Raw genomic sequence first — 72,089 nt, 5'->3', positions numbered from 1 at the left:
AAGCATAATGGTGGTTAAATGTCCACATTGTAACCCTTCCTAAGGCCCATTGTTAGGCCCATTCTCATATTCCCTTAGTGGGCTAACCCAAACCGTTGGGCCTCCATAATTGTTAGGTTCATTCTTGATATGAATAGGATGTCTAGGCCTATCCTTGATATGAGGAGAGTACATCATCATCATCATATAACATGCTTAGTATAAGCCCATGATCTATACCCATGCGCATCATATATATGCTTGATATGAGGAGTGATTGATCATAGCATATGCCATTGGGTGGATTATTTATGAGACTCCCTAATAGGCAGAGTTGCCCCACATGAGCACTTGATACGTGTGAGATTTCTGCATGACTGGATATTGTGATTCATGCATCTCGCATTTGTGTGATATGACTTCTGTATGCCTTAGCGACATCAGGGTCATAACCTCCACAGTCATATCTTAGATGTTAAGATTGGACACTGGAAATAATGTTATTAACATCAGGGCACCATAGATATCCCTGGGTGAAAATTCCTAAACCTGATACTACCAGAGGATGACTCTAACATCGAGACCGAGTGGATAGATGAATGCACGAGGGCCGTATACCAGTAGGCCGCGTCTACCACTGTGTCGTGGTCGATTGGAAGGGGGTGTGGCCTTATCCGCTCTAGGGTAAAGGGCATAACTAAGTTAAGTTTGACCAGCTCATAAATGGGTCTTCTATCGATGTGCCAGGCCGATATTAATAGGTGGATAGTGAGGTCTCTTTTACTTGCATGGTTGCACGTCTGGTGGGTGGCGATCTGGTGTATAGTGTACTAGACCCCGATGATATATACATATATTACAAAGATGAACTGTATTGATATGAGGATTCAGATGAGATTTGGTATGCTTGAGTTGCACCTCGCACATGACATTGGCCTTGTAGGCCTTGCATCACATAACCTTGGTATGGCTGCTAGCATTCATAGACTTGTCAGTATGTTTCTACATTACTATGATATTGCATCTTGAGCACGCTTATATCACGCACACACTTACACCACCCTCTAAGCTTTCTATAAGCTTATGTACAATTGATGCGTGCAGGTGACGCTAGGCCGTAGCTGAGCTGGAGCAGGAGCATGCCACAAAGCTTCTAGAGTTTTGATATTATTATCATTGTATTTCCCTTTATGCACATTGTACTTAAAGTTTTTTTTTTATCATAGTGGATTTTATGACGACGTTCTGGTTATTGTTCGTGGGTTATGCTGGAACAAATTTATATTGAAAATCCTCCTTGTAGGATCCCAGGATCGGAACCTGGTATATGGGTGCCAGGAGCCGAGAATGGGGTACTGTGAAGGCTATTGGTGCCAGATTCGGCGATCAGGAATTTTGTGAGCCCATTTTCCAAGTTTGAGGCATGACAGAACCAACTTCTCTAGCCCCTGGACTGACGCTCAATGATCTGCACCTGTTACATGGTTGAGAGAATATTGTCAAAAGAAGCCGTGGGAGCAGTAGGTGATGATTGTGGGGTAGAAGCGCCTTCAAAGGGGTTAGGAGCATCTTTCCGAATTTCCTCATCTTCAGCTTGGTCCCCTGATCCATGCCTAGAAGAGAGTTTCATCTTTCTAAGACTGTTGGTTGTGAATTTTGGTGCGGTGAGTATTTTGTCCTTGTCCCCTTTTGTGCTTAACTGGTTGGCTAAATGACAGATCAACCAACCAAATAGTATCCTAGAGGTATTGGACTCGTAGGTGGAGATAATTTGATGAAAAAGCATGGTCAGAAGGCACATGGGCTTCCCCTTTCCAAGTTTATATAGAATCTCAACCACAAAGGGGGTGAGCTCACTGTAATTTCCTAAGCGAGGATACACATTAGAAACAAAGATGAGATGAAGGATTCGGTAGTCATTTGACATCTTCAAAGCCCGAAGAGCATTTCCTTTGCTCCATTCGACATTTCAACCATTGCAAAGGAATTGAGTCTGAACAATTCTTTTAGCAGCTATTGTCATCTCTAGATTAGCAGATTGTTCTAGACATATGGGTACCTTAATGAGGGAAGCAATCCTAGAAGGTGTGACAGTGAATACTTTCCCTCGATATTTTACTTCGAAGGCAAGAGTATCATGATCCTCGGGTTGAGTGCGGTGAGAAAGAAAAGATTTAACAAGATTGACATCTACTTCTCCTCCAAAGGACAAGATTGGATCCCATCCATGATGACGAAGAATATCATAAACATTGTAGTCGTCAAGACATGAGGAATCAATATTTCATTCACAAATGACTTTTCTAGTAGCAAACCTAGTAGTAATAGGGCTTAGTGGAGGAGAAGGTATTTCTCTGGAAACATTAGGGCTGCCTGTTGGTCGAGGGTTTTGGCGAATGGTACGTCCTCGCTTTGGGGGACATATTTTGTACTTTGTTCCTGAGGATTCTCCTCTATCATGTTTTTTCTCTGAGCGACCCTCTTTAGGAGGAGTGGATTCCGGATTCTCCATTAGAGAATATATGTGTAATATAGCAAGAACTGGACAAAAATAAGAACAATTCTAACAAGAAATATGAAAAGAAGAAGGAAAATACCAAAAAGAATACCTTAAACACAGTTGGTTTCGGTTGGAAGCCTTCCAGCCGATGTTTTGGGGAGAAAGAAAAAATAGGGCAAGTGAATCTACTTTGAGTGAGAGTCGGTTTAAATAATTTGTGCTGCTCGATTTTGGTCAGACCGAAATAATTTTTGGTCGGGCAGAAATTCCTTAAATCACAAAAAAAATTACTATGTATTTTGAAACAACGTACAAATATATGTATCTGTAAGTTAGTAGTTTATACATCCAAAAGACACCAAAAATAAAAATAAAATATACATATATCCAAAAAGAATATGAGGCAACATATCCTCAAATATAACAATTAAAGACTCATGGGCACACAATATGTCATATCACACATATTCTAATAGATTTTTGAAGATCTCCAAATCTAATGGCATCCAGGGGTTTTATTAGAATATCGGTAAGTTGTCACTCGGTAGGCACATGATCCAACACAATATGAAGTGGTGTTGGATGTCAATGTGTTTTGTTTTTTAATGTTGAACTGGATTTTTAGAAATATTAATGGCACTTGTGTTATCATAAAAAAGTCTCATTATGGACTGTTCAATGCCATATTCCAGCAACATTTGCTTCATCCAAAGAAGCTGTGCACAACATCTACCAGCAGTTATGTATTCAGCCTTCGCAGTTGTAATGCCCCAGGTTTTTGAATCCCGAGTATATGAATTAATTTCCAAAAATCCAAGTGTTAACTTTTAAAGACAATCAAATTCAACGTATATTTATTTTTTTTCTTATTTTCTTTTTCAGAGTGAACAATAAGGCTGCATAGAAACAAATCAAACATAAGGGAAATTGCATATACATTCAAATTGTATGAGTGGCTGCCCAAATGACTTATACAAACCAATGTCCCTATGTTAATAATTATAAGAATTACATAATTTAACACATGAGAAATAATAAAATGCATATAAACTTGAGCCGTAATATTACAACAAGCTAGTTTAAGAAAGCTCAAAGGTCACTACAGGGGGCTCATCACCCAGCGTAGGCCAACAGCTCGGGCATAGTGTCCCATTTCCATATCCCCAACTCATGAGACTCCAACATTGCGATGATTAATGGAACATCATTGACTAGTGGCCAATCATAGTTCGACAAGTGGAGCTTACCATTGCATGGTTGTACAAAAATAATACATCGAACTCACATAAGGCAAATACCAAAACTAAGCCACATAGGACAAATATCAAAACTAAGCACATAGGGCAAATATCAGATCAAAGCCACATAGGAAAAATACCAAATTGATGCGATAAAAAGGTCATCCTTAAAAGCCACATAAGCATAACAATCCATGGATGGTAAACCCACATCAATATTCACATCATTCAAGTAACCACTAGGTCGAAGGTCCATTATAATCACAACCAATCAAGTTACATCCCAAGTCTAGATGTACATATGTAAGTAGAGTTCTCCACTAATAAATGTACCAATTCAAGTTCCACAAGCATGAGAAAATATGTAGGTTAAATATTGAGCATGTAATCTAGCATTCAATTCCAACAACTAGCACATGTAATTATAAGATAAAGATATCAATTATCAACCAAAATTAAAGCAAAAACTATCACTTAAGCTAATGGAAAAATGGAAAGCTCAAGGGGAAGGAATCATCACCTCATGAGTCGAATTGCCATCTAATGTTGTTAGGAAGTGCGTGCACCCTTAAAATCAAATCCTACCTTGAATTAAGAAGTTTTACACGTGATCAATGTTCTACAAAGCATCTATGGTCAAGATTAATATAACCTAGGGTTTGAATTACTTATTTTTAGGGTTTTGATGTAGAACTAGGGTTTCATCCTAGAGTTTAGTCCTAGACTTAGATTCTAGGATTTGAATTGTAGTTGGTGTACAATAAATTATAATGTTAATTTAATAATTAGAAAATAATTTTAACCTTAGTGTTATACTTAATATTAGCTAACATAGTAATAATAATCATTATGATGATAATAAATATCATGATCTACTATTAAGGATAATATTTAAGAGAGTTAAATAAAATACTACTATTTGATAATTACAATTTTTTTTTTATAATAGCTAGTTTTAGCATAAATAATCTACTAATGTCTAATCATATATAATACTAGCAATCTGAGTAATAAGAGTGGTAAGAATGATTTTAACACATCAAAACAAGTCTAGCTTGGAAAGAAAATGTTGAATTACCTACATCGACTCTATTCGACCCACAAGCTCTATTTTCTCCCAACTCCAGCCAACTCAGCGAGTCACCCAGTTGTGGTTGGATCTCCATGAGCAGCTATCACCATACCCCAACAGGGAAATATGTGTTGCTGAACTAAGGTAGGACTTACGCCAGGCCATAATTGACCTCGGAAAAGGTATGACACGCTAAGTTGCCAAATCAGCGACCCAATGCGTGAACTCAACAACGAGTCGGTGTCCAACGAGACAATTCCGACTAGGCAGCAATAACCCTCTGAACCGTTAAACTTGTCCCAAGCTCTAGATGTTGTTCATGCCATAACTGAGTCGAACAACTAACTCGACCTCCATCCTCACTTGACTTCTCATCTTTCTTTAATATTCTACTCCTACTTTCTCTTCCTCATCACCCCTACTAATTTTCTACAAGGTTGGTGGACCCAGCTAGCTTTCAGAATAGGTCCAACTCAGCCCATTCATAAGCTGACTTGGTTGAGCATAACCTAACCAGACAACAACCCGTGCATGGGAACTAGCTCCTTCCTTGGTTTCTTCCTCCTTCTCTACTTTGCTGGAATTTAGCAGGGCCTCTAGCCTGAACCAGGCTAGCAACTCGACTGAGGAGTCAACTGAGTTGAACCAGCGAGTTGACCCAACTTGCACCGCATGTTTTGGTGAAGCTGAGGGACTCAATTGCGGTCTCCATTCCTCTCTCTCCCTGCCTGCCTCTCTCTACCTTCTCCTACTTCTGTTTAAATAGGTCCAGCAACTTTTGGACTCAGACAGAGTTCGGCCTGGTACACTGGGAAGCGGCTCGGCCCGACTCGAACAACATTTTCTCTCCCTTTCTCCTGCTCTTCCACCCTTCTCTCTCTCTCTCTTGAACCTTTCACATCTTCCCTTTCTTCTCTTTCTTTCTTCTCCAGAGATACCCGACAGTGAGTCCGAACTTAACTAGACTCGAACCGCATCAACTCAGTGCGGTAAAATGATGAGGAAGAAGGTATAGGTGTCGATGGCTAATCGAAGCTTGATGGGTTTTTCTCCATTTTCTTTCTTCCAAACAGCCCTGATGGACTATAGGGAGCTTAGAGGATGGATGGAATGGAGCTCGGATGCCTTTTGGTTGGTGGGTTTGGACAAAGAAAAAAACGACCGGGTTTTCTTCATGTTGCCGCAAGAAGATGATAGAAGTTGCTCTTGTTAGATCCTTCCTGTTCCTCTTTATATCAAAACCTAGCTTTTTCAAACCGTTTAATGGAAAGTGGATGGTTAAGATATGATTTAGGTGTCTAGTTTCTAAAAACCGTTAATGAAACACGGTTTTAACATCGATTTTCTAGTGGAAAACCCTATTTCTTGTGAACAACACTTAGATGGCTTGGATTCATTTGAAACAGAGGGCTCTAATTAGAGGAGGGATCCTCACATGGATCGCAACAACAAGCTCACGAAGGGGAAGGAATAGTTTCCATTTATAGAAATGGAATGCTTGTGAGACAGTGACTTTGGGTCGAATTTTCGTACATGCACGTGTGCATGCATTTATGAGGGTCCCACCATCCTGGATGGATTTTAGAGGCCTACAATCAGAATGGTTTGGATCGTCTCAAGGTGGTCCATATAGATCACAAATGGTTGGTTTTGAGAGGGCTTGAAACACAACTTTGCCTACACGCCAACTCAGTTCAGCCAGAAACTTTGCACATGATCATGGGTTTCAACATGCAAAAGTGTTGGGTTTTGGTTGAACTTGAGAGCCACACCTGATGGACGGTTCAGATCATCTGATCAATGGCCAATGGTGGGCCATTTTTAAATGGACGAACTTTGTTCATCACTGGTGAGAAAAGAAAGCAAAAGAGGAAGTTTCCTCTTTTGCTCGGGTCAGCAGGTTAAACCTGCCTTAACCGGGCCTTGTAGTCACGGGTACGCGTGCACTATCGTACACATGCACAGTGTAGGGGGCCCACCACGATGTATTCGACAAATCACTCAAACCTTTCTCCTTAGAGGCCCTAATTAGGTCCTCTGACCAAAAACCAGGTAGATCTAGAGCTTAGGTGGGCCCCATGACTTGATTTATGTGATAAGATTACACTCCTAACAATATAATGGCAAGATTTTTCTTTGATCTTAATTCATCCCTATCTGAAAGGTCCTAGGGTCCTAAGGCTATCCACATAGTGATGAATGGTGAGATTTAAAGCCCATATAGTAATGTCTTATAATCTTAGCTTGCGTGTCACTCACAGCTTGGTCTTAGAGTTAATGAACAATGGATTTGGCAATTTGGGCCCCACAAATGATGTTTTTCTAAGTTCCACACTGTTCAAGAAGTTCTATGGGTTCGAATAGCTAAACTGCTCAAAGATGAGGTCGATCTAATGATCAAGTGGGCCATGCGACTTGATTTTGTGAGTCAAACCAATGGTTTCCAACTATTTAACAGTCGGATCTTGACTGGAATGCACGTGAATGATCGTTTAAGCTAGGTTTGTACTTATACTAAGTTGGGTTACTCGGTAGCACCCGAGTACAGGAAAGTATGGGGCATTACCCACCTTAGAGATAATTTCATCCCTGAAATTCAATACTTCAACTATGATTGTGATCGGTAATCTATTTTATGATGTCTCAATGCATTCACCAGTTTTCCCATTAAGTTTATCAATATGCACAAGTGCTCATGAGTTACTACTAGAACATGGCTCGTTTCATCTACCCCCCTTAAAGAAGATTTTACCACCGATATGTGATAATGCTTGTTCCAACCATTAAAGTTATGAGTGGTTCGATTATCATAAAGGTGTACCCTATCTTGTACATGCCTAAGTGTGAAACCATATCACATATATTCTTAACAAGCTACATCAAAATTTGCCACATCCTTAAGTCTCTAGTCTAGTAGATTAGCTTATGCATCTAGATTCCACTAGATGTTAGAAATCATTCCAGTATTAACCCGAACAAGGGAATTATTTTAATGCTTGCCAACATCCGGATTTATTATAGCATATATTAAGATTACAAGTTCATTTAGGTGGCTACTAATAATATTTTATCTTTCTATTTATTTTCCTCTATTTTTTATGATAGTTCCCCGCTGTCCAAAGTACATTACATTTTCCATTTTCAACATTCGAGCTAATACGAATAGATGGCTGTAGTAGGTTTGAGCCTGATAACTGGGTCCTCTTCCTGTGCAAAACAGTGGATCCATTGGTATCAATTCATAATCCTTGTAAGTCTCGATCCTTCGCTTAATCAGGGCATTGAGATCATTGAGATTTGTTAGGATTTAGGATTTGAGTCAAACCGTATGAGCTTCGCTTAAACATGTTTCCATCAGTCTGTGATCCCAATTATTCTAGACTCTTGGGAAATATCACATAACCTTATATTCTCATAGATGATAAGTATGCGTGACTCATTATACTTTCACTATGCACTCTGATTACATAATGCACTGCCTAGAAATTTCAGGACCAGGATTTCTACATGAAATCTGTGTTTGAAATTTGCCAAATTCACTTAGGATCTCAATTCTAGTCCCCGGTATGCTAAGTCTATGGTTGAAATATTACCCAAATTTTTATACCTCACCTCTAATTATCCCTGAGAGCTGAAATTTATGAGAATCATTGTCTCTAATAATGAGAAGTGTTAGGGAGTTCAAATTGCAATTCCTAGTACGGTTCCCTAAGTTAGAGAGTGCTTACGTTCGATCTAATATGCAACGTGGTGGGTAAGGAGTTTCCTACAATGCCTAGGTTCATTTCATATGCTGAATATTGTAATGGTGTTATTCCTAACTAATGAAATTTAAAGAGAGTCAAATCCTAGATTTCTAGAAATTGTTCTGTTAGAAGTCAAGTACAAGGAATGTCCTTGTTTGGTCTTGTGTACATCATAGTGAGAATTTGTTCTCCCACAACATTTAGGTTTGGTTTCTAAGTTTAATGAACTACATTGATATTCTACAATGAGGATCTAAGTTTAGCTTCTAAGTTTCAAACAACTGTTCTAGTAGTTTATAGGGGAACCAAAGTTCTTATCATTAAGTTCAAATGACTCACCCTAAAAATTTCAAAAGGGGACTAAAGTTTTGGATATCTATGTTCTCAAATATTCCTTAATTCTAATGGAATTTCACATAAGTCTGGATTGCCATCCCAATCACTTCTAAGGGAACCTAAGTTTGGGTTTCTACTTTCTTAATCAATCTTTTAAGTCTAAGGGAGATTCACCTAAGTTCAAATATCTAATTTTAAATATCCTAACTTGAAACATAAAAGTTTTGTATAAGTTCATTTCCCAAAGGCCTGGCTATCTCACACTCTACTCTAATACCAATTGTAACGCCCCAAGTTTTTGAAACCCGAGTATATGAATCGATTTCCAAAAACTCAAGTGTTAACTTTTAAAGATAACCAAATTCCACGTATATTTATTTTTTTCTTATTTTCTTTTTTAGAGTGAGCATTTAGGTGGAATAGGAACAAATCAAATATAAAGGAAATTGCATATACATTCAAATTGTACGAGCGGCTGATTTCTTGCCTCCAAGTGCAGAGGTTCATAAGTAGTATCCCGTAAATACAAGGTCGATCCCACAGGGAGATGAATTGTGAGAAGGAAAAAATCAAATGCAAAACAAACTAAGTAATAAAAACTAAACTAATGATTTGATTTTGGGATTCTAGAATGGATGTAATTCAACTGAATAAAATAACATGCAAGCTTCAAAGTTCCACATATAGGTTAATGTTCGAAAATCATGATGACTTGGATAACATAACTAGGATCTGAGCACTATGGTCAGCCTAATCGGAAAATAAAATAATTTAAATATTTTAATAAGTGATATAAAATATTAGAAAATTATGGATTTGCACCATTGATATATATTCTCAAGCGTCAGTGATTTTAAGAATTCAATATCAATGAGATAATGAAAACAAAGAAATATAACAGGTTGAGAACCTCTCCTATCTAGGAAATCTGATTGATCTTGGGTAAGCCTATCCATTAATGTGGATCTCATATGATGGAAACATATGAATCTCACAAGAGGATAAAAAACAAAACCTAAACAATAGATAACATGCACATACCATTCTTCTTATCATTAAAACAATCAATCATCATAACTTAAAAGAATTATTAAATCCATGTGCTTCCCTTCTAGGATGGGCTAGAAAGAACTTAGAAAAACATAACTAGAATAGAGAAATAAAAAAAAACAAGAAGAAAAAAATAAATGCAAATAGAAAAAATCTAAAAACAACAAGTTATAGAACTTTAATAAAATTAAAAACTCTTTAAAATCCCTAATTCTTGCTTTGGGATGCCTTGAATGATGCTTAGGAATGCCCTAGGAAGCCCTAATTATAAGTAGGGAACTCCAATTTTCGTACAAAGTTGAACCCTAGAAATAGCAACAAATATACGTAGTTTCCCGAAATAGACTTCTCGCTGCATAATTTGTTTAAAATAGATTTCCTGCTGCGCAATTTTTCAAAATAGACCTCAGAGCTTTAGAATACACTTTTTCAAGACGATTTCAGGATTCTTCACTTCAAATATTTGATTTTCTTCATTCTTCACTTGGTTTTCTTGGATCTTTGCCATTTGAATTCTTCAATCTTGGTGTCCTAAGATCCATCCCTTGCCTTGGTGATTTTTAAGCATCAAATCCATGCTTTTTAGCACCTTTTTTCAATCCAAGCTCTTAAATTCACATTGCAACACATACATGAGTAAAATAGAACATTAAGCGGATTCATGTTCATAAAACCAAAATGTAAATGGGAAAAATTATGCAATATTTGAGTCTCAACACACCCCCCAACTAGTATTTTGCTACTCCTAAGCAAAATAAGCGAAGAAAAATAAAAATAAGAATAAAAATTAATTCTAGAAACAAAATTAAAATGAAAACAAAATTCTAACTACATCACTTTCGTAGGTAATCTTGATTGCATTTAGCATATGCAACAAGCCTTTAAACCCCTAGGTTTTCCCTAGTGGACGAGTTATAGTCTCGTGAGGGTTTCCAGAAATGTTACCCACAAACATTGAAAACATGAAAAATAATTCAACACTCAGAAATTTATACAATTATGCCTCCATTCATCATATGAATTCTAGAATAAAATAATACTTACCCTATGTTTGAAGTTAGTTAGAATCTCAATTTTCTAATCCATTACATCCTTGAGTTCAGAAACCTAATCAAAATTTAAAATAGTTATGATCCAATATCCTTAGGTGATCCGTGACACTAGTCTAACTTTGAGAAATATGCATGTTCCCTATCCTAACTCCTTTCAATCATCCTAAGAATATGAAATCTCTAGTTATCTCATTTTCTTCATGACATTTCTTCTTTTATCATCATATCCTAATTATTATAGACCACCCTTAGATGAAGATTCCCATTAGGTTTGCATCATAACATAAGGTATCGTACTTGTAATGGTAACAATAATGGATACTTAGGTATCCTTACTCCGGATTACTAATATGATTGTTATGGTCATTGCATTCACGCTCTATAATAAAAATTTCTTTTTCCATCATCATTTTTTTCCTTTAATATTCTCTCTTTTAAGCATATATCAATGCTACTAGTTCATTCAATCTTGTTTGAATCAAAATTTGTTATTCTAGTTCACATATTATATTCCTCACTTAGTTAGCTAGGGTGTATTGTGAATTCAGTACATCAAATTACAACTCACTTTAAACTAGTGATTAGATAATTGAACTCAAGTCTATAATTTTCAGTTATCAGATTTTTGACTACTATCAACCTAGACTAAGTATTAACTTTGCCTTTGGAATTCGCAAAATATCATGTTCACATAAAAATATTATTTTGAAAATGTTGAAATTTTTTCCAGAAACCTAAACCTAAAAAAATAATAATAAAATAAAATAAAATAAACTCACAAACCTAAACCTAAAAAAATAATAATAATAAAATAAAATAAAATAAACTCACAAACCTAAACCTAAAAAAAATAAAATAAAATAAAATAAAATAAACTCACATGGATGACTATCCACACCCCCCAACCTAAAATCTACATTGTCCCCAATGTAATGAAAATGTAATGCAGAGAACAATAAAAATAAAGGAAAGGGTAGATAGTATCTACCATGAAGAACTCACCTGCTAGGTGACACTAAAAAAAATTAAATATGATACAAATCATACACAAATGCTCCGTTAGACTAGGAGCATCAATCTGAATATTTTGGCTCATGAAGAGGGATGGACTCCTCTCCTAAATGAAAGTTTTCCAAATAAAGCTTCAGTCTCTGATCATTAACCTTGTACACATTACCATTACATGGATTCTCAATTTCAACAGCCCCATGAGTATAAACATTCTTCATAATGAAGGGGCATTTCCATCTTGATCTTAACTTTTCCGGAAAGAACTGGAGACGGGAATTGTACAATAGGACCTTTTTTTGAGGTTCAAAATTATTCCTCAGGATATTTTTTTCATGAAAAGCTTTGGTCCTCTCTTTGTAGATTTTTAAATTTTCATAGGAATCTCTCCTCAGTTCCTCTAATTCATTCAACTCTAATTTCCTTTGCCCACTTGCTTGGTCCATATCAAAGTTTAGTTTCTTTATTGCCCAGTAGGCTCGTTCCAATTTCACAGGCAAGTGGCAAGCCTTCCCATACACCAATCTGTATGGAGACATTCCAATCGGGGTCTTATAAGTTGTCCTATAATCTATAAAGCGTCGGATAGTCTGAGGGACCAATCCTTCTTATCTGGCCTTATAGTTTTCTCTAAAATGTGTTTGATTTCTCAATTAGAAATCTCATCTTGCCCACTCATTTGTAAGTGGTATGGGGTGCTCACTTTATGCTTGATGCCATATTTCTTTATCAAAGCCTCAAATGTCCTATTACAAAAGTGAGACTCGTCATCACTAATGATGGCTTTTGGAGTTTCAAATCTAGAAAAAATATTTTTCTTGAGGAATCGTATGACCACTTTGTTGTTATTGGTCCTACTTGGAACTGCCTCAATCCACTTTGAAACATAGTCCACACCAACCAATATATAAAGAAATCCAAAAGAAGATGAAAATGGGCCCATAAAATCAATACCCCAATAATAAAAAAATCTCTAACGGTAAAATTGGGGATAAAGGCATCATGTTGCTTCAGGACACTCTTTCCATCCTTTGACATCTATCACAAGCAACACAGAAAGCATGGGTGTCTTTAAACATGGTGGGCTAGTTAAAACCACACTGCAGGATTTTGCAGTGGTTTTCTTAGCAGAAAAATGACCACCACATGCTTCCATGTGATAAAAGGAAATAACTCTCTGAACTTCATCCTTTGGGACACAACGTCTAAAAATCTGATCAGTCCCATATTTATATAAATACGGGTCATCACAGAAGAAGTTTCTAACCTCGGCTTCTAAACGCTTCCTATCTTGTGACTTCGAATGATATGACATTTTTCCCGTTACAAGAAAGTTCACTATATGAGCATACCAAGGCAATTTGGAGATCGTAAATAATTGTTCATCAGGAAAAGTGTCCTGGATATTCATCTCCTCAGTGGAATCATCTAACACCAATCTAGAAAGGTGATCGGCCACTACGTTTTCTATTCCTTTCTTATCTTTTATCTTTAAGTCAAATTCTTGGAGTAGGAGAATCCATCTCAAAAGTCTCAGCTTTACATCCTTCTTAGATAATAAATATTTCAAAGCCGAGTGGTCCATGGAAATGACCACTTTGGATCCCAGCAAGTAGGACCTAAACTTATCCAAAGTAAAAACTATTGTAAGTAACTCTTTTTCAGTTGTTGAGTAGTTTACTTGGGTTGAGTTTAGAGTTTTATTCACATAGTGAATAAAGTAAGGCCATTTATCTTTCCTTTGGCCCAAAATAACCCCTATGACATAATCACTTACATCGCACATTAGTTTAAAAGAAAGTGTCCAATCTAACCCCATTTGTTTATAAACTGAATAAGGTACTAAGTTGACACTTGCACCCAAATCTAGCAAAGCATGTTCAATTTGGAAATTCTCAATGATACAAGGAATAGTGGGACTTCCCAGGTCTTTGTATTTGGGTGCAGCCCTTTATTGAATGGTAACGCTCACTTTCTCAGTAAGGAAGGCCTTTTTGTGCACATTTAATTTCCTCTTTATAGTGCACAAGTCCTTGAGATATTTAACATATGATGGAATTTGTCTAATAGCATCAAGCAGAGGAATATTAACAGTAACCTTTCAGAGCACATCCAACACCTCTTGATATTTCATGGGGACAGTTGAATTTCGAAGTCTAGATGGGAACGGAACTGAATGCTCATATGACTTAGTCTCTTTATCCTTTTATTGTTGCGGCTCTTGAACCATAGCCGGTTCATCATTCTCTTGAGACAGTGGTTCATTCTCCGATATTTCTACCGGTTGCATTATCTTATTATCGACCTCTTTTCTACTTCTCAAGGTAATGATGACCTTATCTTGTTCATAATGTAGCTCACTTGAATTTGAGTCTCCAATGAAATGTGTGTTTCTAGGGTTTGGCACAGGTTGAGAAGGAAGGGTGCATTTTTCCCTAACATTGAGTTGAGTCTCAATCCTAGCCACAACTGTCTTTAATTCTTGATTTGATTAGATTAGAGACTGATTCATTTGAGCTTGAGAGTTCATGAATGTGGTCAATGCATCCTCCACAGATGATCGCTTTGGTGGGGGCACATAGGGTGCATTGTTAGGTGCCCCAAAGAAGTTATTTTGTGGAGGCATTTGAGGTGCATTGGTCACATTAATTTGTAGGCCATTTCTCCAACTAAGATTAGGATGGTTACGCTAATTTGGATTATACGTGTTTTCCATTGGTTACATAACTGTCCTTTGATAGTTATTTGTAGCATTTACTTGATCATGCTCCTGCGTGATATTTTGTACAACTGAGATTATTAGACAATCCTTTATGTCATGGTCTGTACCACCACAAATGCTACAAAAATTATCTAAGGAAGTGTTTGCTTTAACCATATCAACCTTCCTAATTTCCAAGGCTTCGACCTTTCTATCCAATGCAGCGAATTTTGCATTAAGGTCGTCTTCCTCTCCTAGGACATACATCCCCGCTTTCTCTTTATGAATGGGTCTAGTTTGGTCTAATTTAGCAGAAACATCCCATGTCTGCATATTCTCTGTTAACATATCTAGAAAATCCCAAGCCTCATTATGATCATTATCAAGAAAGGTTCCACCACACATCATCTCTAAGAACTGATGAGTATCCATGGTGAGACCCTTTCAAAAAGCATCAATCACGTGCCATGGTTCATAACCATGATGTGAACAAGTAATTAGAATGTCTTTGAAGTGCTCCCAAGCTTGAAAAAATAGTTCATTCCCCTTTTGGGAGAATGACATGATTTCTTGTTTTAGTACATTTGTTTTGTGCTCGGGAAAGAACTTTTTCAAAAACTCTCTACTTAAGGCTTGCCATGAAGTGATGGTATTAAGTCTTAGAGAGTTGAGCCATGCTTTGGCCCGATCCTTTAGAGAAAATGAGAATAACCTAAGCTTAAGTACATCCCTATTAGCATTATTTACTTGGAACGTTGTAATTACTTCCTCAAAGTCCTTGAGATGCAAGTAGGGGCTTTCAGAATCCAAGCTATGAAATTTAGGAATTAATTGAATCACACCTGGTTTAAAATCAATGTTCCCTGTGTGAGCAGGGAACACTATGTAAGATGGTAAAGTTGATCTCTCAGGGTGTAAATGTTCACGTAAAGTCTGTAGTTGGTTTAACACATTCCTATGAACTTCATTTTCATCCTCAAGAGGAGGATTAGGTTGATTTTCTCTATTTTGATTTATAGTTGGATCTGGCAGATTTGGATTTGGATTATCAACTGGGTCTGCCATAAAATCCAAGTGATGTTGAGTGCCTCTTCCAAGTGAATGGTCAAGGCCTAGAACTAGTACGCCTTCGGAGGAGAGTCGATTGTTTTGATCCCTACTCCAATGGGACATAAACCATCTACACCACACAACAAATACCACTAATTCAAATAGCAAGTATGATACTTAAAATAAAAATAAAAACTTAACGAACAACCCATGCGGCAGGGCCGACCATGAGGGTTCAGTCCACAAAGAAAAATAAATCAACAACCCAGGCGACAGGGCCGACCATTAAGGTTCAGTCCACAAAGCAAAAATAAATCAACAACCTAGGCAGCAGGGCTGACCATGAAGGTTCAGTCCATAAAAAAATAATAAATAAATAAATCAACAAAAGTAAAACTAATGCAAAAATTAAACTATACTAATCTAGAAAATAGATTCAGCGGATAATCTTTGTGATCAAACAACAACTGTAGCACAACCATAACACTTGGGTGATAAAATCCCAAGCAGTGCAACCTTATGTCATAGTTATTGCTTGAAAGACCCATCTAAATTTACTTTAAAAGAAAAAATTTCTACAGAAAATTTGGAGGGTTTAGAAGAGAACTTACCTTAGAAGAAAACTTACCTTAGCTATCTTGCACAGATCTGATCTATCTCAGTCTCTCCCTGGCAACGGCGTCAAAAACTTGATTGCTTACTTCCAAGTGCAGAGGTTCGTAAGTAGTATCCCGTGAATACAGGGTCAATCCCATAAGGAGATGAATTGTGAGAAGGAAAAAATCAATGCAAAACAAACTAAGTAATAAAAACTAAACTGATGATTTGATTTTGGGATTTTTGAATGGATGTAATTCAACTGAATAAAATAACACCCAAGCTTCAAAGTTCCACACATAGGTTAGTGTTCCAAAATCATGATGACTTGGATAATCATGATGACTTGGATAACACAACTAGGATCTGAGCATTTGGTCAGCCTAATCGAAAAATAAAATAGTTTAAATATTTTAATAAGTGATATAAAATATTAGAAAATCATGGATTTGTACCATTGATTTATATTCTCAAGCGTCAGTGATTTTAAGAATTCAATATCAATGATATAATGAAAATCAAAGAAATATAACAGGTTGAGAACATCTCTTATTTAGGAAATCTGATTGATCTAGGATAAGCCTATCCATCAATGTGGATCTCATATGATGGAAACATATGAATCTCACAAGAGGATAAAAAACAAAACCTAAACAATAAATAACATGCATATACCATTCTTCTCATCATTAAAATAATCAATCATCATAACTTAAAGAATTATTAAACCCATGTGCTTCCCTTCTAGCTTTTGCTAGAAGGAACTTAGAAAAACATAATTAGAATAGAGGAAAAAAAATAAGAAGAAAAAAATAAATGCAAATAGAAAAAATCTAAAAAAATAAGTTATAGAACTTTAATAAAATTAAAAACTCTTTAAAAACCTTAATTCTTACTTTGGGATGCCTTGAATGATGCTTAGGAATGCCCTAGAAAGCCCTATTTATAAGTAGGGAACTCCAATTTTCATACAAATTTGAAAAACCCTAGAAACTGCCTCAAATATATGTAGTTTCCCGAAATAGACTTCTCGCTGCACAATTGGTTTAAAATAGATTTCCTGCTGCGCAGTTTTCCAAAATAGACCTAAGAGCTTCAGAATAAACTTTTTCAGGACGATTTCAGGGTTCTTCACTTCAAATCTTCAATTTTCTTCATTCTTTACTTGGTTTTCTTGGATCTTTCGCATGTGAATTCTTCAATCTTGGTGTCCTAAGATCCATCCCTTGCCTTTGTGATTTCTGAGCATCAAATCCATGCTTTTTAGCACCCTTTTTCAATCCAAGCTCTTAAATTCACCTTGCGACACATACATGAGTAAAATTGAACATTAAACGGATTTATGTTCATAAAACCAAAATGTAAATGGGAAAAATTATGTAATATTTGAGTCTCAACAGCGTCTGCCCAAATGACTTATACAAACCAATGTCTCAATGTTAACAATTACATTAATTACAAATTTAACATATGAGAAATAATAAAATGCATATAAACTTAAGCCACAAGATAATGCAGCTTCTATTAACAGATACATCCATGCATCCTTGATAATTGTACTCTAGTCTTCGTCAATCTGGACATGGGTATTATTTATATCACCTGCGCTACCTGTATGGTTATATATTCGATAAATGAGTGGACAACTCAGTATGAATTCCACACAAGATTACACACCACCGCATTAAGTAAGTATAGCTTAAATAAAAATTATACAAAATAATCCAATATAACTTATTAAATGCATTGATACGTGAATGCAAATAAATTGGGGATGCTCATCTAGTTGGCTTTTAGGCGAAACTCATACATGTGGATGGTCACCAGTGAAAGTACACCCCATACATTCGTAGTGACAAACTCACCGAAAGTGGGCCGATAGTCGGTGGTCTGAGAGCTAGCGAAACGTTACAACAATTAAGGCCTAAGGGCACGTGTTACAACATCCATAATTAGCCACCCATCAACTCCCGTATGCTATGAATGTATGATTAGCTTAGCCGTTATTATTTCGATTACAACCATCCAGTTTTAAAAAGCTCAAAGGTCACTTTGGGGGGCTCATCACCCAGCGTAGGCCGACTACTTGGGCATAGTGTCCCATTCCCAACATCCCCAGCTCATGAGACTCCAACATTGGGATGTTTAATCGAACATCATCAACTAGTGGCTAATCATAGTTCGACAAGTGGAACTTACCATCGCATGAATGTACAAAAACAATACATTAAACTCACATAGGCTAAATACCAAAACTAAGCCACATAGAGCAAATATCAGATCAAATCGATGTGATAAAAAAGATCATCCTCAAAAGCCACGTAAGCACAATGATCCATGGATGGTAAACCCACATCAATATTCACATCATTCTAACCAATAGGTCGAAGGTCCATTACAATCACAATCAATCAAGTTACATCTTAAGTCTGGATATACATATGTAAGTGGAGTTCTCCACTAATAAATGTACCAATTCAAATTCCAAAAGCAATCCACAAGCATGAGAAAATATGCAGGATAAATATTGAGCATGCAATCTAGCATTTAATTCTGACAACTAGCACATATAATTATAAGATAAAAATATCAATTATCAACCAAAATTAAAACAGAAACTATCACTTAAGCTAATGGGAAAATGAGAAGCTCGAGGGGAAGAAATCATCACCTCACAAGTCGAATCGCCAACTAATGTTGTAAGAAAGCGCGTGCACCCTTAGAATTGAATCATACCAGGAATTATGAAGTTTTACGTGAAATCAATGTTATATGAAGTATCTATGGTTAAGATTAATATAACTTAGGGTTTGGATTACTTATTTTTAGGGTTTGGACGCAGAACTAGGGTTTCATCCTAGAGTTTAGTCCTAGACTTAGATTCTAGAATTTTAATTGTAGCTGGTGTACAATAAATTACAATGTTAATTTAATAATTAGAAAATAATTATTAACCTTAGTGTTATAATTAACATTAGCTAACAGAGTAATAATAATCATTATGATGACAAAAAATACCATGATCTACTATTAAGGATAATATTTAAGAGAGTTAAATAAAATACTACTATTTGATAATTACAATTTTTGTTTATAATAGCTAGTTTTAGCATAAATAATCTACTAATGTCTAATCATATATAATATTAGCAATCTCATTAATAAGAGTGGTAAGAATGATAATAACACATCAAAACAAGTCTAGCTTGGGAAGGAATTGTTGACTTACCTACGTCGACTCTGTTTGACCCATAAGTTCAATTTGCTCCCAACTCGAGCCAACTCAGTGAGTCACCCAGGTGTGGCTGGATCTCCATGAGCAGTTGTCACCATACTCCAGTAGGGAAATATGTGTTGCTGAACTAAGGGAGGACTTACACCATGCCATAATCGACCCTGGACAAGGTATGACCCGCTAAGTTGCCAAATCAGTGACCTAATGCGTGAACTCAATAATGAGTCGGTGTCCAACGGGACAATTCCAACTGGGCAACAATAACCCTACGAACTGCTGAACTTGTCCCAAGCTTTGGACGTTGTTCATGCCATAACCGAGTCAGATAGGTGACTTGACCTCCATCCTCACTCGACTTCTCATCTTTCTCTAATCTTCTACTCCTACTTTCTCTTCCTCATAACCCCTGCTAATTTTCTGCAAGGTTGGAGGACCCAGCCAACCTCGGGAATAGGCCCAACTCAATCCATTCATAAGCTGACTTGGTCGAGCTGAATGTAACTTGACAGCAGCCCCGTGCATGGAAACTAGCTCCTTCTTTGATTTCTTCCTCCTTCTCTGCTTTGCTGGAATCCAACAGAGCCTCTAGCCCAAACCAGGCCAGCAACTCGACTGAGGAGTCGACTGAGTCGAACCAACGAGTTAACCCGATTCGTATAACATGTTTAGGTGTAGTGGTGGGACTCAGTTGCGGCCTCCATTCCTCTCTCTCCCTGCCTGCATCTCTTTACCTTCTCCTTCTTCTGTTTAAATAGGTCCAACAACTTCTGAACTCAGACAGAGTTCGGCCCGATACACTGGGCAGCGACTCGGCCCAAATCGAATAGTATTTTCTCTCCCTTTCTCCTGCTCTTCCACCCTTCTCTCTCTCTATCTCTCTCTCTCTCTCTCTTTCTCTCTCTCTCTCTCGATCCTTACTTCACGTCTTGCCTTTCTTCTCTTTCTTTCTTCTCCAGAGAAACCCAACAATGAGACCGAACGTAACCAGACTCAAACCGCATCGACTTAGTGTGGTAAAACGACGAGGAAGAAGGTATAGGTGTTGAGGGTCAAATATTGCATATTATCCTCCATTTATTTCTTGGTTTTACGAACATAATATGGCTTCAGGACTATCAGTAAAGTGATTTTGGTGCGGTAAAGCGATTTTGGTGTTGTGTCATTCTGATGGGTGAATTGGATCTTGGACCTATAATGAAATGTTGACACATGTGTGGCATGTACATGAGCTTTATTACACAAGGCGAGCAAAAATCAATAAAAATATCAACATTTACAAAGGTTAAAGAAAACAAACAACCACAATCATACGTAGCTTGATTGTTGAGTCCAATTCTCAAACCTATTTTAACAAGGCAACTGACTCATGTTGAGTTGACCAAGTCAGTGTGTTTTAGAACCATGCCTGAATCCTTCACAACCATAGGAAAGTGTGTAGTCATAAGAGGCCCATCTACTGAAAAAAATAAATTCACACATTCAATCCAATCGTAGGCATACAGTACACGCACGGTGACCTTTGTCATAGGCCACCGCAGATGTGCCAAATTAAAAATGAGCAGGCACCATATTAATTAGCACTTAACTCAAATGATAGGAAATTATTTCACCATGTCGCATATAATAAGAATGAAAAAAAAAAAAAAAACAACAACAACAACAACTACACCATACTCAATAAATTGTTTTGTTCTGTTCAGCTCTCATGTATCTATCATACACTGGTCGGCTCGTGAAATTGTAGGGTAGTACGTTTTGAAGGTAGGCCATCACAACAATGCTTTGGACAACGAATTGAAAATCCCCAAACTACCCTACAATCCATCAGCCGAGCTTTGAGGAAACACACAGGTCTTTTTTTCCTAAGTTACTCGAACTCCTTGGTATCTAAGGATCTCTCCAATAAGCTCTCCTTTACCCGATCCTACATATCGTCCACAGATCTCCCCATCTCTTATGAACAAGAAAGTAGGCACTTCCACCACATCCATGTCCTTCAAGAACTCCATGCAGCTCTCATTCTCGTCTCCGTTCATCCTAGCGAACACCACCGTGTCCCTCATCTGCCTCGACAGCTTCAGGACCGTCGGATACACCTTCACACATGGCCCGCAGTGCTTCAGCCCCACGTCGAGTACTATTAGGTTCTTGTCCACCTTGTGGTCTTCCATCAGCTTCTCCACATCCTCACGGCAATGAAGTTGCACCACTTCCGAGTGGTTGTCCCCGTAGTACAAGACGTCCCCTATCAGCTCGTCCGGCCCGATCCCTTCCTCTTCGTGAATTTTCTCCATGCTCTTGTAGAAGCTGAAGTGAGGGACCTTGTCGATCTTTTCCCTCGTGCACAGCTCCTTGGTCTTCTCGGACTCATCACCCATGACTAGGAGGAACTCCACATCACTGCATGTGCGGCTCAGATCGACCATGAAGGGATAGATCTTGCGGCTGTGGTAGCTGTGGCTTGCAGCATACTCAACCACTACAAGCTTGTTCTTGGCCATTCGCAAGGCATTATCAAACTCTTCGATGCTGTGGACTTGTTGGACTCTCTCATCGCTCTTGACCTTCTTCTTTTCAGTTCCACTGGCGGCTGTAGAGGCAGTCGGAGAGAAGTGGGTCCAGGTTGTTTTGATTTCTGGGGCTGGACGTCTAAGTGGTCTGGTGAAGAAGGAGAAAGGATGGGAAGGGTGTTTGACTCTGTAAAGTTTTGAAAGAGGGAATAAGGGTATTGGCAAGAAGTTTGTGATGATAGCCATAAGATCAAGATGGGTTAGGTGGAGGAGTTTAGATATGAAGAGGGAAGGAAAAGGGTCTGGGGGTAGGGATGTGAGAAGGAGGGATGGGTTTGGATGGGATTATTATGGAATTTGGTAAATAAACAATATCCACTCATTTGGTGTGTGGTCCATGTTCCTCTGCCTCTTTTCCACCCCTTGATTTTTTATTTTTTTAAAATGCTCGGATATTTTCATTATGGACTGGATGGTCATGGGCTCATTTTGGCCCCCCTAAACTCGGCTTGAGGGCCAGGTGCCAGGCTGAGTCGTAGAACACCGGTCAATGATGCCGAATAGCCTGGACCAGCTCATTGGCCTGGGCCACACCATTATATATACAAAATAATAGACGGTCTAATGATACATGAGATAGCTGATCCCATTCACGGGCATTCGTAATTCCCATTCGTGTGTAGTTTAGAGGCAAGCAATCATTATGGGTTCGACCTGTACTGCCAAGGCTGGGCCATTTTAGCCTAATTAGTGCTGAGGCAGGCAGGGCTAGGATTAGCTACTAAGCTCAGTCAGGCTAAACATAGGACTTGAATTATATTTATTAAACTTTTTTCAGTTTGCTCAAGTGGAGCCATGGAGTGGAATGCTAATCCCATAAATCAGAATGCTACTCCCATAAATCCTATATTCCACCACTAATCACATTGTTGAGGATCAGAAGAACTCACGTGGTGCAATTATATTTATTAAACTAAGGAAGGAAGTCTTGGATGCCGCTCACAACTCCAAGCTACCTATGCACCCCGGGAGCAAGATGTACCGGGACCTAAAGTGAAATTATTGGTGGGGCAACATGAAGAGCTAGATAGCAGAATATGTGTCTCGATGCCTCACTTACCAGTAAGTTAAAATGGAGCATCGTCGACTGTTGGACCTCCTACCACCCATGCCGCTGGTTGAGTGGAAATGGGATTTCTTATCCATGGATTTCATTTCTGGTTTATCTAAGACAATGAAGGGACACGACTCGATATGGGTGATTGTATATCGGTTGACGAAGTCAGCCCACTTTCTTTTGATCCGGGCTTCTCACTTCGCCAATGACTTGGCCAAATTATATATCAATGAAATAATACGGCTCCATGGCATTCCTTTGGAAATTGTTTCAGATCAGGACACCCAATTCACATCAATCTTCTGGACGCGAATACAAAAGGCAATGGGGGTAAAGTTGAAGTTCAGTACCGCTTTTCACCAACAAATTGATGGGCAAATGGAGCGGGTAAATCAAATACTAGAGGATATGCTACGAGCTTGCATACTTGACTTCAGAGATAGTTGGGATGACTATCTCCCTTATGCTAAATTCGCTTATAACAATAGCTTTCAAGCTAGTATCGGCATGGCGCCTTACTAAGCATTGTACGGACGCCCATGTCGGGCCCCACACTATTGGGCGGAAATTTGCGAGAAGAGCCTAATATGCCCGAATCTGGTATGAACAACTATCGAGAAGAGTGAAATTATCTGGCATCACCTCATAGCAGCACAAAGTAGGCAAAAGAGATACGCAGATGCGAGGTGAAGGGACTTGAAATTCCAAGCCGGGGACCACGTGTCATGCCCCAAACTTAGGAACCAGGCTAATAAAGTTCACGGCCGCTAAATCTAGTGCTAACAGCCTCTATAGTACCCCATTCTCGGTTCCCAAATCCCATGTGCTAGGTTCCGATACTTGAATCTTACAAGGAGGATTTTCAAGGTGATTTTTTTAATAAAGGAGCATAACCATAAATGTACACAAGTCACAAAACATTATCACCACATATCTATTAATATGCTGAAAGGAAAATAGAAGATATAACAAAACTCTAAAAGATGGGGCACATGCTCCTGCCTCAATGTTGCTACGGTCTAACATTACCTGCACGTAACAAACGTAGATAAGCTTACTACAAAACTTAGAGAGTGCGTGTATGCGTGTGTAATGCATGTGTCAAGCATATAAATGTCAGAGTATGCGGAATGATAGAGGCTAAACTGGCAAGTCTATAAATACCAGTAGCCCTATTCAGGCTATGCGATGCAAAGACATACTGGGACAAATATCATATGTTGAGGATGCAATGCAATATACAAATATTGGTAAATCCATAAATACCATCACCCCTATCCAGGCTATGCGATGCAAAGATATACCGGATTAAAATTCATATGTTGAGGATGCAATGCAATCTACAAATCCTGACAAGTCCGTAAATACCATCAGCCCTATCCAGGCTATGCGATGCAAAGACTTACAGGGTCAAATGTCATATGTTGAGAATACAATGTAATATGTAAATCTTGATGTCTAATCCACATCTCAGTACGGTTCTCATATGGAATCATCAGGGTCTAGTACACTCTGACACTGGCCTACTGCCCTATTGCATGCATGACACAATGAGTGGAAGAGACCTCAATATCCGCCTCATTAGTGGTATGCCAATCCCCACCCGGCTCTTCAATAGCAGACTTATTTCACGAGTTGGTCAGACTCAACCTATGTTATATCTCCCTTCACCCAGGAAGGTAAGGTCACACCTCCTTCCAACCAACCACGATACAGTGGGAGACACGGCCTACTGGTATTTGGCACTCGGGCACTCATGTTATTTACTCGGTCTCGACATTGGAGTATCCTGTTGGCCCACAGGGTTTAAGGACTTTCACCCAGGGACATCTTACGTGCCTAGTAAACGTAACCTTATATAGTTCCTTGTGATTTTTCACGGGCTTGTCACAATAAAACCCCTTTTTTGATTTTCACGAGCTATCACAAACTAAAACTCGCTTTGTGATTTTCATGAGCTATCACAAATCAACCAAATGAGATTTTCACAGGCTATTTCAAAATTACCTAAAATGAAATAAAGTAAAATACTTATCTTCAAATGTACATTCGAAGATGCAATAGAAGCTTATAGTAGAGATCTTCTTTCTTGTATGTAGATGAGGTAATATTCACTCAACAAAAAGAGTATAGGGTTCTAAAGTATTTTGAAAAATGAAAACTTTAATGTTATTGATTCGATTCTCTTAAATCTCAAGAGTATAGATTACTCTTTAAAATGAGATTGAAATAATCTTGAGAAAGGGAATTAAATAAGCTTAAAAATAATTTATAAATACTGCATAATATGCTTGCCAAGGATCAGAGCTTCTCTCTCACTTGCAGAAGGTTCATAGTGATCTTTCATTGCAGTTTAGAATGAGAAAGCGCCTCTATTTATAACCAAAGGCTTTGGAAATTCGACTAGCCTAAGAATAGGTTCAGCTGGCCGGATTCCACTGAATTCGTTCCAACGGCTATCGAATTGTGTGGGATAAGATTTATCTTAAATTCGGCGGGCCGAATTCTTGTAAAATTCAAAAAATTGCATTGCTGGAATTTGATTCGAATTTCACTCAGGCTGGCCAAATTTCAAGTTAGGCTAACTGATTTTTTGACATATTTTGATTTTTCGCTAAAACTTGAAGTTAGGTTAGCTGAGGAAGTTAGGCTAGCCGAATTCCAGAGCAAATATACTATAGATAACCAAAAATAAATAAAATTTTAAAAGCACCTAACCTAAGGTCTTTCTAGGGTTATATCACCTATTAGTTAGAAAATATAGAGATCAACTAGTCTTGAAATCGAGCGACATCTTCTTGAGATCATAAGTTGATCTTGAGGTAATTTTTAGACATGTAGAGTAGTTACGATCTAACTGTACTTGCGATCTGACTGATATCACTTTGTCTCATGAAATTTAACAACCTTATGTGTGCTAAACACATAAGAACTTACAATCTCCCCCTTTACCAATTTCATGACAAAATACAGAACTTACACATATACTCATAATCACAATAATCAACAAGATTAAAGTTGCCCTGTAGATTCGACAATCATCCTTATAACCATATGTATCCATCTGATGCCACCAAAATCATCATTATCTAGCTCCCCCTGAGAAATAGAACATGTACTATGCAATACAAACATAACCTCAAGTATATACATACATAACATGTTAGACATAAAATTCCATAAAATTTCAATTTTTCCCCCACATCATAGAGAACATATATATCATATTTGTCACCCTTTTTGTCATAAGTTAACAAAGTAAGAAAATAAAATGAAAATGAAAATTAGGAAGATCACAAATCAGGGTAGAGTGAAGCATATCATCATGATAAGGAGAGAACACTACATGAAAGAATGTATATACTATCCTAGCAAACCATATTAAACTAAAAAAGATCCAAGCAAACCATCAGTATATAGTTTAATGTAGACCTAGTCAAATAAGAAAATAAAATATCTCACTCTGATTCCGATGGGTTGGCCGAATGAAGGACCGACAGACCGAAGAAGAAGAAGTGGAAAATGAGAAATTTGGAGTTTTTCCTCATTTTTGACAATCCATGAGCAATTCGGCTAGCCCGAGCACTTGGTCAACTGGCCGAATTTCTCAGTTAGCAATGGGTTGGACGAAAAATCCCCAAAAGAATATAATTTTTTATTTTTACACCATTTATTATTATTTATTATTTTTCTTTTCATGCATATCCTATTTACAAATAAACATAGAGAATAAATGCAAAGAAAAGACAAAAATAAAGACAAAATAATTATTTAACAATACATAATCCAATATTATGCTTTAAATTTGAGAACTTAACATTGTCAAGTGGCTTAATCATAATATTTGTAAGCTGCTTCTCAGTTTGAATGTATTCTAGCATGATAGTCTTATCTTCAACTAATTTTCGCACATAAAGATATCTTTTGTCAATATGTTTTGTACAAGAATACTGAATTGGATTTTTATAAATATTTATCACACTCGAGTTATCATAATATAAGGCCGTTGTATTTTATGTAATTCCATAATCTGCCAACATTCGTTTCATCCACATTACCTAAGTGTAAGCATTCCCTATAGCAATGCATTCAGCTTCTGCAGTGGATAAAGATATAGAATTATGTTTCTTACTTAGCCACGATACTAGGCAATTTCTAATATAGAAACATCTACCACTAATAGATTTTCTATCATCCACATTACCTTCCCAGTCTGCATCAGTGTAACATGCGATTTGTACAGACGTATCATGTGGATGCCATAAACCTAAGTTAGCAAAGCTTGTAACATATCTAATTATCCATTTAACAATAGATAAATGAGATTCCTTAGTATCAGATTGATATCTAGCACAAATGCCAATATTGAAAGAAATATTAGGTCTATTAGTAGTTAAATAAAGCAGACTACCAATCATGCTGCGATAGAGTTGAGAGTCAACACTTTTACCAAATTCATCTTTTGACAATTTAAGAGTTGTACTCATGGGAGTGTTAAAATTCCTACCAAACTTCTTTACTAGGTTCAATACATATTTAGTTTGAGAGATGAATATGCCATCTTCAAGCTGTTTGACTTGTAATCTAAGGAAATAGTTTAGTTCACCAACCAAACTCATTTCAAATTTGGATTATATTAGATATGCAAACTCAGTATAAAGATTATCACAAGTAGATCCATAGATAATATTGTCAACATAAATTTGAACAATCAAGATATCATCATTATATTTCTTGACAAACAGGATTTTGTCAACACTACCCATCACAAAATTATGACTAAGTAAGAATCTAGTCAATTTCTCATATCATGCTCTAGGGGCTTATTTTAAACTATAAACTGCCTTTTTAAGGCGGTAAACATGATCAAGAAGTTTGGGATCTTCAAAACCCTTCAGTTGTTCAACTTGAATTCCTCACTTAAATCACCATTTAGAAAAGCACTTTTTACATCCATTTGATAGATTTTGAATTTTTTTGTAGCATACATTGGAAATAAATAATCTGATTAATTCAAGATGCGCGACTGTCGTAAAATTTTCATCGTAGTCAATACCTTCAATCTATGTATAACCTTGCACAACAATTCGTGCCTTATTTCTTATAATATTTTCCATTTCATCAGTTTTATTTTTTAAAATCCACTTGGTTCGAATCACATGTTTGTCGGAAGGTCTGGGAACTAAATACCATACATTGTTTCTAAGAAATTGGTTTAATTCATCTTGTATAGCCAATATCCAACTTTCATCAGCTAGTGCCTCATTTACATTACCTGGTTCAATCTGGAAAGTGAAGCAAACATGATTACATATTTTTTCAAGTTGTCTTCTGGTCTGAACACCAGTGTGATGGTTACCATGTATTTGATTAGTCGGATGGTCTTTGACTAACCCTAACTCAGCATTATCTGATTTACATGAGTATTCTGGTTGATTAACCAAGCTGATATCATCATCATCATTTTGATTAAGAATGGGTGTGATCAGCTGATCATCTATTACTACATTTATTAATTCTTGTATAACCCAAGTTCTTTTGTTTAAAACCTGGTATGCTTAATTGTTTAAAGCATAAACAAGGAATATTCCCTCATCACTTTTGGCTTTAAATTTTCTCAAATTTTGACAATCACGTAAAATAAAGTATTTGCTTCCAAAAGTTTAGAAATATTTAATAGTAGTCTTTTTGTTAAACCATAATTCATAGGCTATTTTGATTTTAGTTGTTCTAATGTAAACATGATTAATTATGTAACATGTATTATTAATAGCTTCAGCCCATAAATATTTAGGTAAATACATGCTATTTAACATTACGCTAACCATTTCTTGTAAAACTCTATTTTTTCTTTCAACAACCCTATTTTTCTGAGGTGTTTTTGGAGCAGAAAATTCATGCAGTATTCCATGGTCATTGCAGTATTTCTCAAAATTATTATTTTCGAATTTAGTACCATGATCATTACTTATTCTGATCACAGATAACTCTTCTTCTTTTTTTTAGTCTGGATACATTTTATAAGTTTTCTAACTTTGTCAAGTGCATCTGACTTTTCTCTTAAAAAGGTTACCCAAGAATATCTAAATGTAGTCATCAACTACAACTCGACAATATTTTTTTCCGCCTTACTCTTTGTTCTAGTTGGTTCGACTAAATCCATATGGAGTAGTTCAAGAGGTCTTGCAGTGGCTAAGGAGTTCACTTTCTCATTACTACTTTTAATTTCCCTGCCTATCTAACAAGCACCACATATTTTATTTTCCATTTAAAAAATAAAATAAAATTGGGTAAGCCACGTAAGCGATCTCTTTTGCTCAATTTATATAGATCTATATAGTTTACATGTCCAAGACATTGATTCCATAATTCAGCCTCGTCTGTTTGGACCATATAACATGAATGCTTTGTTAAGCAAGAGTCATCATTGACATAGTAATTTTCAGGCATTTTGTGACCATTTAATATTACATGTCCTTTCTCATTAATTATCTCACATTTGTGATCAGAAAATTTTACACTATGTTTGTTATTATAGATCTGAGATATGCTCAGAAGATTATGTTTTAGTCCTTCAACATATAAAATATTTTCAAAGAAAGGTAAGTTGGAAAGTTGTACATTATCTTGGCCAACAATTTTATAGTTGCTTCCATCTCCGAATGTAACTGAGCCACCATTAATTTGGTTGATGTTTGAGAGTATAGCTTTATCACCTGTCATGTGTCTTGAACATCCACTATCCAGTTAGCATCTGGAATGACTACTTTCTTTGAAAGTTGTGTGGATAACAAGACACTTAATCTTTAGAACCCGTTTCATTATGGTTCTAGGTTTAGGAGGGTCTCTTGCTTTTTGCTGTGTTTGGGAGTTAGCATTTCTCTTGTTTCTATTTACTGCAGTCTTACCAGAGTTAAATTTCAATAACTCTTTAAGCAAGTCCACAATTGTATCAGCTAAAGGAAGATTTCTATTATCATTCCTTTAATATTTGTGGTAGTTGTCACCATTTTTTATATTAGATACTTGAAAGGGTTTTGAATTTTTAAATTTATTCTTTTTATAGTTTGACTCTTTTAGAGTTTCTGCTTTAGAGTTCAAGGACTCTCCTTTTATAAAAGCAGGAGCAGAATCTTTAGATTTCAAAGAGTTATTTTTAATATAACCCAGTCCAGTATTGTCACCACATCGCTGAGATAAGGTTAATAGTTTTTCAAGTTTCTGGTCACCTTGGGTATATTTCTAAGTGTCCTTTGAACTCTGAAGGGAGGAAACTTCAAGTTTTAATTTCTCATTTTCAAATTTAAGTTAGTCATTCATAAGGTGGTGATTCACAATAATAAAACTTGAAGCATGTAAAAATAAGATAATCAAATTAAATTATCACAAAATTTGAAGGAAAAACCTCACCTTTTTCGTTGAAGCACCCTCTCTCGTTGTTAAAACTTAGTGCATGCGCTTTAAATTCAACTTCAACTATAGATCACACAAATTATATGATTAGGGTTTAATCTAAGAATTCATCTTTCATATATGTGTAAGTTGAACTAATTATTACTCAAATTAAAAACTTAATATAAATCGTCATGTAAATGGCTAGCTTACCTAGATCATCACCTAAGTCTCAGCCCAAAAATGAGTTTAGTGCTACTCTTTCACTAAGTTAACCGGTCATAATCTACCCATGTTCTGAAATTTTACGTTTGATTGAAGATTTGGATGATAACGTTGATTGAAATGCAGGGCATATGCAGAAGATCATAAGAGAGATCAAATAAATCGACTAACCTCTGAAGTTTGTAGGTTTTAACTCGGATCTAAACGCACTCTTGTGATTTGGTGAGTCATCGCACAACACAGGGCATGAGCACTCCCTCTCATTTCTTCTTCTTCTTTGAAAGTTGGATAGGAAATCTGATAAACTAGATTCACAGCCAGCCTGAACCTAACTCTTGCTGGCTTCCAGCGGGTCTGGGTGTTGCTCTTAGCACTTGATCCTCTCTATTCTCCTCTTGCTCTCTCCCTCTCTCTCTCTCTCTCTCTCTCTCTCTCTCTTTCTATTGTTGCTGGACAACCTATTTGTGGGGGTTTCTTTATATAGAATGTTTAGTGTCTCGGTCTTAGAGAAGGTTTATGTAGTCGGACATTCTTGTGCACGAAGTGTTTGTGTAGGTGGTTTTAACACATTTGATATTGCAATTCTAGTCCTGATTCATGGTTTACTTCTTATCAGTGTTTAGAGAATGTAAGATGCCTAGGTGGGCCTTCTTATACGTTGTCTTGATGTTTGAATGGTGTTAATCACTGTGATTAACACACAACATTCTCTTAAGGAAGGTGGCTTGTACTCTAATGGCAAATTATATCTCGGCCAACATCTGCTCGAACTGGTTTTACTGAGTGGTCCAAATTTTCCATCTGTGCTCTCTGGCCCATGAGATTAATGGTCTGGATGTATCTATTGGATGGGTTTCACAAAAAACAATTCCGTATGATGCAGCTATGCTATGTGAACAACGACAAAATTCCCTTTCTTGAGGTTTGAATGGCTTAGATCAAAGGGAGATTCTGTAACTGGGAGTTCCAAATGAGTTCTCTCTCTCAATCCCATTTTTATCGCCTGCTATTATAGTGGGCAGAGCTTCTTCATTTCCGGTCCGATTTCCATAATCGGGTGGGGTCCCTTGTGATGGGTTTTTGGAAATCCATTCCATTCAACAGTTTTAGCTCGGTCATAATGGTCATGAGCTTGAGAGTGATATAGATCCAACGATTAGGTAGGTCACACTGATCTTTATGATAGAGAATCTTTTAGGATTAGAGATTTGGAGAAAGAAATTTCCTCCAACACATCACCGTACGTGAGGTAGCTTGTATGCGGACATAAGTTGTATATAGGTATAATGTGGGGTCCACTATGGTGAGTTTTCAAAAAATCCACTCCCTTCATCAATTTCGTAGGGTCGTGTTAGGCCATGATTGTGAATTTGGAGTTGATCGTAAGCTTACCTTGAAAGTTCTCCAAGCGGGTGTCAAAATGGACTTGATCTTAATTAACGGTCCACACTTAATGAGCAGGGCCCAATTTAGGAAGAAATGTGTTGTCAAGATAGTCAAATGTTTAGACAAAGTTTGGTGGTCAATCAATGGTAGGAAAAGCCCAAATATAAAATTTCACTTATTACGCCAAAAGGAAGAATTGGCTTCAACATTAAACGGTTTAGGATCATAGATCAAGGTCTAAATTTTGTATGGTCTCATGGTCACATGAGTCTAAGGTGTGGTCCAAGTTTGGGTTACGATGGATGGTGTAAAGTGGGTAATTTAGAAGGTCTAGATTTAGAAATAGTTGGTAAGCGAATAACTTCGCGACTAAGGAATAGCCTACCAAAGTGGGGTCTTTATATTTCATACTTGGTCCATATGATAGTTAATCCAAGTCATTCATATGAAGGGAAATCTCCTACAATGACTACCCACGGTCTTTCCTCATTTGATGAACACTAAAATTAATGATTAAGAGGCTGATTTGTCAATTGGGCTACTTTTACAATGATATAATGGCTGAAAGTTGACATGTATAGTTAATTTACAATACATAGGTATGACATAAAATTTCACATCAAACAGATCATGAGAATCATGTGATCTACAATTCAAGGGTCTTGGTAAATGGCATTTTCGTAATTATTGCTGATGTGAGAGTTTTGGGAGATGTAATAGTTCTACATTGTTATAGCCATGTTTTTAAGCAATCTTTATAAAATAACTTATATTTAAATTATTATGAATAAAGAATTATTCACTAAATTAATTAAGGGAAGGTACATATATCAAATCATATAATGGATGGATAGATGACATGTTAAAAATAGTAAAACTTGATGGTTAATACTCTGACCATGTATGCAGGCAGATATACGGTCAGTTTCATTGTAAGGCCCATATCCTAGTTTGTACGATTCCTTAGACTTCTGCAATCCTCCCTGTCGAATTCGGGTAACTCGTGACCTGTAATTAATGTTTGCGCGCGACTTTAAGTCGCTTCCCATAGATTTGAGTTGACTCAACCCGAGACTTGTACCATTGCGACGCGACTTACACATCGATGCAATACCTAGGCCAGGAGTTGTGGGCCCACATTTATTTCGAGAAAAACATCGCGTGTTGCAATCCCGAGAGAATCTCTACCATCCATCACATCAATCAATTAAGTACTACTCAAGAACACAAACCATCCCTTTCTTACACAAGCCATCCCCAAAGTCAACTCTCTCTCTCTCCACCCATCCCTTTGTTACACACACACATCCCTTTCTTACACACATCCCATCCCTTTCATCTCATCACATTCTCTCTCCCTCTCATTCTCTCCACCATTTTTCCAAGCAACTAAGGAGTGGACATCCAAGCAATTCCTAAGGAGAGAAAGAGCCAAGTGCGGCCCATTTCCTACCCCCCCCCCCAAAAAAAAAATAAAAATTCTCTCATCCTAGCCATTCAATCTTTATCATCCTCCATCTAAGTTGAAGCCAAGGAGTTTAACATTCCAAGGAGCCTAAAAGAAGTGGAAACAGTGGGTGATTTGTAGGATTAGATTGTGTTTTTTTATGATGGGCCAAGTGGGGCCTACCAATTGATGGTATGGATCTCACTTTGGACCCTAGGTGTGGTCGATGGCCCACCATGATTCATATGTCCATCCTATGACGGGGCCATTCTCCATATACCCCATCATGATGTTTATTTTTTCCATTGTGAAAAGGTCATCTAGGCCTTGCATTTTTGGTGGGAAAGGGATCTCCACCATTGATTTTTACTATTTAGGGCCCGCATGATTTGGGACCCATTTTGATGTATGTATTGTATTTACATGGCCCACCTAGGGAGGGTTCATAGTGGCAGAGCCCCTCCCCTCCATCGCACGTCATCTCTCTCTCTCTCTCTCTCTCTCTCTCTCTCTCCTATTATGGCCCACATTGATGAATGGATTAGATCCACACCACCTTGATGATGTGTTGCATCTAACACGTGGGACACACCATGTTGTGGAAACGGATTGGCTGGTATACCTTACAGCAGCTATATAGCTGCTATATTGACATCAACAAGTTCTGTGGGTCTAATTATGAGGTATGTGCTATATCTACACCGTCCACCTGATTGGACGGTGGGACTCACATACACATGTGGAGTCCAGCACTGTCCAGTAAGGACGGTGGGACCCCACCATGATGTGTATGTGTATATCCACACTGTCCAACCTGTTGGACGGTGGGACCCACCTCATATATGTATTCTAGCCACGCTGTTCATCCATTTTTTGGACACGGGACCCACCCTAAATGTGTTGCACGTGTGGGGGGTGGGGCCCACCTTGAGCTATGTGTTGTATATTCACATCGTCCATCCTTGGACGATGATATATGGGGCATACCTTGATGATATGCATGTATACGCACCGTCCAATCCCTGGACAGTGGGACCCACATGATGTAAGTGTTATATCCACTCCGTCCATCCATTGACCCCACCTGATGTAGGTGTTTAATCCAAACCATCCAGTAAGAACATGGGGCCACCATGATATGTGTTGTACATCCACGTCATCTGTCTAACCATCTCAGGGCGGTGGGACTCACCCCGATGTATCCATATCCACACTGGCCATGAGTGGTGGGGCCCATTTTTGTGATGCAATAGGCCCACCATGTTATATGTTATATCCAGGCCGCCCAGCTTAGGCCCATTTTGCAAGCCACTATGTTGTATGTGTTTTAATACTCATGCTGCCCATTTATTTTCTGGACTATATGGGTTGCTCCATCAGGCCCACTATGATGTATGTGATGCACTCACTATCCATCCCTTGTACCTAGCCCATGGGCCCTTGCGTCAGGCCCAATATGATGTATTTATGGCCCTTGTGTGAGGCCCAATATGATGCATATGTGGCCCACTTGGTGAGGCCCAATGTGATGCATGTGAGGCCCTTGTATGAGGCCCAATGTGATATATTTGAGGCCCATGGGTGTAGTCCATTGTGATGTATTTGAGGCCCATGGGATGTAGCCCATTGTGATGTATTTGAGGTCATGAGATATGGCTCAGTGTAATGTACATGTGAGGCCCATTGTGATGTGTATGATGCCCTTGAGCGAGGCCCATTGAGACGTATGTGAGACCCTTGTGCGAGGCCCAATGTGATGTATATGAGGCCCAATTGTGATATATGATTCCACCATGATGTTTATGATGCCTATTCATCTTCCTAGTTGGTATTATAATGGGCCATGCCTTGGGAGCAATGATGGTTAAAAGTCCACATTATAAGTGTAGTGGTCGTTAAATGTCTGCCTTGTAACCCTCCCTACGGCCCGTTGTTAGGCCCATTCTCATCTTCCCTTAGTGGGCTAACCCAAATCATTGGGCCCCCATAATTGTTAGGGCCATTCTCATCTTCCCTTAGTGGGCTAACCCAAATCATTGGGCCCCCATAATTGTTAGGTCCATTCTCATCTTTCCTTAGTGAGCTAACCCAAATCATTGGGCCCCCATAATTGTTAGACCCATTCTTGATATGAGTAGGTCATCTATTCCCATCCTTGTTATAAGGAGAGTTCATCATCGTATAACATGCTTAATATGACTTCATGATACATGCCCATATGCATCATATGTATGCTTGATACGAGGAGTGATTGATTGTAGCATATGCAATTGGGCAGATTGTTTATGGGACTCCTTGATAGGCGGAGTTGCACCACATTAGCGTGCGGTAAGCACAGGATTGTTTCATGACTGGATAGTGTGATTCATGCATCTCGCATTATGTGACATGACTACTGTACACCCTAGCGACATCAGGGTTGTAGCCTCCATAGGCATATCGTGGATGGTAAGATTGGACACTGAAAATCTTTTCTTTACATGGGGCGCGATAGATGTCACTAGGTGAAATTCCCTAAACCCTTATGGTACCAGGAGGTTGCTTTAACGTCTAGATTGAGTGAATGCATGAGCGCCAAGTGTTGAATACTAGGAGGTCGTGCTTTCCACTGTGTCATGGTCGGTTAGAAGGGGGTGTGGTCTTACCCACCCAAGAGGAGGGGGCAAAGCTATGTTGTGTTTGACCAGCTCAAGGAATGGATCCGCTATCAACGAGTCAGGCCCAATATTGGTAGGCAGATAGTGAGGTCTCTTTCACTCACCTTATTGCACATGATGGGGTGACAATCTAGTTGGGAGTGTACTAGACCCCAGTGATATTTTATAGATGAGTTGTATTGTTATGTAAATTCAAATGAGGACTGACATGCTTCCGTTACATCTGATATTGCTCTGATATTCATGGATGGTTGATAGAATTCATGGACTTACCAGCATGTTTCCGCATTGCTCTGATATTGCTTACTTGACACTTACATTGCGCACACACTTACATTGAGATTGGAGCGTGCAGCTGTCTTCTGGAGCTTTTGATATGGATATTGTATTTTCCTTATGCGTTGTACTTAAAATTTTTTATTATAGTAGATTTTGTGATGGTGTTTGATGTTTGTTGTGGGTTATGTTTATGGTTATGCTTCTTACGAGATAAATGTACATCAGAAATCCTCCTTATAGGATCCCAGGATCGGAACCTAGTATATGGGTGCCAAGAGCCAAGAATGGGGTACTACGAAAGTTTTCGACGCCAGATTCAGTGATCAGGAATTTTGTGAGCTCAGTTTATGAGTCTAGGGTATGACATTCACAAACGAATGAACACAAGTGGGTTTTTGGAGTGATCAAGAGGTAGAACATGTATACCATTAGATTCAAGTGACTTGTTCACATATGTAAGATACTTAGATTGTAGTTCCAATGGTGGGTTAGGTATATTCATAGGAGGTGAATGAGATGAATGGATCAAAATCTCAAATTGATATGTGTATGAGCGGATGCAGAGGTCAAGTAGTTAGTTAACTATAATCGGACGGTCCACACTTAAAGTGGACGGTCAAATATCTTTACATAATGATGAATATTCGATCGTATGGTTGGTTATGATAGGCAAGTGAGAATACTTGGATATGTGATGGTCTGTCTTGCAAATCGATGGTCAATTGATTTAAAATACGGATGAAGATTATTCCCAATGGTCATTTAGATGTAAGTTAGGATTGCCTAAATTGGTATCACACACATGTACATACAAAGTTATATTTCATGTTAATTATTCACAACACTAAGTGTAGGGTCGTGATGTAGTACTAATCTCGGTGAGACCGAAGTCGAATCCATAAGGACTAAAATTGTACATTTCTAAAAGTAACTAGAACTAGAACTAGAGAAAGATATAAACTATCTGAAATAAGGAAGGAATTTTGTGATTAAGCTATCAATTTAAAGGTGGGAACTATAGTGCCAAGGATCCACTTATAGCAATTGAGATGCTACCTTGCTTGGTTCAAGAGATCCAACTGGAATCAGAGTCTTATCTTATCCCGTTGAAGGAAGAGATGATCGAATCTCTGAGCTTCTCATTGATCCAGTCTCAAAGGAGGAAAATTGTGAGGATTTGGAAGGGATTTCGTCACCTAACCATGCCCCAGAGACGATGGCAAACAATAAGATTTATCAATCCCAAAATCTCAAATATGAAAAGAAGATATGTAAAGCTATTGCAGATCTATTATAATTTGAGTCATAACAAACCATTGAAAACTGAAAATATTCCTTAAAATCAACTAGAAATCAATGAAGTTCAACATAAACATGAATCAAAGCAAAGTGAACATTCCAATCATGCTACAAGCTTCACCTCTTAGCCCTAGCTAACAGGTTTAGCGAACCATAGGCATGATTGAACTAAAAACTCTTAAGAAAAAAATAAAAACAACTAAGGAAGAAGAAGAAAGACTCTTGGTGGTGGCTCTCCACCCTTTTTCTCCACTCCTTAAACACTAGATGATCCCTAGGAATGTCTTAGGGACTCCTATTTATACTTGTGAAGCTCCACCTTACGCACCAACTCGGAATTTCCGCAAATTGCCTCAAGTTACACACTCCGCGTCGGCTTCGCGTTACGCATCGGTCGGACCGAAGTTGAGTCCGAGCCTGGACAGGATTCTGTTTCAGTAGTTACTCGATATCGGTCCTACCGACCTTGGGTTCGATCAAACCGAATTAACTCCAAAATTTATCGTTGGTTACTGGACTATTTTGCACGATTTCGGTTGGACCGAATTGTTTATTTTTCTTCTACGTATCATGAAATCTTTTGAGTCCTTTCTTTAGCTTTTGTACTTATTTTTCTTAGATCTTCGGCATGTGAACTCTTCATTCTTGATCACCTAAGATCCCTCCTTTGCCTTGGTGATTCTTGAGCATCAAATCCATGCTTTTAGCATTCTTTTTCTATTCAAGCTCTCAGATTCACCTCTCAACAAAAACATGTATAAAATATACCATTAAGCATTATCATGTTCATAAAACCAAGATGTAAATTGGGGAGAATAAACAATATTTGACACTTAATACACTCCCCAACCAACATTTTGCTAGTCCTAAGCAAAACATGCATGAAGTGAACTTCAATTCTCAATGTTCAAACCTTTTTTTGAAAACTATGAGAATTGTTCAAACCTTTTTTAGAAAATATCTTTTATGCAATCAAGTATGAATAAGTAGAATTAAGATGAGAAAGTGGGATTTTGAAAACCTAGAGCTGAATCAAATAAGTAGTCAATCAAATAGGTTCTTTATTAATTTCTTCAGAGCATCAGTTCATATATCAAGCTTTTCAATGTGCCTAGTGAAAATCAACTTACTTCTCATGAGAATACTATCATTTCAAAATGTTAGCCATGCTCATCACTTCAAGACTAACTGATTGATCAAGTGTTAATTCCGAATTTATCCCCTTCTCCTTCTTTTTCCAGATTTTGATTTTATGTCGATGGTCATTTTTTATATATTCTTTTCAAACTTTTCATTCTTTTTCATTATTTTTATCATACATGACTTTTTTTTTATCGATCTCACTATTTTTTAGCTGGTCCTTTTCATCTTTTAAGGTGGATAAAATTCTCCAAACTCAATCCTCAACGTCCGTCAATGATTTACATACTAACCACCAGAAATTCTAGCATTATTCACAGAAAGTAGCTTGAACGTGTCTTGTGATTTAGATCATCATGATATTCAAACTTCCTATTTATCAATTAAGTGTAAGAACTGTAAGTGATAAACTACTTAGTTTATCAAACTCCAACAATTCAAAATTCAATCTCTACCTTATTATCATACTCAAAGCATTCTTAAGTCCATAAACTATCGTCCTCCAAATAAGTATTTACTTGAAAAATTAAAAAATTTCAATAATTATTTTTGCTCAGAAACTTAGAAAATACTGATTAGTTTACCTAATCCACACCCCCAACCTACAAATCTACATTGTCCACAATATAAAAGATATAAGCATGCAATTGCAAACGAGACAACGAAAATAAAGGAGAAGTGATGGAAAGGTAGAACCTGAAGCGGGCGAATTGCAGTTCTTCCAAAGTTCTCAATGCAAAGATGGGTTAGCACAACGATGAAATAATTGAAAGAAAACTATCTTAGTCCTAAATCGCATGAAAGCAATAAACATAATTATACCCCCATCAGACTAGGAGGTCAATCCCAGTAGACAGGATCCATCAGAGGTATGGACATGTCCTCTGAGTCAAATTTCTCAACATATGGCTTAAAACAATGTCCATTCACTTTAAAAACATTGCCATTAGTTAGATTCTGAATCTCGACGGCCCCATGAGGATAAACATTTGTAACTGTGAAAGGGCAGGTCCAATGAGATTGGAATTTACCCGGAAAAAGATGTAACTAAGAATTATTCAAAATGATTTTTTGACCAGTCAGGAATGATTTTCGAAGGATGTTCCTATCATAGAACACCTTCATCCTGTCCTTGTAAATTCTCGAGTTCTTGTATGTGTCATTCCAGATTTTCTCGAGTTCATTTAGCTAAAGTTTGAACATCGAGGCAGCGTTGTCTATGTTAAATTTTAGATTTTTGATGGCCCAGTAGGCTCTATGTTCCAACTCTACAAGCAAGTGGCAAGCCTTCCCATAGACTAGTCTAAAGGGAGACATTCCAATAGGGGTCTTGAAAGCTGTACAGTATGCCCATAAGGCATCAATTAAACAGATTGATCAATCCTTGTGATCTAGGTTAACCGTTTTCTCCAGAATATGTTTAATCTCCTTGTTGGAAATCTCAACTTAGCCACTTGTTTACAAGTGGTACGAAGTGCTCACTTTATGACAGATGCCATATTTCTTCATTAAGTTCTAAAATGGCCTATTATAGAAGTGTGAACCTCTATCACTAATGATGGCCCGAGGCGTTCTGAACCGGGAAAGGATGTTTTCTTTTAAGAATCTAATGACCATTCGATGGTCATTGTTCCAGTACGAAATTGCTTAGACCCATTTAGTGACATAGTCTACTGCTAACAAAATGTATAAATTCCTAAAGGATTGGGGGAATAGTCCTATAAATTTGATGCCCCAATAGTCAAATGCTTCAATGATCAGAATGGGATTCAGAGGCATCATATTTCACCAGGACAACGCTCCCAATTTTTTACAACAATCACAAGCTTTGCAGAACTCAAGAGTGTCCTTGAACATAGTGGGCTAGTAAAAGCCGCACTGTAGAATTTTGGCCATAGTCTTTTTAGTAAAAAAGTGACCACCACAGGCCTGAGAGTGATAGAAAGAGATGACACTTTGGTGTTCATTGTTTGGAACACATCTCCTTAGAATTTGGTTTGGGCAATCCTTGAATAAATACGGGTTATCCTAGAAGAATTTGCATACCTCGGTGAAGATTTTTTTCTTATCTTGCGCAGTCTAATATGTCGGTGTGAAACTTGTAGCAAGGTAATTTGCAATGTCAACAAACCAAGGTAGGTGGGAGAGTTTAAATAGTTGTTCATCAAGGAACATGTCATTTATAGGTGTTGTCTTAAGGGAATCAGGGAGGTCAAGTCTCGAGAGATGGTCAACCACTACATTCTCTACTCCCTTTTTGTCTCGTATTTCTAAGTTAAATTCGTGGAGTAGGAGGATCCATCTTATCAAGTGGGGCTTAGCATCGTTCTTAGAAAGAAGGTACTTGAGCATCGTATGATCTGTGTAAATAGTGATCTTGGATCCGATCAAGTAGGACCTAAATTTGTCCAAAGCGAATACTAGGCCAAGTGTTCCTTCTTCTTAGTAGAGTAATTTACTTGTGCAAGATTTAAAGTTCTACTTGCATAGTAAATAATGTAGGGCTTCTTTTCTTTTCTCTGGCCTAACACTGCCTCAATAGTATAGTCGGATGCGTCACACATGATCTTAAAAGGTATGTTCCAATCAGGTGGCTGCATGATAGGTGCAGTAGTCAACATGCCTTTGAACTTGGTGAAAGCTTCTTGGCATTACTCAGTCCCCTTGTATGGTACATCCTTTTAAAGTACATTGCATAAGGGAGAAGAGAGGTGACTAAAGTCCTTTATTAATCCTCTATGAAATCCGGTGTCCTAAGAAGGATCGCATGTCTCATATGCTATTGGGTGGAGGTAGGTTAGGGATAAGGTCAATTTTAGCCTTGTCTATTTCAATTCCCTTGGACAAGATTATATGTCCAAGAACTATTCCCTTAGAAACTATGAAATGACACTTCTCCCAATTTAGTACCAAATTCTTTTCCTCACATCGCTTCAGCACATTTTTTAAAATTTTCAGACATTCACTGAAGGATGGACCAAAGATAGAGAAGTCGTCCATGAAGACCTCTAAATATTGCCTCACCATGTCCAAAAAATATACTCAGCATACATTGCTGAAAAGTGACAGGGGCATTACACAATCCTAATGGCATCTTCGGTAAGCAAAGGTGCCATAAGAACATGCGAACGTTGTCTTTTCCTGATCTTTAAGGGCTATCTCTATTTGATTGTAGCCTGAATACCCATTAAGGAAGCGGTAATAAGAATGACCTACTAACCTTTCTAAGATTTGATCAATGAAGGGCAAAGGGAAGTGGTCCTTTCTTGTGACGGTATTCAATTTCCTGTAGTCAATGTAAACTCTCCAACTAGTAGTAACTCTAGTTGGAACGAGTTCATTATCGGCATTGGCTATGATGGTGATTTCAGACTTCTTAGGAACTACCTGAGTTGGATTACCCATCGGCTATCGGATGTGGGGTATATAATACCCACATCTAATAACTTAAGTACCTCGGCTTTAACCACTTCCTTCATGTTTGGGTTCAATCTATGTTGTGGTTGTCGGGAAGTCTTCACATTATCTTCGAGATGAATGCGGTGAGTACAAATCAAAGGGTCAATTCCCTTGAGGTCTGCAATCGACCATCCAAGGGCTCCTTTGTGATTAATAAGAGTAGAGATAAGCATATTCTCTGATTCTTTCTCAAGTGGGATGAAATCACCACCGAGTATGTTTCATCTTGACCTAAGTAGACATATTTAAGATTAGTGGTCAAAAGTTTTAGGTCAAGCTTCGACGCTTTGACGCTAGACGGCAGAGGCACTACATCAGTTTGGGATAGTTCTTCAAATTGTGGCCTCCACTGGTTCACTTCAAGTATCGGTGTAGCATCCAGCATGGCATACATCTCCCTAATTGTGTCATCATCCAAAGTAGGGTAGTGTGCCAAGCACGTCTATAGAGGGTCAGAGGATAAGGTCATCAGAGCTCTATCTTCCAGAAAGAGTCTATCATATTAATGTCATGGGCTTCGTCATCATCCTCTGCCTGTCTGCTCATGTTGAAAAAAATATTGAGCTCCAATGTCCTATTTCCAAACGATAAATTCATGACCCCATTCCTACAATTGATGATAGCATTGGATGTAGCAAGGAACGGGCAACCAAGTATGATAGGGATTTGAGTGCTCATATTTATAATGGACTGAGTATCTAGGATGAAAAAATCTATTGGATAGTAGAATTTATCAACTTAGACTAACACATCCTCAATCATCCCCCTCAGTATAGGAACTAAGAGATCAGCAAGTTGTAATGTGGTCTGGGTGGGTTTTAATTCACTTAGACCCAGTTGTTCATAGACCGAGTAAGGGATCAGATTTACACTTGTTCCAAAGTCAAGAAGTGCGTTCTCAATTTAGTAATTCCCAATTATACAAGTAATAGTTGGGCTACTAATATCTTTATATTTTTGTGGTACACTTTGTTTGAGGATGGCATTTACTTTCTCTGTCAGGAAAATTTTCTTTTTGATACTTTGCCGCCTCTTAGTTATGCATAAGTCTTTCAGAAATTTAGCATATGAAAGAATTTATTTTATGACATCTAGGAGAGGGATGTTGATCGTCAATTATTTTAACACCTCTAGAATATCCTGTGAGTCAGCTAGAGGTTTTGGTGCAATAAACCGCTGGGGGAACGGAACAATCGGGTTGCTCAGAAGTTTTGGTTCTAATCCATGTGGAGTAATGCTAGGTCTATCATTTGTTTCTTCTTTCGGGTCCTTAGACTTTTCAGCCCTTACCGAAATAGATTTGTCAATTATTTTCCCACTCCTAAGAGTGGTGATCGACTTGGCTTGTTCCATTGGATTTGAAGAGCTTGGTACACTAACTCTGTATTGCGGTTTAGGATTGGGGATAGGTTGAGCTTGAAGGATCCCTTTCTCCATAAATGTAATACGAGAGTCTATTTTTTGTATTGCCTTAGTAAGTTCTTATAAGGCTTGGAGAGTACTTTTCTAGATAAGCTCTTGAGTTTGTGTGGAATTTTGAACCAATTCCTTTTGAGGTTTCCTTTGATTCAAAAATTGGTTAGAGATTCTTTGAGTAGCAATTTGTACATTCCTCTAACTAAAGTTTGGATGATTTCTCCAATTTGAATTGTATGCATTTGAAGTGAGTCCTTTAAAAGGCCTTTGGTAGTTGTTTATGGCATTCGATTGCTCATTTAATATTTCTTGAAAAGCAGGTATTGTTGGACAATTCTCAGTTGTATGAACGTTACAAGCACAAATACCGCAGACAACTTTCTTGGCCTTATCCTTCTTAAGTTCCATGGCCTCGAATTTCCTTGTGAGACTGGTCACTTTAGCATTTAGATCGTCTTCCTCTTTCAAAATATATATTCCACCATTCTCATTTGATTGAGTAGGTTTAGAAGTGGTGCTAGGTCTTACAGAGATGTCCCATGATTGTGCGATTTTAGCGAGTTTGTTAAAGTAATCCCACACATCATCAACATCTTTGTTCATGAATTCCCCATTACACATTGTCTCGATGAATTGCCACATGGAAGATGTCAGTCCTTCATGGAAGAAACTTGTTATGTGTCACATTTCAAAATTATGTTGTGGGCATGAACTGATAAGATCCTTGAACTGCTCCCAACATCGGAAGAATGTTTCATCTTCCTTTTGGGTGAAGTTCATGATCGACTTTCTGATAGTGTTCGTCTTATGATATGGAAAAAATTTCTTTATGTACTCCCTTGTCATGTCGTTTCATCTACCAATAGATCGTAGACGTAGTGAATGCAACCACGTCTTAGCCTTTTCTTTTAAGGATAAAGGAAAGAGTTTCATCCTGATTGTGTCCTCAGACATATTGGGAAAATATAAAGTGGTTATAAACTCATCAAACTCTTTCATGTGTAGATATGGACTTTCAGATTCAAGTCCTTGGAACTTTGGGAGGAGTTGGATCACTCCTTGCTTGATATCTATATTTCCTATATTTTCTAGAAAAATCATGCAGGAGGGTGTGCTCACCCCCGCCAGTTGTAAGAAATCTCTTAAAGTACGAGGCAGGGGTGCATTGTGCACCTCATTCTCATCCTAAATTTACTCACCTGGAGGTTGAGGCTGATTTGCATCCATCACTTCTATTGACTTTAAGGATCTCTGGTGGTGTTTAATCCTGTGATGGATATGTAACCCTTTGACCAATCCTCCATCACTAAAGAGACGTTGAGTGTTGTTATAGTTCCACTTGGGCATGAAACACTCAGCCTTGAAGTTCAGAATCTAACATAAAATCAAGAATTGAAAACTACAACAATTAAGAAGTAAGAGAGAGAGAGTTGGAACGAAGTTACCAGATAGGAGATGCTAGGTTAGTTCCTACAAAATAGAGAAATTAATCATAATCTTAACTTAGAAATAAATTCAGAAAAATTCCTAACCTAGAAACATAAAAGAAAGTTAATCCTAATATTAACCTAATTCTAAAACTAATTAAATTCAGAAAAACGCAATCATTGTCCCCGACAACGGCGCCAAAACTTGTTCACAACCCCAAGTGTAGGGTCGTGATGTAGTAATAATCTCGGTGAGACCAAGGTCGAATCCACGAGGACTAATCTTGAACGTTTCTTAATGTAACTAGAACTAGAAGTAGAGAAAGATATAAACCATTTGAAATAAGGAAGGAATTGTGAATATTGTGATTAAACTATCAATTTAAAGGTGGGAACTAGGGTGCCAAGGATCCACTTGTAGTAATTGAGATGCTACCTTGCTTGATTTAAGAGATCCAATTGGAATCAAAGTCTTATCTTATCCAGTTGAAGAAAGAGATGATCGAATCTCTGAACTTCTCACTGATCCAATCTGAAAGGAGGAGAATTGTGAGGATTTGAAGGGATTCTGTCACCCAACCATTCCCCAAAGATGATGGAAAATAACAGGATTTACCAATCCCACGATCTCAAATAAGGAAAGAAGATATTTAAAGCTATCGAAGATCGATTATAATTTGAGTCATAACAAACCATTGAAAACTAAAAATATTCCTTAAAATCAACTAGAAATCAATAAAGTTCAACATAAACATGAATCAAAGTAATGAAAACATCCCAATCATGCAACAAGCTTCACCTCTCTAGCCCTAACTGAGAGGTTTAACTAATCATAAATATGATTGAAATAAGAACTCTTAAGAAAAGCATAAAAACAACTAAGGAAGAAGAAATACTCTTAGCGGCAGCTCTCCACCCTTTTGCTCCACTCCTTAAACCCTAGATGATCCATAGGAACATCCTAGGGACTCCTATTTATACTTGTGAAGCTCCACCTTACGCACCGACTTAGAATTTCCGTAAACCGCCTCAAGTTATGCATTCCGCATCAGCTTTGCGTTATGCATCGGTCATACATAAGTGACCTTTGGTCGGACCGAAGTCGAGTCTGAGCCCGGACAGGATTCTGTTTCAACAGTTGCCCATTATCGGTCCTATCGAACTTGGGTTCAATCGGACCAAACATGAGTTTGGTCGAACCAAATTAACCTTCTGTCGAATCGAATTAACTCTAAAATTCATCATTGGTTCTTGGATTATTTTGCACAATTTTGGTCAGATCGAACATGTGTTCGGTCAGATTGAACTGTTTGTTTTTCTGTTGCAGATCTTGAAATATTTTGAGTCCTTTCTTTAGCTTTTGTACTTGGTTTCCTTGGAACTTTAACATGTGAACTCTTCATTCTTGATGTAAGGCTCGTATCTGAAAAGGCCTAGCTATATGTCCTAGAGGGGGGGGGGGGGTGAATAGGACAATGCCAAATAAAACTTATAACAGTGGAATTAAAAAGAATATGATAGCCAAAATAAATCACAATGCAAGAAAGTAAAATAACCTCAAATTCAGATTTTGAGAGGTTGATACAAATGTTGTTCTAAGGACAACCTTACACCAAAAACCAGAGTTTATGGTAGGACAACCTTATTTCTAGAAAGATCTTTGTATCAAATCTCAAACCAAAGAGGAATACAGAAATAAATACAAACTGAATTGAAATAAATTGTAATCACAAATGTATTGTTCTAGGGACAGCCATAAACCATAAAAATGGCAGGGCAACCTTGCTGGAACAACTTTTAAAGGAAATTAAATATCAAGCTGATAAAGGAATAGCAGAAAATAAATTCTAAACTATTACAAAATTCTCACAATGCTTGAATTAAATGATTACAACATTCACCACCATACATACATTCCACAAAAGAATAATTAAAGATCAGAAGTATAAATCATTCAACCACAACACAAGGGATTATAGTGGTTCGCCTATGTGTTCACCAACTGTTAAACAACAGCCACACAGAATGCTACTCCACTCCTAATATCCTCACACAGGGGATATTAGCGTTCACTAACAAAATAGGTTTTCCTAGGTTCACCCAAAACCTTTACAATTGTGTCTTTGTCTGTGGGCTTACACAATTAAAAAACCCCACTTCTGAGTTTTCCTGACTCTCCTCAGATAACCAATACAACAAGATTTTTCTAACAAATCTTGAAAGAAACCAAAACAGAAAGGAATTTACAATTAAATGTAAAATACCTGATTATCTCCTTCGTTGTAGCAACCCGGTAGAACCAAATCAGAGTAGATGATTGAATGTCCAAGTTCAATGTCCAGTACTCAATTAGAATGGTTCTAATTCTAATAGATTTTAAATTAAACCAAATAGGGCTTGCCTTAATTGATTTTGATTCCAAAGAAAGGGAATAACAATTCCTCTTATCAAATTAGATTGGAATAGCAGAAACAAAATCAATTAAATAAAGCTAAGGAAAGAGAATATTAAATAAGCACACTTAGCTTAGATGGAGCACAGAATTATCTCTCAGAAGTTCGATGAAGATTGGCTTGAATGGATTAATTAATTCGATGATTTCTTCTGAGATTCGTGCACTATTTATAGGTGAGCACATTGCGTCTTCGACTGGTTTAGGGAGCTCTTCAACTAGTCGAAGCAATAACAGATATTTGAAAAATCAGGCGCGATAAGCTTTGACTGTTCTACGACTGATCGAAGGTCTCCTTCGACTGGTCGTAGGTCACCTTTGACAGGTCGAAGGTCTCCTTCGACTGGTCGAAGAACCTGAAAAACAACGCTGAATTTTGAGTCGAAGATTTTCGACTGGTCGAAGATGCAGTCGACACTGTTCCTTCGACTGGTCGAACAGATTCTTGGACTAGTCGAAGCCTAACAGATTTTATCCGAAATTTATAACACACTCACGACTGATCGAGGAATTTCTTAGACTGGTCGAAGCAACTCCAGGAATAGTCGAAGAAGGCCTAGGACTAGTCGAAGAACAGATCAAAATTATGTAAAATAAACATTCGATTTATGTATCCAGAATGACCTACTTCTAAGGTCAACCTAAGGTCAGTCAAACCTCAACCATGAAGAAGGACATTAAAACATTAGGAACTAGTGACCTTGAAGTATGAGCCTTGAAGTCTTGATGTAGTTCAATCTTGAAATCTTGATGTAGCTCAATCTTGAAATCTTGATGTAGCTCAATCTTGAAAGTGTCTTGAGTTCTTTACAAACTGCCTTGTACTCTTCTTGAAGTCTTGCAGCTTGAGTCTTGTCTTGTGAGCAGTTCTTGCATTCAAGATTGATCCTTGTACTTGTGAGCTTTGCTTGTTGTGAGCTTAGCTTGTTCATGAATGTTGATCCTTGAGAGAGCTTCACTTATGTAAGTTATATATAACAGTGATTTTGGCACCACAAATTTGACAACAGACAGGGATATAAACTATAGCACTTACAATCTCCCCCTTCGTCAAATTAGTGACAAAACACATAACCAAGATAAACATAAAGTAAAACAACTGGTTAAAGAGTTATGAACCAGGTCATATAAACTAGCTTACCTGCAAATCAATATTCAATATTCAATATTCAACATTCAACCAGTTTCATTCAACTAGTTCAAACATACTCCCCCTGAGTAACATAACCAATGCTACTCCTCTCATAATCACATCGTTAAGAACAAACCATTCTCCCCCTTTTTGTCATAATATGACAAAGGAAACAACAATAAAGGAGAACTAAATAAAGGGATATATGAGAGTAAACATGAGGAGTTATGAGAGTATAGCAAAACAGTGATAGAGATACTCAGCATAGCTTCACATAGAATAAATATCCAGCATAAAACATAGATAATATCCAACTCAAAATCAGTCAACCAAGTGCTAAGATATAAAGTTATTACAGACCAGAAGTCTCATATAAACTAGTCAGAACCAGAACCAGATGACGGAGCAGGAATAGAGGGATCAAGTTGGTGCATGCCTTTGTTCAATCACCTAAGATATTTACGCATGTACTTGAATTGTAAATCATGAGCAACAGACATGTTTTCCATCTTAACATTTATATTCTCAACTTTATCCTCTAATGCACTTAGACGAGCATCAACATCAGATGGTTCAAAATCTGGATCATTTGTTGAGTCAGAATCCAGTTCCTAAAAAATGTCATCCATATTAATGTCATCACCAGCTTCTTCATGACCACCACCACCACCACCACCTTGTTCAGGAAGTAGATCCAGCTTCATCTTATTGATATTAGTATTGTTGAAGATCAGATGATGGATTGGTGCCTCATCAACCGGCATATCGACTAACATATGTGTAGCCAATACAGTCATTAAAAAGGCAAAAGGAATGTTACTATGACCAGGATGGAGTCTAAACTGAAGAATGAAATGACATATTAAGGATGGTAAATAAATCTGAGTACCATTGGAAATAGCATGGATAACACGAACCATAAACGAAGTCAAGTCAGTTTTATTACCCGAACGAGGATACAGATTAGACATAAAGATTTTGTGAAGAATTCTGTACTTGGGTAACAAATACCTTGCGGGAAGCGCATTCCCTTTTTGTGTCCATTGAACATTCATGTTGCACAAGTCTCTAGTGAGCATGCGTTTTTCAGACACTGAGGGTTTATCAGTTAAGCTATGGATAGGAATACCCTCATCATTCACAGGAATGTCCATAAGGGCTGAAATTAAATGACGATCAATGTCAAAAGGCCCTTCTCTAGTAGATATTTTAAAAGTTAAATTATCCTGTGAGAAAGCACTAATAAATGTAAACATGGATTGGGCAATGGACCGGTGTGCAGGCCCACCCCAATGTAATAAGTTAACCCAACCTACAGCTTCAAGCATAGGAAGGATGTCAAAAGGTGCAATATGATTAACATCAATAGGATGTTCAACAATAACATTACGTAATCTAATGTCCTTAACATATGATGGATCATCATTGGGAACAAGAAGATGACGCTTAGAGATAATGGTCGATTTGGTGGAAGAAGGACCACGGGAAGTAGTTTTCCTACCTCTAGAAGCCATTTGCAACAAGGATATCAAGGAAATAAGAAGTTGCAAAGGATTAAGAAGTGGGTTTACACAAAACAGATTTTTCAAAATCCAAACCCCAAATCTCAATGAAATCCAAAATACAAAGCTTAAAGCTTGAAAAGTAAACAATTTAGACACAAATTTGCAAGAAAAACATGATTTGGAACGCTAACCTTGAAGAACATGAAAGATGGGTTCGACAAGTCGAAGCTCAGCTCCTTAGAGAGAAAAAAACGAAATGAGGAAGAAAGCAAAAATCTCCAAATTTTAAGTGATTCCCGAGTTCTACGACAGGTTGTGGATATCTACGACCGATCGAAGGTCGACTGGTCGAGTATACTCACGACAGGTCGAAGAATGACCAAAAATTCATATTTCTTGCAAATTATACAAAAATTGGAATTCAATCTAGCAAATATATACACTATAATACAAATAGGCATAAATAATCATTTTTAAATGCACATGCCAAGATCAAATTTCATCTTTTTGAACCTGCTTTTATCGAGAGGTTTTGTGAAAATGTCAGCTCGTTGATCTTCGGTAGGAATATATTCTAGAGATATAACTTTTTCTTCTACTAATTCCCTTATATAATGAAATCTAATGTCAATGTGCTTAGTACGAGAATGCTGAATAGGATTTTTTGAAATATTTATCGCACTGAAATTATCACAATGTAATAACATAGAATCTTGTTTAATTCCATAATCACTTAGCATTCGTTGCATCCAAACAAGCTGTGTACATGCATTACCAGCTGCGATATACTCAGCTTCAACTGTTGAAAGTGATATAGAATTTTGTTTCTTACTAAACCAGGAAACTAGACAATTTTCAATGTAAAAACAACCACCACTGGTTGATTTTCTATCATCTAGATTACCTGCCCAGTCAGCATCCGAGTACCCAGCTAATTGGACACTGGTCTCATGAGGATACCAGAGACTGAGATTTACAGTACTTGCGACATATCTAATGATTCGCTTGACAGCAATCAAGTGAGATTCTTTTGGATCAGATTGATATCTTGCGCAAATACCAACACTTAGAGAAATATCAGGTCTACTAGCAGTTAAATATAACAAACTACCAATCATACTTCGATAAAGTTTTGAGTCAACATTTTTACCATTAGAGTCTTTTGAGAGTTTCAGGGTAGTACTCATAGGAGTATCGAAATTCTTGTCATTCTCAAATCCAAATCTCTTGATTAGATTCAAAGCATACTTAGATTGAGAAATGAATATTCCTTCAGGTTGTAGCTTTACTTGCAATCCAAGGAAATAAGTCAATTCCCCAACCATGCTCATTTCAAACTGTGATTTCATCAAATCTGCAAACTTAGTAGTCAAGTCAATACAAGTTGATCCATAAATGATATCATCAACATAAATCTGCACCATTAAGATATGATCATTATGTCTTTTAACAAACAGAGTTTTATCAACAGATCCCATTTGAAAATTATGACTTAAAAGAAATTTCGTTAGTTTCTTATACCATGCCCTAGGTGCTTGTTTTAATCCATAAAGTGCCTTTTTAAGCCGATACACATAATCAGTATTTTTGGAATCTTCAAAACCCATTGGCTGTTCAACATAGACTTCTTCATGTAAATCGCCATTTAGAAAAGCACTTTTCACATCCATCTGATAGATCTTTATCTTTCTAAAACATGCAATGGATATAAATAGTCTGATAGATTCAAGACATGCTACTGGTGCAAAAGTTTCATCGAAATCAATCCCTTCAATTTGAGTATAACCTTGTACCACTAGTCTAGCCTTGTTTCTAATTATATTTCCACACTCGTCAGACTTATTTTTGAAAATCCATTTTGTTCCAATGATGTGTTTATCTTTAGGTCTTGGTACGAGATACCAAACATCATTTCTTACGAATTGGTTGAGTTCTTCTTGCATCGCAACAATCCAGTTCTCATCAGCAAGAGCTTCTTTTACGTTAGATGGTTCTATTTGGGATGTAAAACATACATAATTACATATATCCTCAAGTTATCTACGGGTGCGAACACCGGTGAGAGGGTTTCCAAGAATTTATGTGGTTGGATGATCTTTAACAGTCCTCAACTCAGAATCAGTCTGATTTGATGAAGTATCGGGTTTATCAATGATTAGTACTTCATCATTATCTGAATTAGAAATTGGCGTGTTTAAGTGATCATCAATGACAACATTAATGGATTCTTGAATCACACCAGTCCTTTTGTTCAGAACCCTATAAGCTCGACTGTTTAAGGAATATCCTAGAAAAATACCTTCATCACTCTTCGTATCGATTTTTTCCAAATTTTCACGATCATGTAAAATATAGCACTTGCTGCCAAAAACTCGAAAGTATTTAACAGTAGGCTTTTTATTGAACCACAATTCGTAAGTCGTTTTATTATTATCTTTGCTAGTGTAGACTCGGTTAATAATATAGCAAGCTGTGTTGGCTGCTTCAGCCCAAAGATTTTTAGAGAGCTTCATGCTATTCACCATGACATTAGCCATTTCTTGAAGCATCCTATTCTTTCTTTCTACAATTCCATTTTGTTGTGGAGTTTTGGGAGCAGAGAATTCATGTAATATTCCTTGGTCGGTACAGAACTTCTCAAAATTGTTATTCTCAAATTCAGATCCATGATCACTACGAATTTTATTGATTTGAGAAGATTTTTCAGTTTGAATCCTTTTGAAAACTTTTCTTACTTCTTCAAGGGTTTCAGATTTATCCCTTAAGAAGACTACCCAAGTGAATCTGGTAAAGTCATCAACTATTACCAGGATATACTTTTTCCCATCATGACTTTCTGTTCTGGTAGGTCCTATCAGATCCATGTGGAAAAGTTCGAGTAGTCTTGATGTGGTACTTGAATTCACCTTTTTGTGTGAGTTCTTTGTTTGTTTGCCTATCTGGCACTCACCACATATTTTATCTAATTTCTAAAGTTTGGGTAAACCTCTTATAAGTTCTCGTTTGCTCAATCTATATAAATTTCGATAATGTACATGTCCAAGACGTTTGTGCCATAAATCAGTCTCGTCTGTATGGACCATGTAACATGTTTGATTAGATGAGCTGGATTCGCTAATAATATAGCAATTTTTAGACGTTCTATGTCCAGTTAATATTACAGAACCCTTATTGTTTAGTATCTCACAGCTTTGATTAGAAAACCGAACACTATGGTTATTATCACATATTTGAGATATACTAAGCAAGTTATGTTTTAAGCCTTCAACATATAAAACATTTTTAAACACAGGAAGATTAAAAAGTTGAACCGTACCTTGGCCTATAATCTTGCAGTTCCTATCATCACCAAATGTGACTGAACCATCAGTCATATCTTTTAGATCCGTGAATAAAGCTTTGTCACCTGTCATATGCCTGGAGCATCCACTGTCTAGGTACCACTTTGAATGACTTGTTGCTTTGAAAGCAGTGTGAGCAACCAAGCAGGTAACTTTAGGAACCCATTTCATAACTGTTTTGGGTTTAGGAACATAGTTGGTCTTCTTTTGTGTATATTTGTAGGAATGACCTATAGAGTTAGATTTTAAGAGCTCCTTGAGTAAATCAACTATCTTTTCAATTAGTGGATTTCGTTTCTGATTAAAGTTGACATGGCTGCTTCTAGGTTTTTGAATTTTTAGAAAAATCTTGATTAGTACTTTTCCCTTTTAAGTTCGAGGACTCTCCTTTAACAAACATAGGAGGAGTATACTTGTCACGCCCTGAAATCCGGCACCTGGGTATATCCGACCCCGATTCCGTACCCGCATGCATGACTTATGTTTTGTATGTTTACATTTCATATTCCACGCATATATTGACAAAATAACCTCATTCATAAAATATAACAATCCAAAAATTTAATATTTAAACCTTTATTTAAAGAAAAATGTCCATGTTCCGACTATTCAAGATTATCATCAAACACATATCATCGTAATGTTGTCATATTAAATGTTCATTACACTTATTTAGAAAATGGTAAAGAAACAAAATAAATAAAAGAAAATCTCTTTAAGCTCCTCCATGTGATCCTGATCCTGAAAATTTTAAAATCCCAACAGGGTAAGCTGCGAAGCCTAGTGAGTAATCTCAACACAGGTTTCAAAATAACCTCATATAACATGAATAAAAGTATTAAAAGATACAATATCTATTTAGGTAAAACAACAAATGAGGACATTTAATAAACACAAAATTTCAATGTAAATTCAAAGAAACATGAATGAATGAAATTAACATATGATATACTCCATAATAAAAGGTGTGGTTTATTCTTTTTAACACCAGGGCCAGTTTACACCGGTTGGCCAACACCCACGCCAATACAATACCTAGCCTAACAATGGGAACCTCTTGCATGATATGCTCACCCATCCAAAGGGCACTTGGTGAGGGACCCATTTGTACGTTAGCTGGTCAGACTACTACCCTACCGAACCTCACAGTGGGAACCTTTTGCAATCCTGACATGCTCACCCACTCAAAGGGTACAGTAGAGGTTCTAAAAGGTACCAATTGGGTTTATGGGACTTTCAACCCAAGGGTCTTAATCGCCCCACCTATTTACGCTTTAGGGATTTCAACCCAGAGGACTTGATCGCCTCACCTATTTTCTGGTGTTTCATAACTATTTTAATGATGCATGATTTTAATATTGCATAAATCAAATATTTCTACATATCTTCAATGCCTACTATTCTTCGGTCAATCCAAAAACTTGATGTACATGATTTAATAAGCTAAAAATAAAATTTTCAATCAATGTAAATTGTATGTAGATAATTAAAATTTTACATAAAAATAAAATAAACATTCAACATAATCTATTAGATCATGGTTAAAATACAATGAAAAAAAAAACATGCAATGTGATTTATTAAATCTTGATTAAAAAGATAAGCATGCAACATGATTTATACGATTTAAGATCTATATAAAAAATATTTATAAACTCAAGATTTTGCAATAACTTTTAACAAAACAAAATCTAAGTGCAAATACATTTTTTTATTTTTTTTATTTTTTTTAATTTTTAGATAGGATTAACAATAAGACTATAAAACTTCAATGAAATCATATTAAAGCAATGACAACAAAAATAATAATTTAAACAACATTTTAAGAAGCAGGGTAAGTAATTACGTCAAATTAAAAAGTACATCCAAGATGGCAATTTTGTATTATAAGTACAATTGAATTAACAAATAAAATGAATTAAATTAAATTATATAAAGTTTTCATAAATATCAAGTGAGAGAAAACTCACTTTTTCTTAAAAAGAAGTATTTTCTTTTCTTTTTCTTTTTCTTTTCTTTTCTTCCTCTCTCTTCCTTTTTCTCTCCTCTTTTCTTTCTTCCTTTTTCTCTCTCTTCTCTCTCTCCCTCTCTTTCCAACATGAATGTCCAGCAATACCTTCTCTCTCTCTCTCTCTCCCTCTCTCTCTCTCTCTCTCCTCACTCTTCTCACATCACAGCACCTCACCTCACCTCACGTTTCACCACATCCCACTTCTCTTCCTTTGCTCCTTATTTATAAGGATAGCATCTCACGTGTGCTATTAATGTCTTTTAAAGTTTCAGTTTTCTTTCATTTTTTTTCTTTCTTTCTTTCTTTTGGTTTACACCACGTGCACAAATCTAAATACTTCACATGCATTTATGCTTCCATTTTGCAATTCTTTTCATAACGTCTCTTTTTTTTCTTTTGCAACGTGGGCTGGTTAAATGCACACATTCACCATGCATCTTATGTGCACCACATACATGTGCCACATGTATGTGTAAGCTATGATGCATGCATGGCTACTTGTGTGTGCGTGAGAGGTATGTATGTGATGTGTTTGGTGTATTTGTGAAGTATTCATTGGTGCATAAGTGTATGATGTAGATGGATGGATGGATTAATGTATGCATAGATACACGGATAGATATATGCAAATGAGTTATTGTACGATCGATGGCTAGACTCTAAGGTATAGTTGTGAATGGATGGGTAGGATTGTGGGTGGCCATATGACCGATATTATGGGTGGTTAATTCAGATGCAAAGGCAAGTGTTCCAATGATTTTCAACATATGGATGGTTAGATGGTTGTATCATTGGGTGGATGGTTACATATATGGTTGAATTTATTGGTTAATGAATAGTTGGATTAGATATGTCCAAATCAATGGTTGAGATTGAACCAGTTGATCTTATAGATCATCGGTCATATCGGACTAATTGGGTATGTCGATCAATGGTTAAAATTTGACGGTTAAGATTTATTTGGGTTATTACATTCTACCCTCCTTAAAAGAAATTTTGTCCTCGAAATTTACATACCTATAATGCGAATAGGTAAGGGTATTTCTCTTGGATCTCAGCCTCGCGTTCCCAAGATGCCTCTTCCTCGGTATGGTGACTCCATTGAACCTTGACTAACGGTATAACTCTAGATCGAAGCACTTGGTCTTTCCGGTCAAGAATACGTACTGGTTGTTCGATGTATGAAGCATCTTCTCGGATCTCTAATGGTTGCCAGTCTATAACATGAGAAACGTCCCGCTCATATTTCCTTAACATCGATACATGGAAAACATCATGAATACCAGACAACTAAGGCGGTAAAGCAAGCCTATATGTGACAACACCAACCCTCTCGAGAATCTGAAACGGACCTATATACCTTAGAGCCAACTTTCCCTTTTTACCGAACCTCATAACGCCCTTCATGGGAGAAATCTTTAAGAAGACATGATCTCCAACTGCAAACTCTAGATATCTTCTGCGATTGTCTACATAACTCTTCTAACGACTTTGGGCTGCGCGCAAACGGTTTCTAATGATAAAAATCTTCTCCGTTGTCTCTTGCACAATCTCTGGTCCAAGCAAACTACCTTCTCCAACTTCTGTCCAACAATTTGGAGATCTACAAGGCCTCCCGTACAAAGCCTCATATGGCGCCATGCCGATACTTGTCTGGTAGCTATTATTATAAGCGAACTCAATCAATGGTAAATGATCATCCCAACTCCCTTTGAAATCAAGCACGCAAGCTCAGAGCATGTCTTCAAGGATCTGATTCACTCTTTCAGTCTGCCCGTCAGTCTGAGGGTGAAAAGCGGTGCTAAAATCAAGAGTGGTTCCCAGTGCCTTCTGTAAACTTCTCTAAAAACGAGATGTAAACCTAGAATCCCGATTGGATATGATAGATATAGGCACTCCGTGCAGTCTAACTATTTCTTTAATATATAGTTTACATAATTCTTCTAGGGGATAGGTAGCACGTATAGGAAGAAAATGTGTGGACTTAGTTAACCGGTCGACGATGACCCAAACTGCATCATGATTATTACGTGTCCGTGGCAATCCCATAATGAAATCCATGGATATGTGCTCCCACTTCCACTCAGAAATCGGTAGTGGCTGTAACATCCCCGACGGCTTCTGATGCTCTGCTTTCACCTGTTGACATGTGAGACATTTGGCTACAAAATTAGTGATCTCCCTCTTCATATTATTCCACCAATATTGCCTACGCATATCGTGATACATCTTCGTACCTTCAGGGTGGATTGTGAATTTAGTGCGGTGTACCTCGTCCATAATTTCCTTCTTTAATTCAGCCACATTTGGTATATATAATCTTCCTTGGAACCTTAATCCACCATCAGTACCAACTTTCCATTCGGACTTACCACCTTTTTCAGCTCCTATTACCTTAGCTTGTATCCATGAATCTTGTTGTTGAGCTTCTATAACCTTACTAATTAAGGAAGGTTGAGCAGCTAGGTTTAAGAGACGAGCTACAGACGTTTGAGGATTCAATTGGATGTCAAAATCCTTCACTGTATCTAACATTTTCCATCGCTGAATCATGAGGTGAGCGATTACTCTATGTGGCATACGACTTAAGGCATCTGCTACTACATTGGCTTTACCTGGATGATATTGAAGGGTGAAGTCATAGTCCTTCAAGAATTCCCTCCACCGACGCTGCCTCATATTTAATTCTTTCTGAGAGAAAAGATACTTCAGACTCTTATGGTCTGAAAATAGCTCAAACTTCTCCCCATATAGATAATGCCTCCATACTTTGAGAGCGAAAACCACGGCTGCCAACTCCAAGTCATGAGTAGGGTAATTCTGCTCATGCACTTTCAGTTGCCTAGAGGCATAAGCTATAACCTTACCTTGTTGCATAAGGACGCAACCTAAACCTCTATATGAAGCATCACTGAAGATTACAAACTTTTCACCACTCGAAGGAATGGTGAGGACAGGCACTGTCGTCAACCTAATCTTTAACTCTGAAAATGCCTGATCACAAGTATCATCCCAAATGAATTTTACACCCTTCCTAGTCAATTGAGTTAACGGTGCCGCAATTCGAGAGAAGTCTTTGATAAATCTTCGATAATACCCTGCTAAACCAAGAAAACTACGTATTTCGGTCACACTGGTGGGCTGTTCCCACTTTAATACCGCTTCTACCTTTGATGGGTCTACTGATACACCCTTCTTCGAAACTACATGGCCCAAAAATTTCACTTCCTCCTTCCAAAAGTCACACTTTTCAAATTTAGCATATAATCGGTGTTCCTTCAGGGTTTGAAGAGTGACTCTAAGATGTTGATCATGCTCTTCCTGGGTCTTTGAATATATAAGAATATCATCTATGAATACTATGACAAAACAATCTAGGTGTGGCTTAAATACTCTGTTCATCAGGTCCATAAATACTGTTGGTGCATTTGTTAGTCCAAACGGCATCACGAGAAACTCGTAGTGGCCATAACGAGTCCTAAAGGCCGTCTTTGGTATGTCTAATTCTTTAATTCTAAGCTGGTGATATCCTGACCGCAAATCTATTTTGGAGAAAAACTTGGCTTCTTTCAACTGATCGAAAAGATCATCTATCCTAGGAAGTGGGTATTTGTTTTTAATGGTAACCTTGTTTAGTTAGCGATAATCAATACATAACCTCATCGAGCCATCTTTCTTCCTTACAAATAAGACTGGTGCACCCCACAGTGATGTACTTGGCCGAATGAAACCCTGCTCCAATAACTTTTGAATCTGCTCCTTCAGTTCCTTCAACTCTACTGGTGCCATACGGTATGGTGCCATGGAGATTGGTGAGACTCCGGGCATAAGATCTATACCAAATTCGATCTCCCTTCTTGAAGGCAACCCTGGTATGTCTTGAAATACATTGGAAAACTCACATACGATTGGAATTTGATCGATACCTACTTCATGTGGTTCTTCCTCCAAAAGTGCTAAGAAATTGCATAACTGTCCATTCTTTTGCTTTCCAAGAAACTGGAGTCTCGGTCACCCAGGAATAGAGAATGCCATGGTCTTCTCAAAACAATCCAAATTTGCATGGAACGAAGCTAACCAATCCATTCCCAGAATAACATCGAACTCTTGCATGTCTAATACGATAAGGTCGGCTAACAATACGGAATCTCCGACCATGACAGGGCAAGATCTACATATCTGATTTAACACTACGGAGCTTCCTATTGGTGTAGCAATTACTAAATTTTTATCTAGGAGTTCAGGAGATAAACCCAATGTATGTATGAAAAGAGTCAAAATAAAAGAGTGTGTAGCTCCTGAATCAAATAAAACTTGAGTGGACGAGGAATAGATAATTATGGTACCTTCCACCACTGCTCCATTAGCATTTGCGTCTGATGGTACTATAGTAAACACACGACCCTGGGCTGGTTGTCGAGAAGCCTGACCTTCCTGCCTCGGCTGGTAGTGTTGTTGTTGTGGGCATTGCTGCTACTGAGGGGGTCTTTGTTACGAATTTCTCTAATACTGTTCCGGTACTTGATGATATGGGGGTCTCTGGTACCGTGGTTGATGTGCTTAAAACTGTGGCTGAGGTCTCAGATGCATCTGCAGGGGCACCTGATAATGTGGTTGCTGAGGTGGTTGTTTACAAAAACGCGCAGAGTGACCCTCCATTCCGCAGTTATAACATTTACCCGTAAATCGGTTCATTAGCTAAGCAGGAGTTGAGGTATTTGTTACCATCGTCTTTAGTTTCTTAGAAGCATCACCCTGTGTTTGAGATGTATTCGATGCAGCCCTAGCATTGCTCTTCGCTTCTCTCTTTTGGTTATGACTTTTTCAGAATTCTTCGTTGTCTCGCTCTATCATTAGAGCTCGTTCTACTACATCGGCATACAATCTAAGCTTAAGTGGAGTCAACTTGTTACGAATTGACCCTCTTAGACCTCGCTCAAACTTCTTAGCTTTGTGAGCTTCATCCTGAATCATAAATGGGGCAAAATGGGATAATTCAGTAAATTTAGACTCATACTGGCCTACAGTCATCTCCCCCTGTTCTAAGCTTATGAATTCCTCTGCTTTTTGCTCCTGTACACACTCAAGAAAGTATTTCTCATTGAACTTCTCACAGAACATATCCCATGTCCATGTAGTATCTTCTTCAATTGTTCTAGCAATTGTCTCCCACCAGTGGTCGGCCTCTCCCTCTAACATGAAAATCGCAAGTGTAACCTTCTGCTCCTCATCACATCCTAAAACAGTGAATATCTTCTCTATTTGTTTTTTTCACTTTTCTGCCTCTATAGGGTCCGATAAACCCTCAAAAGTAGGCGGCTTCAATCTCTTAAATTTCTCTATTAAGCCCCCAATGCCATCCTGCACAACTTGGGCGGCTCCTCTATTTTCATGACGAATGTGTTGTCCAAGAATGGTTGCCATGTCACCTAAAGCATGAAAGACCCCATCTAGTGATTGGCCACTTTCGGTGGTCCCCGGTGTGGCTGCCACAGGACTAGCTCGACCTCTACCTCTATTTTCACACCGGCTCCCAGACATGTTCTAAATCAAACAATAAGCTTTAGATATCACATAAGGATGGATCACTAAAAGACAATACTACAAGTTAAGTTTTGATCACAACAACACTCGCAGGGGATATATCCTAAATTTTAAAGTGACAAAGTTTTCAAGTAAAACCCTAGGTCCTCAATGATTCTAAACTTGAGCTCTAATACCAATCTGTCACGCCCTGAAATCCGGCACCTAGGTATATCCGACCCCGATTCTGTACCCGTAGGCATGACTTATGTTTTGTATGTTTACATTTCATATTCCACGCATATATTGACAAAATAACCTCATTCATAAAATATAACAATCCAAAAATTTAATATTTAAACCTTTATTTAAAGAAAAATGTCCATGTTCCGACTATTCAAGATTATCATCAAACACATATCATCGTAATGTTGTCATACTAAATGTTCATTACACTTATTTAGAAAATGGTAAAGAAACAAAATAAATAAAAGAAAATCTCTTTAAGCTCCTCCATGTGATCCTGATCCTGAAATTTTTAAAATCCCAACAGGGTAAGCTGCGAAGCCTAGTGAGTAATCTCAACACAGGTTTCAAAATAACCTCATATAACATGAATAAAAGTATTAAAAAATACAATATCTATTTAGGTAAAACAACAAATGAGGAGATCTAATAAACACAAAATTTCAATGTAAATTCAAAGAAACATGAATGAATGAAATTAACATATGATATACTCCATAATAAAAGGTGTGGTTTATTCTTTTTAACACCAGGGCCAGTTTACACCGGTTGGCCAACACCCACGCCAATACAACACCTAGCCTGAAAATGGGAACCTCTTGCATGACATGCTCACCCATCCAAAGGGCACTTGGTGAGGGACCCATTTGTACGTTAGCTGGTCAGACTACTACCCTACCGAACCTCACAGTGGGAACCTTTTGCAATCCTGACATGCTCACCCACTCAAAGGGTACGGTAGAGGTTCCAAAAGGTACCAATTGGGTTTCTGGGACTTTCAACCCAAGGGTCTTGATCGCCCCACCTATTTACGCTTTAGGGATTTTCAACCCAGAGGACTTGATCGCCTCACCTATTTTCTGGTGTTTCATAACTATTTTAATGATGCATGATTTTAATATTGCAGAAATCAAATATTTCTACATATCTTCAATGACTACTATTCTTCGGTCAATCCAAAAACTTGATGTACATGATTTAATAAGCTAAAAACAAAATTTTCAATCAATGTAAATTGTATGTAGATAATTAAAATTTTACATAAAAATAAAATAAACATTCAACATAATCTATTAGATCATGGTTAAAATAAACATGCAACGTGATTTATTAAATCTTGATTAAAAAGATAAGCATGCAACATGATTTATACGATTTAAGATCTATATAAAAAATATATATAAACTCAAGATTTTGCAATAACTTTTAACAAAACAAAATCTAAGTGTAAATAATTTTATTTATTTTTTAGATAGGATTAACAATAAGACTATAAAACTTCAATGAAATCATATTAAAGCAATGACAACAAAAATAATAATTTAAACAACATTTTAAGAAGCAGGGTAAGTAATTACGTCAAATTAAAAAGTACATCCAAGATGGCAATTTTGTATTATAAGTACAATTGAATTAACAAATAAAATGAATTAAATTAAATTATATAAAGTTTTCATAAATATCAAGTGAGAGAAAACTCACTTTTTCTTAAAAAGAAGTATTTTTTTTTTCTTTTTCTTTTTCTTTTTCTTTTCTTTTCTTCCTCTCTCTTCCTTTTTCTCTCTCTTCTCTCTCTCCCTCTCTTTCCAACGTGAATGTCCAGCAATACCTTTTTTTTTCTCTCTCTCTCCTCTCTCTCTCTCTCTCTCTCTCTCTCTCTCTCTCCTCACTCTTCTCACATCATAGCACCTCACCTCACCTCACGTTTCACCACATCCCACTTCTCTTCCTTTGCTCCTTATTTATAATGATAGCATCTCACGTGTGCTATTAATGTCTTTTAAAGTTTCAGTTTTCTTTCATTTTTTTCTTTCTTTCTTTCTTTTGGTTTACACCACGTGCACAAATCTAAATACTTCACATGCATTTATGCTTCCGTTTTGCAATTCTTTTCATAACGTCTCTTTTTTTTTTCTTTTACAACATGGGCTGGTTAAATGCACACATTCACCATGCATCTTATGTGCACCACATGCATGTGCCACATGTATGTGTAAGCTATGATGCATGCATGGCTACTTGTGTGTGCGTGAGAGGTATGTATGTGATGTGTTTGGTGTATTTGTGAAGTATTCATTGGTGCATAAGTGTATGATGTAGATGGATGGACGGATTAATGTATGCATAGATAGACGGATAGATATATGCAAATGAGTTATTGTACGATCGATGGCCAGACTCTAAGGTATAGTTGTGAATGGACGGGTAGGATTGTGGGTGGCCATATGACCGATATTATGGGTGGTCAGTTCAGATGCAAAGGCAAGTGTTCCAATGATTTTCAACATATGGATGGTTAGATGGTTGTATCGTTGGGTGGATGGTTACATATATGGTTGAATTTATTAGTTAATGAATAGTTGGATTAGATATGTCCAAATCAATGGTTGAGATTGAACCAGTTGATCTTATAGATCATCGGTCATATCGGACTAATTGGGTATGTCGATCAATGGTTAAAATTTGACGGTTAAGATTTATTTGGGTTATTACAATACTTTTGTTTAGGAGGTAGATTTTTATCATAGCCCAACCCGGATCGATTGCCACATTTTCTTGATCCGGATAACAGTTTTTCTAACTTTGGATCACCTTAGGCATATTTCAATGTGTCCTTTAGACTCAAAAGAGAAGATACTTCAGTTTTAAGTTTCTCAATTTCAGATTTTAAATCAATAATTAGGGAGTTTTTGAATTCCAAATCGCATTTTAATTTTTCAAAACAATATGAAATTTGTGATTTTTCTAAGACAAGTGATTCAAAACATTTTTTGAGTTTAGAAAACTTTTCTTTTTGAAGTTTAAGTTTGACAGCAATTTTACAACTTTCCTTATATAGGGCATTGTAAGCATCTTGAAGATCATCTTCATTTTCACATTCACTACTCAGATTTTCTTCACTTATTGAGTCAGTATCTGAAAATGTGAATTTGGCTAGAGTCATAAGAGCTTTAACCTCATTGCCTGACTCAGTTTCAGAATCTTCTGATTCAGAATCTTCTGATTCAGAAGAACCTTCAGAATCAGATGATTCATCCCATGTAGCCAACATACCCTTCTTCTTGGGTTTGTCCCTTTTAGGACATCTATTTGCTAAGTGCCCATATTCTTGACAGTTGTAACATTGACTATCTTTCAAAGATTTTCGAGATTTGGGTCTAAACTTCTTTTTATCATTTGATTTTTAAAAATCAACCCTTTTCTTGCTTTTGAAAATCTTTTAAAATTTCTTAGCTAAAAGAGCCATATCATCTTCTGAATTAGAATTTTCTTCTGAATTATATATACAAGATTTTAGTGCGATAGATTTACCTTTAGGAGCTTTAAAGTTTAACTCGTAGGTTTGTAGAGAACCAACTAGTTCTTCTACCCTCATATTATCTGTATCACGAAGTTCCTGGATCGCGGTTACTTTAGAATTAAACCGTTCAGGAAGTGAAAGTAATATTTTTGCACACACTTTACTTTCTAGGATTTTATCGCCAAGACCCCCCATTGAGTTTACAATGTCATTCAATCTAGTGTAAAAGTCCATAAACATTTCATTTTCCTCCATATGAATTTCTTCAAATCTGGTTGTGAGGAGTTGGACTTTAGATTTTTTTGACAATTGTAGTACCCTCGTGTGTAATTTCTAATATATCCCAAGCTTGCTTTGCAGTATCACAGGAAATGATTCTTTTGAACTCATCCGGTGATAGTGCGCAAGTAATTGCATTTAGTGCTTTAGCATTTGCACTACTCTCACTTTTCTGAAGAGTGGTCCATTGGTAATATGGTGTGACTTTCATAGATTTTGAACCATCAACCCCAGTAACTTCCATGATAGGAGGTTTCCATTCAGTTGCTGTGGCCTGCCACACACTCTCATCCATTGATTTGAGAAAGATCCTCATTCTGGCTTTCCAATAGGCATAGTTGGAGCCATCAAAGGGTAGAGGCCTAGTGACTGAAAGGCTGACAAAATTTGACATCTCAAATAGCTTAAATCGTTAGCTCAGGAATTAAATCCAAGAATAAAAAAGAGCTATTAGGCTCTGATACCACTTGAAAAGGCCTAGCTATATGTCCTAGAGGGGGGGGGGGGGGGTGAATAGGACAATGCCAAATAAAACTTATAACAGCGGAATTAAAAAGAATATGATAGCCAAAATAATTCACAATGCAAGAAAGTAAAATAACCTCAAAATTCAGATCTTGAGAGGTTGATACAAATGTTGTTCTAAGGACAACCTTACACCAAAAACCAGAGTTTATGGTAGGACAACCTTATTTCTAGAAAGATCTTTATATCAAATCTCAAACCAAAGAGGAATACAGAAATAAATACAAACTGAATTGAAATAAATTGTAATCATAAATGTATTGTTCTAGGGACAACCATACACCATAAAAATGGCAGAGCAACCTTGCTGGAACAACTTTTATAGGAAATTGAATATCAAGCTGATAAAGGAATAGCAGAAAATAAATTCTAAACTATTACAAAATTCTCACAATGCTTGAATTAAATGATTACAACATTCACCACCATACATACATTCCACAAAAGAATAATTAAAGATCAGAAGTATAAATCATTCAACCACAACACAAGGGATTATAGTGGTTCGCCTGTGTGTTCACCAACTGTTAAACAACAGCCACACAGAATGCTACTCCACTCCTAATATCCTCACACAGGGGATATTAGCGTTCACTAACAAAATAGGTTTTCCTAGGTTCACCCAAAACCTTTACAATTGTGTCTTTGTCTGTGGGCTTACACAATTAAAAAACCCCACTTCTGAGTTTTCCTGACTCTCCTCAGATAACCAATACAACAAGATTTTTCTGGCAATTCTTGAAAGAAACCAAAACAGAAAGGAATTTACAATTAAATGTAAAATACCTGATTATCTCCTTCGTTATAATAGCCCGGTAGAACCAAATCAGAGTAGATGATTGAATGTCCAAGTTCAATGTCCAGTACTCAATTACAATGGTTCTAATTCTAATAGATTTTAAATTAAACCAAATAGCGCTTGCCTTAATTGATTTTGATTCCAAAGAAAGGGAATAACAATTCCTCTTATCAAATTAGATTGGAATAACAGAAACAAAATCAATTAAATAAAGCTAAGGAAAGAGAATATTAAATAAGCACACTTAGCTTAGATGGAGCACATAATTATCTCTCAGAAGTTCGACGAAGATTGGCTTGAATGGATTAAGTAATCCGATGATTTCTTCTGAGATTCGTGCACTATTTATAGGTGAGCAGATCGCGTCTTCGACTGGTCTAGGGAGCTCTTCGACTAGTCGAAGTAATAACAGATATTTGAAAAATCAGGCGCGATAAGCTTTGACCGTTCTACGACTGATTGAAGGTCTCCTTCGACTGGTCGAAGAACCTGAAAAACAATGCTGGATTTTGAGTTGAAGATTTTCGACTGGTCAAAGATGGAGTCGACACTGTTCCTTCGACTGGTCGAATAGATTCCTGGACTAGTCGAAGCCTAACAGATTTTATCCGAAATTTATAACAAACTCATGACTGATCGAGGAATTTCTTAGACTGGTCGAAGCAACTCTAGGACTAGTCGAAGAAGGCCTAGGACTAGTCGAAGAACAAATCAAAATTATATAAAATAAACATTCGATTTATGTATCCAGAATGACCTACTTCTAAGGTCAACCTAAGGTCAGTCAAACCTCAACCATGAAGAAGGACATTAAAACATTAGGAACTAGTGACCTTGAAGTATGAGCCTTGAAGTCTTGATGTAGTTCAATCTTGAAATCTTGATGTAGCTCAATCTTGAAATCTTGATGTAGCTCAATCTTGAAAGTGTCTTGAGTTCTTTACAAACTTCCTTGTACTCTTCTTGAAGTCTTGCAGCTTGAGTCTTGTCTTGTGAGCAGTTCTTGCATTCAAGATTGATCCTTGTACTTGTGAGCTTTGCTTGTTGTGAACTTAGCTTGTTCATGAATGTTGATCCTTGAGAGAGCTTCACTTATGCAAGTTATATATAACAGTGATTTTGGCACTACAAATTTGACAACAGACAGGGATATAAACTATAGCACTTACAGTATCCTAGACCGTACTGTTTTGTGTACTCCCACGGTCCTCCTGGTCGAATTCCGGCAACCAGCGACTTATGATCGGCATTTGTGCGCTACCCTAAGTCGCATCATGTATATCTATGTTGACTCAACTCAAAACTTATATTCTAGCGACTGTGCCATCACCACAGTTCCAACGCCACGTCTCGCGTGCTGATGCGATACCTAGGCCAAGAGTTGTGGTCCCGCGTTCATTTTGAGGAAAACGCCGCGTGTTGCGAATTCCAAGAGAATCTCTACAACCCATTAAATCAATCAATCACCTCAAGTCAAGTACACATCCCATCACTCCCCTTATAACACCCATACCTCTCCTATTCCCAAAGTCAACTCTCTCTCTCCACCCATCACCCATCACTCCTCTCTCTCATTTCTCAGTCTTTCCAAGCAACCCAAAGGAGGGAAACGTCCAAGCTTCCTAAGTAGAGAAGAGCTTTGTGTGTGGCCCACTTCCTACCCCTCTCATCTCTCATCCTAGCCATTCAATCTCCATCATCTTCTATCAAAGTTGAAGCCAAGGAGCTAAGGAAGCCAAGGGACCAAGAAGGAGTGCAAATGGTGGGTGTTCATAGCCTTAGGTCTTGATTTTGATGTAAGGCCCACTTGTGATGGGACCCATTTTAATGTATGTTTTCTAGCAAGAAAGGCCCATAGTGGTGGGGTCTTTTCACTACGCTGTCTCTCTCTCTCTCTCTCTTGTGATGGGTGTGGCCCACTTGATCCATGCTGTACAAGCCATGTGGGCCCACCTGATGTATGCTTTTCATACATGCCATCCAACCGTCCATTGCTTTGGACGGTGAGGACCTGACATGTGTTCCATCCACGTCATCGATCTTGGATGCTAGATGAAGGGAAATGCAAATAGTAGCTTGTTCCATAGCGTGGAGTCCACCTTGATGACATGATGCATTCAGCACGTGGGACCCACCCCGATGTAGTGTTGCACCCACCACCATCCAGTCCCTGGATGGTGGGACTAACTGTGATGTATATGTTTCATCCCCACCGTCCATTGCTTGGACGTGGGGCCACCTTAATGTGTGTGTGGGGTCCACACTGTCAATGGAACCCACTGCAACATGTGTTAAATGCACACCATGCATCCAGGGGGCCCACACGACATATGTATGTATCCAGCATCTAGATCGTCCGTCCATCGCACCTGGACACTGGAGTAGGATAGTGATCATGTATATCATATAATATAATATAATATATGTGTAGTGGGTGCGCCACACCACATGTACGGCGATCATGTATATAATATAATATAATATAATATATGTGTAGTGGGTGGGCCACACCACATGGATGGTGATCATGTATATAATATAATATATATGTAGTGGGTTGGCCACACCACATGGACCCACATGATTTAGGTGTCGCTTTCACCACCATCCAACAATGGATGGTGGGGCCACTAATGTATGTGCCATGATGCACGTGTTTCATCCGTGTCGTCTAATTATTTGGGACGAGGACCCACATGATGTTTATCCACACCGTCCATCTCCAGCTGGTGGAACCCACATGATGTTTATGTTTCATCCATCCCGGGAGGTGGACTCCATATAATGCATGCATCCACACCGTCCAGGCATTGGGACGGTGTTGTTGCACCGTGATGCATGTGTTGTATCAGTGTCGTTTGGCAGATGGGACCCCCATGTGACGTATATGAGGCCTTTGATGAGGCCCAATATGACATATTTACAGTCCATTTGGTGAGGCCCATTGTAATGTATTCGTGGCCCATGGGTTGGGGCCCATCCTGATGTATATATGGCCCCTGAGTGAGGCCCCATGTGTTATATATGAAGCTCATGTGATGCGACCCATGATGATGTATATGAGGTCCATTGTGCTGTATAAGAGGCCCATGAGAAGATGCCCATGTGATGCGGCCAATTGTGATGTGTATTAGGCCCATGGATGCGTCCTATTGCAATGTGCAAGGCCCATGAGATGTGGCCCATTTCAATGTGTAAGGCCCATGTGATGCAGCCCCATTGTGATTTGTATGTGGCCCATGCGTTACGACCCACTTGATGTATATGAGGCCCATGTGATGAGGCCTATTGTGATTGTATGAGAGGCCCTTATGTGAGGCCATGGGCCCACTATATGTTTAGCTCCATGAGGGCTACTCCTTGGGAGCATTGTTGGTTGAATGTTTATTCACTCCCCAAGTATAGGGTTGTGATGTAGTAATAACTCGGTGAGACCGAGGTCGAATCCCAACGGACTGAAACCTATACGTAGTCTGAAACTAAGTAGAACTAGACCTAGATTAAGATGAAACTTAAATCGAATGAATTTGAGCTAATAATGGTGAAATATTAATCTAGAACTTAAAGAATTCAGAGGTAGGGACTAGGGATTCAGAGAATCCACTTGTAGAGATCATGGAGATCTTATGCTTGATTCAAGAACTCAAGTGGACTTAGAGTCCCATCTTCACCCAGTTGAAGGGTCTAACCATGAAAATTAAAACTGAACTTCCTTTGGTCTAGTTTTTAAGAGATGAAAGGTATAAGAATTAGAATGGATTCCATCACCAAACCATGCCCAAGAGACAAAGTAAACAACATAATTAAACTAATTAACAACCAATCAACATGATATGAAGGTTATGAAGGGTTCCATCATCCAACCATGTCTAGGAGACGATGGTGAACAACAGGGCCTCCTGGCATCATAATCATAAAAAGGAAAGGAACTTACTCAAATCTATCGTAGACCCATCGTAATTTTAGTCACAACAGACCATTAAAAACTAAAAACATTCCCTTAAATTAACTAACAATCAAGATTCATTCAGTGTAAACAAAAGGCACATGCACAAAGTCTCCCATCACGCTACAAGCTTCACCTTTTAGCCCTAGCTAAGAGGTTTAGCTACTCATAGACATGATGAGGCTAATCTCAATTAAGAAAACATTAATAAGAATAAGAACCCGAAGAAGATAAAGGAAAACGGATGCCTCCACGTCCCCTGATCTCTCTCTCTCTCTCTCTCTCTCTCTCTCTCTTCACGTCCTCTACTTCCTTAGATGAATTGCACGTCCCAGCCCTCTCCCTTTTATAGATTCTGAAAGACGGTGGATGGGAGCTATCGGTGGAGAGTTTCTACACTCTATGCAATCGATGTGGAAGAAACAACGATGGTTATGAAACTTACGCACTAAAACCGTGAAATCGGTTGGTTGCCATCCTGTGTTTGAGGCTGTAGAAGAGCACGCTATGAAATCTGAGCCATTCAGGCTCCTTGGAGCTAGTCAGCCACCCCCTAACTCGGATAGGTCATTCTGGTGGGCCACAACATCATATTGCATCTGGTTTTCATGGACGCACGACTTGCACAGAAAGTTGCACTGTGATGATTGGTGAGCCCCTGATCAGTGTCGTTAAGAAAATTCACTCCATCCATTAGGTTTGTGGCGAGATTTCAGGGGGAATGAATGGTTTTGGAGTTCTTTTGATATGGCCCACCTACTTAATCTTATGTCTATCTGATCTGTGTTTGAAAGGTTGGGAACTCATCCTCGTTATTTCTTAGAATTGTGTCACCTAGACGGTGATAAAAGGATTGGCAGGATTCCATTGGACGATCTGGATCGAATCGTCGATGCACGGTGGTGGCCCACAAGAACCCAACCGTGGCTCTGTTTCATGCCAGAGGAAATAGAGTTTCCTGTTTTGAAGAAGAGACTCAGTCAAATCGAGTTTGACCGGTTTAAGAGGTCGGGTGTGTGGTGCACTCCCACCTTATATGTGGGGTCCACTGTAATGTATATGAGAAATCTACGCCATCCACCCATTTTATCTTCCCATTTAAGGGGTTGAGACCAAAAATTAAGCACATCAATCTATCAAGCGGGCCTCAAACCAGGGATATGGGGGCTGATCTTTTTATTGGGCCACTTTTAGAGGGATCCAATGGCTGAAATTTGACGTGTACAGTTAATTTATGGCCCCCAGGCCATGTATGAAATCTCGAGCTGAACGAATGATGGGAACCTTGTGATCTCACATTTTGAACCCTTTTTAGGCCACTTGAGCTTCAGTTTCTCAATTTTCTCGAATCTCTAGCATGTAAATCCATTAATCTTGGTCCCCTGGGGTCCGTCCCTTACCTTGGTGAATTCTGAGCATTAAATCTATGCTTTTAACACCCTATTTCAGTCCAAACTCGTAAATACACCCTGCATCACAAACACGATTAAATCGGGCCATTAAACAGTATCATGTTCATAAATCCAGGCAATAATTGGGGTATAATATGCAATATTAGACCCTCAACAATGTCCACATTGATGGGCAATGATGATTAAATGTCCACATTGTGACCTTCCCTTAGGCCGATTGTCAAGGCTGGATATCGAGGTCTATTATCGAGGCTGATTCTCGAGGCCGGATATCAAGGCCGATTGTCGAGGCCGGATAT

General features: G+C 37.8%; 1 protein-coding gene and 1 non-coding gene across 2 annotated transcripts; one reads left to right on the top strand and one right to left on the bottom strand.

Moving 5' to 3' along the window:
- Positions 1–21,235: 21,235 nt before the first annotated feature.
- On the bottom strand, positions 21,236–22,408 carry LOC131243195 (thioredoxin-like protein CDSP32, chloroplastic). The gene has a single exon (XM_058242361.1). The coding sequence runs from the start codon at positions 22,318–22,320 to the stop codon at positions 21,427–21,429; it is 894 nt and encodes a 297-aa protein (XP_058098344.1). The 5' UTR covers positions 22,321–22,408; the 3' UTR covers positions 21,236–21,426.
- Positions 22,409–44,582: 22,174 nt separating this feature from the next.
- Positions 44,583–44,689, top strand: LOC131244919 (small nucleolar RNA R71). The gene has a single exon (XR_009170687.1). It is a non-coding gene; the product is annotated as a small nucleolar RNA R71 (small nucleolar RNA).
- The last annotated feature ends 27,400 nt before the right edge of the window (positions 44,690–72,089 follow it).

The sequence above is a fragment of the Magnolia sinica genome, chromosome 4, assembly GCF_029962835.1.
Source record: "Magnolia sinica isolate HGM2019 chromosome 4, MsV1, whole genome shotgun sequence".
In the NCBI taxonomy this organism is placed as follows: Eukaryota; Viridiplantae; Streptophyta; class Magnoliopsida; order Magnoliales; family Magnoliaceae; genus Magnolia; species Magnolia sinica.
Note: the sequence above shows the minus strand (reverse complement) of the source record. Positions and strands in the feature narration are given on the sequence as shown.

Coding starts and splice junctions, on each gene's coding strand:
- LOC131243195 (XM_058242361.1), bottom strand. CDS start 22,320: ATGGCTATCATCACAAACTTCTTGCCAATACCCTTATTCCCTCTTTCA.